The sequence below is a fragment of the Cricetulus griseus genome (assembly GCF_003668045.3).
Source record: "Cricetulus griseus strain 17A/GY chromosome 1 unlocalized genomic scaffold, alternate assembly CriGri-PICRH-1.0 chr1_0, whole genome shotgun sequence".
NCBI lineage: Eukaryota > Metazoa > Chordata > Mammalia > Rodentia > Cricetidae > Cricetulus > Cricetulus griseus.
In genome coordinates, this window is record NW_023276806.1 from 28,076,686 (window position 1) to 28,148,774 (window position 72,089).

At 43.4% G+C, this 72,089-nt stretch overlaps 1 protein-coding gene across 2 annotated transcripts; it reads right to left on the reverse strand.

Annotated features, from left to right (window-relative positions):
- Positions 1 to 27,775: 27,775 nt before the first annotated feature.
- Positions 27,776 to 46,714, reverse strand: LOC103161649. Of its 2 annotated transcripts, XM_027395716.2 has the most exons (7): positions 46,594 to 46,714; positions 46,409 to 46,490; positions 42,029 to 42,141; positions 33,957 to 34,021; positions 33,118 to 33,244; positions 32,933 to 33,048; positions 27,776 to 28,809 (listed from the first exon to the last, which is right to left on the reverse strand). In XM_027395716.2, exons 3-7 carry the CDS (start codon positions 42,055 to 42,057, stop codon positions 28,781 to 28,783), a joined length of 366 nt encoding a protein of 121 aa, XP_027251517.1. In that variant the 5' UTR covers positions 42,058 to 42,141; positions 46,409 to 46,490; positions 46,594 to 46,714; the 3' UTR covers positions 27,776 to 28,780. The 2 variants fall into 2 exon arrangements, with proteins under 2 accessions (XP_027251517.1, XP_027251516.1); XM_027395715.2 differs by lacking the exon at positions 27,776 to 28,809 and having other exon boundaries at positions 32,595 to 33,048.
- Between the last annotated feature and the right edge of the window lie 25,375 nt (positions 46,715 to 72,089).

The window sequence follows — 72,089 nt, forward strand, 5'->3', positions numbered from 1 at the left end:
AGTGAAATCTAGTTGGCTAAGGCAACATTTGTTAAATGACATCTAAGTATGCCTAACACAAAAGACAATAATTTGAATTTCTGTCTACCATTTTAATGGTTTGATAACAGCTATCATCAAATTCGAGAGTCCACTTTGTATCAAATACTTTATACAATTTTATCAGCTTTCCAGCAGATTTGACAAGACAACCTTCTTTTCTCATTTATAACCTGCACTGACAAAGTTTACATAAATGATCTGTGGCAGAACCTAGGTTCAAGACCCAGACACTGAGACCATAAAGTCCTGACCCAGCACACACGTGGTCTCTCTTTAAAAGCTTTGGCTGCTCCATAAGCCTTGTGATGGTGACATAGAAGCAGCATGTCCCTCTTTATAAAGGAAGACTTGTGAAAAGGAACACAACTGTCTCGGGGAAACAGTGTCATTCTGGTACCCATAGCAGATAGGTCGTCCAGTTCCTGAGCCCGTATTTGAAAAAGGAAATGGTTTTTAATCAAAACCTGTAATCATACTGGAAACTTCAGTAGGAAGTGTGCTTATGGGTCAGAGCCCAGACACCTGGGCTCCTGCTAGTTTGTCTGGCAACCAGTGAGGGGAGGAGACTGCCTTCTGGTTCCATGAGTGGTCATTTACTCAATTGCCTTGGACAAGTGGCTTCACCCCCTAGCTCTGTACAATAATGAGATCTGTAGGCCTATGATATATATAGTATGACCTATGATATATATAGTATGACCATTACACAGAAGGCCTGGAAGTACATTTATCTGCCTAAATCATATCTTTATGTAGACAGAATGCAGGAATTAAGTTTATTAAATTTATAATAATATTAGTGGTTGGAACTATTGGGTCTCTACCTGAAATTATCTGGTGAACTTGAGCCATGTAAATAAATACCTTTGGATAATTGGGATCAAACTGAAGTTTAGTTACAGAAATAAAATTAAAATGAAATGTGCTGCTTTAAGAGTTAAAGGAGTGTATGTCTTTTTATAGCATAAGAGATGGCTTAATGGGTAAAGTGTTTTCTATGCAAGCATGAGGGCCTGAGTTTGGGTCCTCAGGCCCCCAAAACAAGATAGACTGGGTTTGATAGCACACACCAGTAACTCCAGAGCTAGGGAGGTGAACCGGTAGACCCTAGGGACTCACTGGCCAGCCATTCTAGCCAAAACAGTGAGTTCCAAGTTCAAGGTGAGACCCTGTCTCAAGCAAGAAGATACAAGAATGATAAAGGAAGACATTTGACATCGAGCCCTGGCCTCCACATGTGCACATACGGATACAGTGCACCTGCACACATACACACACACACACACACACACACACACACACACACACACACACACACACACGTGCAGGTGTGCTCGAACACAAGAATTACAAGATTAATTTTACTTTGCATGAACATAGGACTTGCTGGTCGTCCTGCTTTGTCCTAGTTGTAGCTCACAACATTACTCTGAAAACCCTTATTCTCCTGATTGTGTTGGAATTTGGACGCTGCCACCATGGCACAAACGCAGCAGATGGGAGGTGCCAGATGAAAGTTATGCATTACTGTCTTGGTTCAGGTACAATTGTAGTGACTGCTTTTGCTGAGCGTTTCTATGCTCAGTTGGTTGACTTGTTTCTAATCCCAACAATTCTGAGTGAGATTGATACCATTGTCATTTTTGTATGAATGGGATCCAGTCACGTAGGCTTGAGGACCGGGTATCTTCATGATCACACAGGCCAACACGCTGCAAACCCAGAATTTGATCCCAGAGAGGGGCCATTGTAGCACGGGCCAGATGGAACCCACACTATGCACCAGGGCCTGGGAAAGACGACCATGTGACAAGGTAGTATATGATTCCTGGAGTCAAGAAGCTCTCTGAATGTCATGGGAGGGGGAGGGGAGGCAACCTCAGGTCACTACAAACAGGATGACTGCAATAAAAGGAAAGAGTGGCTGCCTGGGTTTCAACTGGGGGGCTGAAGAAAACAGTGAGGGGGAGCACACAGAGAGCTGTGAGGGAAAAGTTAAGAAAACACAAAGTGTGAGGGTTGGGGGAAATGTGGCAGAGAAACACTGGGGGCAGGTGGGTCCCCTAGAGCTCACCATGGCGTCACTGTGTGATCACCAGAGTCCCTAGTGATGATCTAGAGTGTGCAAGGAAAAGCTAACCCCTATTTAAAGGAAAACGTGAAGTCAGTGCTGGCAGAACTCAAGGACACAATGACAGTTGACACTAAGCTACCACAAGATACCTGGTGCTGGTGTAAGCTCTGGGTACACGGGAGCAGTTCTGTGATGAGGATATGCTTGTAACCCTTGGTGACATGAGCAACTGAAGCACAGGCAAGTGGCTGAAGAAGTTTCCATGTTGGTGAAAGGTAGGGTCAGGATTTGAACCAGGCGATGTAGACCACGCACTGCCACTTTCTATAGACTTGTCACTCAGGGAGAAATAAACAATAAGCCAAAAATGCTTGACAATCTTGCTGGATAAGTGCATAACCAATTTTCTTAATACCTTGAATTTATGATTTTGAAATCCCACTTTTAAAAAACTGTCAGGTCCCTTAATGAATGAAATAATCTCGGAGGTTATCAAACACCTGTAGGTTCTCAGATGCCAATAAAGTCACTTCAGCATCTAATGCCCCAGTGGAAACAGATCAGTATTAGAGACATGCTGGCGGAGGGGCTGTAAAGTCACCAGATTGCTGAAAAGAAGTGACATGTTGATTCTGTGTGAAACACATATCCTTTAATATATTCCTGCTTTGTAAACTGGCGGTTGACAAGCAGTGAAATACAATACCGAGTACCACATTAAAACAAAACCATAATGACCATGTTTGGTTGCTAGAAGAAAGTGGGGCTGTTATCGGTCAGAAATGATAAATGATACAAAGCGAAGGCCCTTAGACTCTAAGCCTTCAGCCATAGGCACGAATCTGAAGCAAGGAAGTGGGCCCCCGATGGCCTGCTGGAGCCATGGGATAATGAGACTGGCTTGTGGCCACAATTGTGGGTTACCCCAGTCCCCGAACCCACAAGCACCACCGCGCCTTCTCTCCCTGCCTTGAGGCAACCTTCAATTTCATAAGGGCACCGAATCAAACAGACAGCAATTAGTGCGGCAGAGCCTTGAAAAGAAACCGATCGCTGGCACAGAGAGTCTGTCTGCAGAAAGCCAGCATTTCCTTATTTGTGGAGAGAAACAGCAAGAACAATTAAAAGTTTCAAATCAAGTGTAATTCCTTTCAAGTTGGGTTTGGTGAAATATACATAAATTTCATATCAGAGCCTTAGCTCAACTCCGGCGCTGTTTGTTTGTTTTACAGAACACCGGCTTTCATCTTCGTGGAAGATGTCATAAAAGCACATTTCAAAAATTACCATTGGCACCCAGTTTCCTATTTGATTATGTTCTGGCACACAGCCCTGCCAGTAATACAGAGCTCTATTTGGGTCTCTCCAATTGGAAGATAATCGCATGTACCACCTACCTTTCGGCACTCCCAGCCCCCATGCGGCAGCAATCTTAAATCTTGGAAGCCACAGGAATAGCTCACATTATTTAAGAAAGTCGGTACTTTCCATTTTAGTTTACCTCAGGCAAACTCATCGGGAGCCCCTTGAAATAGCGACACCAGAGCACCAGGAGTCAAGAGCACCAGATACCAATTACGAGCTGGGAACTAAATACCATAATTAATGAGAGATAGACCTTAATCTAAAATGAGTCAAAAATGTTGCTGGATGAAGAAAAAAGTAAAGTGAAACTCCATAATTATAATAAATTGTGTTGGTTTCCCCACCTATTGAACAACAAAGGTAGCTGTGTCTTTGGGATTCCGTAGTCAAACATTTTACAATTAACACTTGACTTGGAATAAAGGTCTGAATGTAACAATAAACAAGCGGATTGTGCTCTTGAACCTGGTACAAACCAGGGGCCTCCAGAGCCCTCACAGCAATTTCAAATAGGTTCTTAAGACCAAGATTACAGATCCTTCCCCTGGTTACCATTCTGATAAAATGTGTCTGTCATGCTTATTTTTCCTCACATACAGCTTCCTTGTTTCCTTTGTCCTTTGCAGATGTCTCAATGTCTAAAAATAATTGCATTTTTTTCTCTGACACTGTCTTTTAGGCTTCTCCTGAAGTCTGTTAATTTCAACAAATTTCATTGCAGAGGCAAGGGCCAAGCGGAAATCAATCCTAGGTGCACCATTCATGAGGGGCAAAGTGGAAGTCCCTTTGACAGCACACATGAGAAAAATATCATGAGGTTAACAGGCCTGACTGTTTTTCTTTCTCTTGGTAGAGATTCGTGTGTACATTTGGGGGAAGATGAGGCAGGGAGAGGACACACAGAAGCATCCTTTAGTCATTTTTAAAAGCTTCTGCCAAAATAGGGGCATTAGAAACGGGGAGACAGGCTAATATCCAAAGGGCATTGTGATCCTAAAGTTATGTGTCAAGGTTAAAGAATTCCTGTAATCCCGGCTGCTGGGACATTTATCCCAACAGCTTCATCCAAGAACTTGCTCTTGACAAATGGAAACAGGAGCACAGTCTGGAGACCAATTGCACTTCACCCTTCAGATGCTTTTAATTCTTTTGTTTCCATTTTTAATCAAAATAAGGGTTTTTCTTTTTTAAGACAGCAAAGAGACATATAAACAGTTCAAATCTTTGGCTAAAAAGAAAGCTTGAGAGTTCTTTCTCTCCCTCAGCCTTTTAAGCTACCCAAGGCCTTTCCCCATGTTCTTCATGGTTCTGGAAAGTGCTCATAGGAAGCAAAGGCTACACAGCAGACATGAACATAGAATTGATGGGGAAATGCCCTTCTGTATGCTGTGAATGTATGTTTCTCTTATTGGTTGATGAATAAAGCTTTTCAGCCAATGGACAGGCAGGATGTAGCCAGGCAGGAATTATTGGCCGGGCTACCAGACTAGGAGAATTCTGGCAAGAGGAATACAGAGAGTGAGTCTCAAGAAGACGCCATGTAGCTGCCAAGAAAACAAGAGACCCGGGCATTCTCCGGTAAGCCAAAACCACGTGGAGATACATAGATTAATAAAAAAAATGGGTTAATAATTAAGAGAGAGCTAGCCAGTAAGAAGCCTGAGCCATCAGCCAAACAGTTTGTAATTAATGTGAGCCTCTGTGCGTTTATTGGGACTAAACGGCTGCAGGACCAGGTGGGACAGAAACTTCCATCTACATAGAATGGTTTGCACATGACTCATCCAAAACCTAAAAGCAAGCTCTCACTCTAATCCCAACTCAACAGAAAAAGAAATTGGATGAAATGGTCTGCTACTTGTTGCTGTCTCAGGGAAGATTGGTGGTGGTGGTGGTGGTGGTGGTGGTGGTGGTGGTGGTGGTGGTGGTGGTGGCGGTGACTGACATCTGTTTGTTCTCATCTGTAGTTCTATACCAAACTACACTTAGCCCGGCTGCAGCCTTTGTAGGAAGCACTGTACACTGTTTCAGCAGAGAACAAATTTTCAGATAACTTGCCCAAAGTCACGAGGCCAGAACATGCTGAAGCCAGGAACCTGAAACCTCAGGCAATGTATTGTGAGACTTTAAATTAGAGGTGCCATCTTAACAGCTTTGAAACGCATGGCTTCTCAGAGGCATAACCCTGAGATGGTCTGGTCTCATCGGCTAGATCCCTTTCTTCACCTACCCCTCCACACAGCAGGAAACGTTTCCTTCCTGTCCACTTCTTCTGGAACCTGGGCCCACTGCACCCTACCCTTCTCTCAAACTAATGGGTTCCACTCTACCTGAGTATAAAATTGTTAGAAGGAACCAGTCTCATCATCCATGGTATATATCATGTCACTGGTACTCCAAATCTTGCCTCCCACCAACCCTTCTAGATCTTTCTACCCCCACCCATATGGCTGATGTGGCATGTAGTACCTTTCTCTCCTAGGCACTTCGTATAGAAGTGACTAAAAAAGCTGTTTTTGATTTAATCTTCCTAGTGGTAGGTGTCATACGTCACCTCATCTTGTTCTACTTAGGGAAGAAGATTCTCCTTTGACAAAATGAAAAGGGCTAGGACAGAGCAGACAGGCAGCTAGAGTCCCTGAGAAGCCCTCTGCAACCAGTCTCTCTGAAGTTAGCCAGAGGGGAAAAAAGTGCTGTCAGCAAGCTGGGCCTCTTTCCAGGCAAGCTGCCTCTATTCACCCTATCCTGCTGCAGAGTTGTGCCTTCTAGGGCCAAAGCCAGCACCGAAGAGGCAGAGAGGCCCATAGGAGCACCAGCACTGTATGGCAAAAGCTGGGTCTGTTGGAATTGCAGCCTGTGGCTCTGAACCAGCCGCATCCTGAAGCCAGATGCTAGTTTCCAGCAAACAAGGTCATTTCCTTGGGCAGATCTGGCATCAAGCTGGGAGGTCCGCAGCCGGTTACACCCCCACCCCACCCCTTGCTTTTATGAGGAGGAAGAAGCCTCCAGAATGTAGCAAGATAGTCCTTACTGTCATCTACATGGGTGACAATCCAGCAGCTGAGTTGGATGCCAGCTTGGGCTGTGCCACAGTGAGTTAGTCACCACATGGAGAGTCACTAAGAGAGAAATGTACGATCTGGGGTCAAGTGTCAGCTAGGCATTCTCCAGCTAGCTGAATCTGACAAATTCTCAGTGTGTTGCAGCCACAGTGTCTGTACCTCAAACAGCAGCTTACAGTCCCATGAAGACTGAGTCAAATAATAAGTGCCAGGGACCTGTTGGAGAGTGGGAACGTGATAAACAGGCAAAGAGGTCCCCCCTGGCTCTTTAGTTTCCTTCTAAGTTCTACTTAAGACTTTGTCCCTGGTTAAACAGAGAGGAGACAACAGATCAACACTGAGAGTGGTCAAGTCCAAGATTTGTATGAATTTGAATTCTGAAATGAAACTTTTAAGCTAGAAGAGGTCTTTGATATTTTTTTAAATCATACCTTTCCAGGGTTGTTTTATTTATGCTTAAGGTTCTGCCTGTGTACTTGGGAGAGAGACTCTGAGTTTCCAATAAAAGAGTAAGATAGTACATTGGGTCCCACAGCAGGGTCGGGTACTGCTTGCAATACTGAATAGATCCTGGAGCCAGGGCTACATCCTGCCGTCATTAGCCACGAAATGTCTCTGTTTGGTTGGTTTGGTTTTTGAGATGGGCTCTTTCTTTGGAACCCTGGGTATCTTGAGACATATGAGCCTCCTGCTCTGGCCTCCCAGTGCTGAAATCACAGACAGGAACCTGGCTAGACTTCTCTGTAGGGTGTGGAAGGAATGGTGCTTACATGTGCAAAGATTCTTGGTTCAGGTAGGATAATGACATTTATCTACAAAATCTTGACAGTACTTCAAGGCGGGGGGGCACACTAGCAGGGTGACCCATTTTTGCACAGCTAAATTATTATTTATTTGCATTATCTACAGGATTGACCCACACAATCTGGTTGCCGCAACAAACTCCAACGGGCTCAAGTAGAGAAGGGATCAGAGAAATGTAGTAAGATGCAAAGTGTGGAAGAAAAAAAAATGTATCTTATCAAGATAGTCTTAAAAACTTTTGATGAAATACTGTATATTTTAAAGGACATGACCTAAGAATTAAATAAACAGACACAAATCAAGTGGAATTAGTCAGGTTAGGCTAAATTCTGCTGTATAACAAATGGATCCTCCAATTTTAGGAGTTTGAAGTAGTGCAAGTTAATGTTTTTTCTCACCCAAAGCCTGATGCTAGATGAGAAAGACAGAGAATACAGTAGTGGTTAATGTCGTGTGTCAACATATGGTCTAAGGGATGCCTGGATATCAGGTAAACATTATTTATGGAGCTGTGTGTGAAGATGTTTCAAAGTAGAATAGCTTTGGGGTTGGTGAACTGAGCAGAGCAGATGTTCCCAACCCCTGGACTGAATGAGGTTAGACATCACCCAGTCTGTCAAATGTCCAAACACAACAGAAGATGGGAAAATTTGCTCTCTGAGGTGTGGCATCCACTGTCTCTGTTTCTAGAACTTCCTGGTTTTCAATTCTTTGCATGAAGACATACATTAATCCAGTCTTGACCCCCAGGCTGCTGGACTCAGAGTGAATTTATACCTTTATAGCTCTATCTTTTTATCAGCTGTGTCCATATCACATCATCTGTCTGTCTGTCTCCTGTTGTTCTTTTCCTCTGGTGAACCCTCACTAAAACAAAGGTACTCTGGTTTTTAAGTTTTCAACTTGACCATGATGGTTATTATTTATCTGCATGGTCATACTGGCAGCCCAGCTCTACGAGAGTCTGGGGAATCGAGAGAATCATATGAATATCCAGTGAACACTAATGGAATTAGCTACAGTGACAGAAAATGAGTGAAGAAAGGGAAATGTAAATACACAAACAAGAAAAATGAAAATCCAACAGTGTAATAGGGCAGGAAAGCAACCCTCAGACCTACCCCCACCCCATGCCATTGCAGGGTGATCCAGGGTTGACTTTAATCTTACTTCATAAACAGTACTTTTCCTGATTATAAAGTCATGCATGCAAACATTTAGGGGAAACTTTTAAAATCCTATGTATAATTCCACATATCCCCAATATAATTATAGAGTGTTTATTTTCTTTCTCTTGTACCTTAAGTTTCATGTTTTAGAATTAGACATTTTTTTTCTTGTCCATCACCTATGAACTCTGAGGCAAAGCTCTTTTTAACTCTTCCTTCCTCATAATTCTCAGGGGACCCAGTCTGGAAGGAGGCAGGGATGAGAAGAGGTCAGTGTCTATGAGACACAGTGTTGTCGGGCCATTCTGGGAAGGACAGGGCTTTAGAATACAGTTAGTGATGCATTCTGGGGAGGGCCATCTGCTAATGGAAGAGAACACACACACACACACACACTGAGGGGACCACGGGACGAGAAAACCAGAGTGAGCTGCAGCGAGCTGAAGTGACCAAGGCTGTGACAAAGCTCAGCAGAGGCAAATAAGCTGTCCACAGCCTCCTGGATGAGATGCCCCAGAAGGAAGGATCAGGGTTTAGGAGGTCTCCCACAAGAAGGATGTGCTCTCAAGATCAGTGGGCTGCTGTGTCAGCCGGATGGCATATGCTTTCATTATTCCAGGAAACAAAAATAGACTTTTGGTGAAAGACCAAAAATCTTTGGAAGAATAAAGACAGGATAGTGAATACAAAGGACTAGGGTTTGGAGTTGGGGGAGGGAAACAGGGAGAGCAAGGAAGGGACTGTTTAATGTTTGTTGAGCAAAATTAAACGCTTTAAACCTGTGCCAAGCTAATTTAGTAATAGGAGGCTTTGTGCTTGTAACTCACGTAATCTCTATGTGGCCTGTACTTTGAGATTCCTCCCATTGTCGCATGAACAGTTTGTGCACCTGAACTGGCCATATGCTCTTGTTCGGTGACTGCGGTGTGCAAGGGTTGTGACTGGGGGAGAGAATGGGGGCAAGGTCAGAAGTCCATGGAGCAGCCTGCTTGAGAAACACATTCAGAGAGGCAATGAACAGTGGCTGATGCTTCCTGCTAGGAGATTGCTCTGAAGGTCTTCATCTCACCATGGCCCTCCTCTTGAAGTTACCCTGTTCTGAGGGCAGGCTTTATCTTGCTTAATTGGCCTCTCAAAGCACGCTGGAGTATCATCCGTGTGACTACATTTTTCTAAAACAGTGGAGGACAAGTGTGGTCCTGCCACCACTGTGAAACTTCAGATGGTCTCCAGACAGTCTACTCACTACACCTATCGGGGGAAACAACATCATTCCAAAAGAATTACAGTCACCATTGCAAATCGGGACAAGAAGAAAGATAACACAAACAGCTTGTCCACTTAAACTTAAGTAGGCTGGACATGGAACAAAAGTACAAAATTGAAGTAAGGGAACTTAGGTCCAGGGGACCCAGCAAGTGACAGAAGGAGAGAAGTTGAGGCATAGTCATTAGACATTAAATACTTTAAATTTTAATGTGGTAAGCTGGCCTTAGTGGCACAAATGGTTAATCCCAGCACTCAGCAGAGGCAGGAAGAGCTCTGTGAGAGTTCTTTGAGGCTAGCCTGGTCTACATAGTGAGTGCCAAGAAGGTCAGAGTTATATAGTGAGATCCTGCCTCAAAAAGATAGATAGATGGATAGATAGATAGAGAGATAGAGAGAGATAGATAGATGGATAGATGGATGGATGGATGGATGGATGGATGGATGGATGGATGGATAGATAGAGAGATGGATAGATGGATGGATGGATAGATAGATAGATAGATAGATAGATAGATAGATAGATAGATAGATTTTAATGCGTTAGGGCAGTCAGAGATGTAAACATGCAGTCCACTGATTCTCTACCAGCTCCCACCCTATCTTACACCCAAGTACCACTGAGATTCTCTTAAACAAATTAAAATACATGAATATTCCTATTGATAATGAAGTAGATGCTGATGTTATATAGTTTTCTTGCTTGTATTCTCTTTGTCCACACACACACACACACACACACACACACACACACACACACACACACACGTATACATATAATCTGCACATACATTAAGTTACCTTTAAAAGTAACTTTGTTTGTTAGGGAAGAAATGGACATTGATCTTGCCAAACTCTTCAATGCCACAACATAACTCCACTCTTGCCGCACAATACCTGTCATGTTGGAACACACCTCCTGTATTCATCCCCTGAGTTTATTTTAAATAATACCTACCTGTTTTTAGCAGCTGTCATAAGTCATAACATACAATTAAGTGCTTATCACTGTTTAATTAGGGAGTCATCTTTTCCATTTCACCATATCCTGCCCAGTTTCTGGCTAGAATCTGGGACTTTGAGCTCAAAGCAAATGCGATTCATGACTACCAATGCATGACCAGCTTATTCAGGAGCTAACCCTTGAAGATGTTTCCCATGACTCAGGACTCACTCCAGCTCCCCTTGGGTTCTGGACTTCTGTCACGTTGCTTGCTCATTTTTGTTCACTTTGGGCCATTAGCTTTCCTCTGACCCTTTTAATGTGCCTTCATTTCTGCAGAAACAAGAAAACCACTTATTTGGGAAAAGCATAAATTTCTCCTGAACAAAATGTGATAATTAAGAAAGCCTATGAGGCTGTGAAATGTATCCTTGATGGGGTTTGAAAACTCATGAATCTCTCATAGGGTTATTGTGAAACTAAGTTAAACTGATGGAACAGACCATATATTCAAATTTAGGCCAGTGCTCAGCTGGTTTAGATTTTATTTTTGTGTATCTGTGCATACCTGTGTGTGTCACACATGTTCACATGTGTGCAGGTACCCACAAAGGCCAAAAGCAGATGTTAGATCCCCTGGAGTGGAGTTTCAGGCTGTTCTGAGCCATCTGACATGAGTACTGGGAACCAAATTAAGGTCTTTTGCAAGAGCAGCAAGTGTTCCTAATGGCTAAGCCAGCTCTCCAGTTCTTAACTGTTTTATATGATTCTGGACAAAATATATCCTATGAGCAAAACTCTTGGCACTGGGGTGGTAGCTCAGTGGATAAAGCAGTTGGCACACAAACGTGAAGACAAGACCAGCATTTAGATCCTCAGAACCCATGCAGGTGCTAGGGAGTGTGGTGGGCCACCTGTAATCCCAGCTCTTGGAAGACAGAGACAGGGAACCTCAGAGAGAGAAAGCTGAGTAGGTAGATAGACCTATGGACAAGCTCTGGGGTCAATTAAGAAACTCTGCCTCAAAGCGTAAGGTGGAAACAACAAACTGAAACTCCTGATGTCAACCTTAAGCTCTTACACACATAGATATGCACATATTAACATACATGTCAATACACAGAAATCCATGCATACCCATACACACACTAAGAAAATACCTATTGAAAGTTTGCTAATAAGCTCAGCTATTTTTGAAACACAACTGCACTTTAAAAATAGTCAAGTACAATGCAACTGCTGGCATTCTGGCCTAATGTGTTTGTTTGATTGATTAGTCCTACAACTTTTTCTTTTTAAATAAAGCCTCAAGTCAATGCCTTTCAGAAAGTATGAATGAGAGATACACTAATAAGATGCACTCTCTGTGATTTGTAAACAAAAAGAAATTGATGCTTCCTATCTAATTTTTGGCAAGGTTGGGCTTCAAACACGAGGGTCTAGGGCTGTCTCTGGGGCCACAGGAAACTATTTGTCATCAGAAAGAGACCCTATATTGCTCTAAATTGCATTGAGTGCACATCTCTGTTGCTGATTGCTCAAGAAGGTTGCTTATTCACTCATTTATCAAATAATTACCAAGTTCTCACTATATGGCAGGTTCTGCTATAGCAACAAATAACAGGTCAGTACTCTCAACTCAATGGAGTTTCCACCCAAGTGTATATAAGGCAAAATAAAGAGATAAAAATATGTGATTCGATAAAAAGTGATAGCCACTATGCATAAAAAGTGCCTGAAGGTAGAGGTGGGTGTCATACCCCAGGTAACAGCCACTGATAGGAGTGGTGGAATGTTTAGCTCCATTATATGAAACACTTGAGTTAAGAAGCCACCAAGACTTTGCTCTGGAAGAACTCCAGGAGACACATTCAATCAAGAGTCACCAAACCTCTTCAGAATACATCATGTAAATTGGCCACTTTCTCTAGTTTTGACAACATTCTATTTAGTTTAATTACTGCTGAAGCACAGGTAAAACAAGGGCAGTCTTTATTGAAGTTTCCATCTAGTGTACTTTGTTCCAACCATCTTACGATGACTTATTGAGTTGCTACTATGTGGTAGGCATGTTTACAGTACATTGGTAAGAGTGCATTTAGTTGTGTAAAAATAAAGATAGCTCAGAACAGCTTAAAAATAAAGCAAATGCTTTGGCTCAAATAACTGCTAAGTAGTGTTGATGGGGCCAGCTTCTTCTGAGCTTCAACCAGGAGTTCTATGCCACATGGAAGCAGTCTCCCACGTCCTTCCCTCTGGTCTCTATGGTTCCTGCATCGTCCCATACTGTCCCCATGGTGCTACAAGTAGCATCCAGACAGATATCTTTATCCCCATATTTTTCCCTGACATTTTGAGATTCACATCGACTAACACCACTTGGTATGACATGCATACTTTTGAGCGCCAATAGTGTGACCAAAAGAAGTACTACCTTAACGGAGCTAGTCCAGGCCAGGTGTGTCCACCTCAAAGCCAGGGTGTCATCCTCTCTAGAACTTGGGATCTGAAGGTGGTAATGAACCCTACTGAGAAGCAAGAAATTGTGACTAGATGTCAAGGGTTCAGTGCCACCAACCTACACCTCATTCAGGATTTAAAGACATGTTTAATGTCTTTAAATGAGGGTGTCATCATCCAAAAGTAGTTTTTTCCATTTTTCCAAAAATTTCTAACTAAAAAGGAAGCAAATTTTTGGATAGTGAATATTTAGTAAACATACATACAAACATGTGTAAGTGGTGTGTCTTTCTTTCTAGAATTTAGAGTACATAATGCAATTAGCTCCAATGAATGGGAACAAGTTGAGTTTAGGTTTAGTTTTGAACATTAAAATTATATGTAAATTGCCTGAAGCTTGTTCTGTGTGAAGTAAAAAAGGAATGGATCATTTTTAAGGATTGATTGATTGATTGATTGATTGATTGATTGATTATGTATTCAGTGTTCTGCATGCATGTATGCCTGCACTCCAGAAGAGGACACCAGCTCTCACTATAGATGGTTGTGAGCTATCATGCTGTTGCTGAGAATTGAACTCAGGACCTCTAAAGGAACAGCCAGTGCTCTTAACCTTTGAGTCATTTCTCCAACCCAGGAATGGATCTTTAAGATGCCACCTGTACCCACTCTAAACTAAGGCAGGAAGGCCTGTTTTATCTAGGGAGACTCTTGGCATCATAAAATGAGCCTTACTGAATTATTTTTGTGCGAACATGTGTGTGTGTGTGTGTGTGTGTGTGTGTGTGTGTGTGTGTGTGTGCACATGCATGCATGGCACATACGTGTGTGGAGGCCAGAGGACAACCTCAAGGGTCACTTGCAGGAATGACATACATCTTCTTTGAGACAGGGTCTTTCATTGGCTTGAAGCTCATTAAGCTAAACTGGCTGGCCAGTGAGCCCCAGAGATTCTCCTGTCTCTGCCTTCCCAGTCTTAGGATTGCAAGGGCATGCCACCAAGTCTGACATTTTTATGTAAGTGCTAGAGACTGAACTTGGGTCCTTGTGCTTGTAGGACAGGTATTTTATAGATTGAACTGTCACCTCATCCCCCCTACTTGGTTCTTGTTAATATTATCTTAGGAAGACAGGCATTGCGGCTGCCCTGCATTGCACACTGGGCCAGGAAAAAAATAGACTCCTATTCTCACAGTGGTCAATCAGTACTATTAGTACTTTTATCAGTACTCACAGATAAAAGTCTGGTTCCTAGGGTTTTAACCTAACTAAGGATACCCAGAAGGATGTTTGAACTCAGGAGGAGCTGTTCAGAAACAAGTCACCAACCAAGCATAATCACATGTGACAGTAGAGACAGAGAAACTGTAGGAAATGGCTACAGTGAATGATGAAACTGGGGACACCAGACAAGGATATGGAAAGTCCCAGAACGTTGCAGGGAGCTATGTTTCAACATACCCCTCAGTGTTAAGTGTGGTGGCATTGCCTTCAGTGGCCACACAACAAATGTTGTAGACGGAGTGGCTCTGATTAACACAACTATTGATTGTTATTTAGAAAGTGAAGCTCAAAACCCACAGTTGGTTGCTCAAGAAAAAAAAAAAAACTAAAATAAAAAGTATCCCCCGCTACTCCATAAATAATCATCACCCATGTGAAACTAAACAGAAAGTGAAAAGGCCTGGTTCATCCCTGGAGGGATGCCAAGGACGTGCACTGTCAGAGCTACCGCTACAACACGAATCATTGACTCATGGCCAGGTACCCCAGTTGGTTTCCATGCCCTGGGGTGAAAAATAAGGTACACTGCCTGACTGCGCTGCTGCTAGTACTCCACAAGCTGAATGGAATCTGTGTAGGAAGTGAACTATTGTCTCTGAGCAGCAGCTTCCAACCACCCTATCTGATGGCTGCTTTTGTCAGCTTCTGAAGCAAAACATTGTGCTAATAGGAACCTGTTCCCGCTCAATGATGAGCCAGTTTTTCCTCCTACGGGTACATTCCTCGACTTTGATATATTGGTGAGTCTACTTGTGGGAAACACCATAGAGATTTGATAAGCTTGTCTTCCTTCCTAGCTCCTTTCCAAATAATAATAAAGCAGTTGCTGGGTATTGTGTAGTTATGTATGTGCCAGATCCTGCCCTAAGCCTTTGACATGAATTATCTTGTTTTATCTTCCACTCACCCTAGCAGCTAAGTGCTCTGATCCTTACCTCCAAATGAGAGAATTGCATTTCAGAGTTCCAGTGACAGTCACAGTACCATGTCACTAAGAAATATTTGCCTTGAGGCCTTTGTAACTTAAAATCTGCAGGACCGCAAGTACATTGTACTTCCTAGGGGGCTGTCCTCACAGATTTACTATTTTTTTTAATTTAGTCCTAATTTATCAAGGTAAGTGGGAAGCTGTGTGGCTGGCCAGTTACTTATCATCCCAGTTGGTGCCACGAACAGTCTCAGTGGTTCCATCTGAACTCCGGGTTCAGCTATCCAGTGCCTGAGGGCTTAGCCTCTCACACTGGAGAGCAGGCTTGCGTTGTTTGTTCAGGGACTCCTTGGTCATCGTTCATTGGACATTCCATTTGGCTAAAGGCTTGAGAACCCTGAGTGTCTTTGTTAATTCAGCTCTTAGCAAAGCATTCTAATTGCCTACCCAGGGAACTCTTGGCTCCTAGAGAGGTTTTATGATGGCCAGAAACTGCAGGCTTCACTGTAGATGGTATCCTCTGTTGTGTTAAACATCTCGTTGGAGGATCGTTTCAATTTGTGAACTTGGCACTAGGTTTTATGCACTCTTCACACTTCTTCATGTATAGGCATTAGCCCTCAGTGTGTGTGTGCTACCTGCTCATTTTAAATTTTACTATCCAACTATGTTTAACATAGCATTTATGATTTCTGAGACTACATGTTTCCATGAAATTTTCCATACCCAGATAAAACCAATGAGTTGGAATGTTGTAAAGTCATGAAAACAGTCGCTACATGCAGTTCAATTTTTCAAAAAGTAATGAAAAATAGATAAACTTCTAAGTGTGTTTCTGTACCCATGTGAATAGGAGAAATAGTGGAAGAGTTTTGACTTTCAAGTGCCGTCTCTACATGGTTTGTCTAAAGTATTGTGTGTAATGATAAATCTTTATGCCAAGTCTCCTGAGCCCCATCGACACGTGGTTGCCCAAAATAACCCACAGAGATTAATATTAGGTATAATGCTGCTGGCCAATGACTAGGATTTCTCAATTGCTAGCTCTGTCTTAAGTATAAACCATAATCATTAATCTATATATTGTATAAACTTATCTCATTGAGGATGCTGGCCGCGTGTGTCCATTCTTCTCAGGATCACAAGGCGGCGACTGTCTTTACTACATTTCCCAGAATCCTCCTCGAATCCTAGTCCCGCCTAACTTGTTCCCCTATTGGCCAACAGTGTTTTATTTATCAACCAATAAGAGAAACATATACACAGAAGGACGTCCCCCATCAATTGTGCTCCAGTGTCAATTAACAATCCTATTAGTCATTTCAAAACAAAAACAGACCTCTAAATGTGTAACCGACAATTCATTAGCTTCTGGATATTATCTTAAAATTTTGTGATTTTTGACATTGAATTCTGGTGGGTGTTTCCTTTTGTATCAACAGTTCCATCCTTGATGTTTTTTTTTTTTCATTGTTGTTGTGTTTTTTTGGTTTTTTTGAGACAGGTTTTTTTTTTCTGTGTAACAGCCCTAGCTATCCTGGAACTGGTTTTCTAGACCAGGCTGGCCTCAAACTCACAGAGATCCACCTACTTCTGCCTCCCAAGTGCTGGGATTAAAGGTGTGCACCACTATTCTTGGTTCCTTGATGTCATTTTAAGAAACAAGAAACTCAATTCTGAAAAGCAAGAGCCAATGTCACTAAGGGCTCCTTTCACTGTGCCACAGTGAACACTGTTCGAAATGGACATATAAGTAATAAGAGCTCCGTATTTGGAATCTGGTAATATCGCTAATTCATGGTCCAAAATGCCTCCCCCTCACCCCCCAGTTAGGGAGCTACTAATGTCCAGGAATGTTAGGCCCGGAGAAACTAGGAGCTCCTGGGTGGAGCTGCGAGGGGGCAGGGACACAGAGCAGGGCTCAAGACAAGTACTGGCTTAGCTTTAAACTTTAAAATTGCACATATGTGCTTGTCTGGGTAGCAACTGGTAACCTGCCTACTCAGGAGCAAGAGTGTAGGGGAAGGCTTACTTGGGCAACCTTGTCTCAAAATTCTAAAACTCTACCCAAAGGGCTGAGGATGTAGCTCAGCATGTGCAGGCTCTGAATTCAATCCTGAGTCACAAGAGGGTAGTTTGTGTATAGCGTGTAGGGTGTGTGTAGTTGGATCACATTCTCAGAGGATAAAGTGATTTGGATTTTTCAGGTTGCTTATAATAGCTTGTTTTTTCTTGGAGCAGTTTAGAAAATTATAGTAATCTTGTGGAATAATCTTTTGTACACTGTGAAGGTGTGTCATTGTGATTAGTTTAATAAAAAGCTGAACTTACAATAGCTAGGCAGAATTTTCAGGCTCACAGGACACTGGGAAGAAGAAGAAGGAACAAACTTGCTGGAGGACGTGTAAAGCCATGAGCCATGTGGCAATGTAGATTAATATAAATGGATTAATTTATGTTGTAAGAGCTAGTTAGTACCAAGCCTAAGCTGTAGGCCAAGCTTTTATAATTAATAAACTCTCCATGTCATTACTGGGGAACCACACATCCCTCCAAAAAGGTCCAACTACAAATGGTGACCAATGTCCAGCCATGTATATCCACAAAAGACCTAAGAAAGCTTAAAAAGAGGTTCTAAACACACAAAAACTGAGCCAAATGAGGCTTCTTAATCTGGTGTCTCTCATGCCAGCAGGATACAGAGACATATCTCCCGGCAGCTGCCTGTGTGCTTGAGCCACCAGTGTGCCATGAGCTAAGCCATGTGGCAGATTTGACGCTTTGTTCATGCAGACAGAAAGGCTATAGATACACAGTAAAATAGTTTCAGATGGGGGCGGGGGAACCTCTAAAGAGGACATAGTGTGTTTAACGATTTTCATAGGCTTAAGGGGAAAATGGGTACAGACAGACATAGAAAAAAACAAATAGTTTAAAAATAATAAAGTCTTTAAAGAGGGAGTAAAGCAATAAAAAACAGTCACATAAGGATGGAAAATACACAGGAAGTCTGCATCCTATATGTTGCCTTGCTAACTTTGAATTTTTCAACATTAATATACAAAAAACAATAGCTGCTGAGAGGCATTGGATTGTGGAAACTGCTACATTAGACCAGCCTATATATTTTTTAAAATATCACCTTCAAAATGGAAGTTGGACAATGTGTTGTGTTGGGAGGAAGGTTATGCTTTTGTTTCCACATGAAATGAAAGGCTGTGGACTCCACCCAAATTAATAGAGATCAGATTTGATGAGGGGAGACCTCCTGAGCGTCTTAGCTACAGACATGGGAGAGGAAGCCAAAAAGACTACAGCACAGGTGACATGTAAGCTGTTCCCTTGACATGGTAACAGCTCTGAGATGAGACATGATAAATCCTGTTGGCTACAGAGTCTTCATGACTTATAATTAAATGCCATCCTTTCATATGGCATGGATAGAGATTTATATTACAGTTTGATTATACAGTCCAAATGGACTTATAAAGTTGATAGATGACTTTTACCTGCTCAAACAAAGGAACAAAACATCTGACTTGTATACACCATATATTCCATACTTGTGTTAATGCAAATATGTATATTACTTTTGAAAGTTTATGTATTTTTCAGAGCAAGGGGACCAGACTCTAATGAAAACAGGTGGTCCAGGTGCTCCAGTCTCAGAATACCTCTATTGTAGTCTCCTCAGAGTTCTGCATTCAGAAGAGCATCAAGGCTGCTGGCTGACATGGTCCAGCCTCACAAACTACTCCAGCCAGGACTTCAGATAAGCCTTATACGAGACTGGACAGAAAATAATATAGTTAACTCTCCCAGGACTTAAGCGTTATTCCGATTTTCCCCAGGTCCCCTAAAGATTCCAGCGCCCCCAGACAACAGTAAGCAATCTGGAGAACACAGCACCCACAATCCCAAGAGGTGGGGTGGGTGGATTTGGTCATTTGGTAGATTATGGAAGTTTGTCATCATTGGCAGGGGATTGGTTACAAGTTATTACTGGTCAGGGAAAAAAGCTAAATGAAGGAAATTAGACTCAGGAATCTCTTTCTGAAGGGAAAATGGGGGATATAGTATAGAAATGATGTGATAAAAGGTAGATTGTTGAGTCTAATTTTGAACAATCATTAGTCTCAAATATTTGACACTGGTATGGACTTTTGTATATTGATACAAATTTAACGCTATTTTTGTTATACTGTATATATGTTTCTGTTCTTATTTAAGGTATTGTACCTATGCAGCTCATTTTAAAATGTTATGTAAAGTTTTAATCTTTGAAAGCTGTTTAGGATAGTAAATACAGGTTAATAGTCATCTACAACTATCAAACTTATAGTCATATTAGATATGTTTTCAAGGGCATATAAAATATGTTTTAGATAGGGAGATGGTCTTCAAACTTCAAAACCTACAGAATGTGTCATTTAAAATGTTTTAATAACATAAGACTTCTCTTGGCAGTGCGACATGTCTGCTCCTGGCAGCACCAATTTACTTCAAAAAAGGATAATGGGCATCAAAGACTCTACATATGGAGTTTGCTTTCTTTATGGCAAAAGCTAGCCATTTGGGCAAGAAACTTCCCTTGCCTTGACTACTGACAGTATGTTGTCCAAACTGGACAAGCAAGACACAAAAGAAGGCAACTGCTGAACTTTGCCAAGACAAGGTAGGCCAGTCCTTCAAAAAATTTCTGCTTCTCAGATATTATAGACCTGTAGGCCAAAGATGGATGCCCTAACATTTCAGAGAAACTTTGGGTGACTGTGCAGGCAGCCAGATGCTTCTGTCGTTTTGGAAGTGGCTTGCACCATACTTGATGTTCACTCAGGTAATTTCATATCCTTTGGGGGTCTTTGATGGAGTTGAAGACTAGACAGTTATAGTTTTCCTTATGATGGAAGGTAAAGTAGGTACAGAACTTTGGACTCACCAAGACAGGATAAACAATGGAGTATTTTATCTGAAATTGCAAAATAAAAATGGACTGGTCATTGTGAATGTAATTCCTACCTGATAATTGTTATCATACATAGCTTTACTGTGTTAAAGTTAAACCCTTTCCTTTTTATTTAGACGAAAAAGGGGGGAAATGTGGGATAATCTTTCTTGTATACTGTGAAGATGTTTCATTCTGATTAAGTTAATAAAAAGCTGAACTGCCAATAGCTAGGCAGGATTTTCAGGCAACTGGACCCTGGGAAGAAGAAGAAGCGGGTAGTGGCCAGGAGACACAGAGGTAGAAAGATGTCCTGGAGGACAGGTAAAGCCACAAGCCACGAGGTAATACATAGATTAATAGATATGGGTTGATTTAAGCTGTAAGAGCTAGTTAGTGACAAGACTAAGTTATGGCCAAGACTTTATAATTAATAATAAGTCTCCATGTCATTACTGGGGAGCTGGTATTCCCAATGGAAAGGTCCAACTACAGAATCTTTCATAAATCTACTATATATGGAAAGAATATTTGCTGTATAACTGACTTTCAATTATGAGTCTCTAACATATGGTCTCTGTGCAATGCTTTAAACCAAAAGATAAGAAGTCCCTGCACTCATGGGACTTATATAGACCTGTACAGATCAGTAAGTTAGCCAGTCAATAGGCACACAGGACTGCGGAGCCCTTAAAATTGGCTAGCCTAAGTGGAAATGTGCTAGACATAAAAAGTAAATGCTGAATCCATAATATGTAGGATGAAAAGATAAATGTCTAATGAATAATTTTACATTGACTCTAGGTCAAAATAGTATTTTAGACATATTAGGTCAAGGAAAATATGTTATTTAAACTAGCTTTTTGTATTTTTATTTACTTTTTTAATGCATATACTTCTGAATTATTCATTTAACTTAGGTTGTATTTTCACTGAGTAGCTCCTTAAACTTTCCTCATTTCCAACCCCTTTTTGCCTGAGACATTTTTATGCAACCCCAGTTATATAAATGTATAAAACAGATATATACAAATTAAACACTAACTAAGAATAAAGCATAAAAATATTTTAAAACAATATTTGGGCCAGCAAGATGGCTTTGTAGGTAAAAGCACTTGCCATATGTGATGGTTTGAATAAGAATGGCTCTCATAGGGGCTGGAGAGATGGCTCAGCGGTTAAGAGCACCGACTGCTCTTCCAGAGGTCCTGAGTTCAATTCCCAGCAACTACATGGTGGCTCACAACCATCCCTTATGAGATCTGGTGCCCTCTTCTGGTGTGCAGATATACATGGAAGCAGAATGTTGTATACATAGTAAAAAAATAAAATCTTTAAAAAGAAAAAAGAATGGCCCTCATAGACTCATATATTTCAATGCTTTAGTCACCAGGAAATGTCACTATTTTAAAAGATTATAAGGATCAGGGGGTGTGGCTATGTTGGAGGAAATGTGTCACTGGAGGTAAGCTTTGAGGTTTCAAAAGCCCACGCCAGGTTCAACATCATATTCTCTCTCTCTCTCTCTCTCTCTCTCTCTCTCTCTCTCTCTCTCTCTCTCTCTCTCTCTCTCTCACACACACACACACACACACACACACACAAGAGTTTCATAAGAGTTGTCTTGATCAGACAGGCAGTGGTGACACTTGACTTTAGTCGCTGCACTTGGGAGTTTCATAAGAGTTGTCTTGATCAGACAGGCAGTGGTGACACTTGACTTTAGTCGCTGCACTTGGGAGGCAGAGGCGGGCAGATCTCTGTGAATTCAGAGTGAGTTCCAGGACAGCCAGGACTGTTAAACGGAGAAACCCTGACTCGAGAGAAAGAAAAAAAAAAAAAGTTTGCCTTTATCACAACGTGTCTTCATAACAACAGAACAGTGACTGAGACTCTAATCAAGCTTGGTGGCCTGAGTTCCATCCTAGACCCCATGTCACACACATTTGCACACATGTAAAATAAAATGATAAAAATTAACAAAGTAATTCTTTGGTTACTTAAAATTTTACCATAAAGGCAAAAGCAAAATTGCACACCAGTGAGATGCATGTGCTTCTTTAGTTTTATAAAAAAATAAAAAAATAAATTTTGCTAAAGTATTTGACAGAGCATCTTTAATCCTTTCAAAGTTGGTTTATATTTTGTTTTTATAGTATTTATTGCTGAGAATGCTATCTGGAATAAATGTCAGAAGTCTGTCTGGGGCCATTTCAGAAATTGTTGGAAATTCTATCCTAATCCTAAGCCAAAATCTGTTGAATGGCTTGTTTGTGAAGCCCCAGGCAACAAAACACAGTGATAAAACAAAAAACAAAAAACAAAAAAAACATTCCAACATTCCAATACAGTACAATTCAAAGATATCCCAAATTGATACCCAAGTGCTGAGAGGAATGATGGCAGGAAAATATCAAAAGATTTGGTTTCCATAATTAAGCCATTATGTTTCCTTAAGGGCAGAAAACTGTATGTTCAGTGAAAACACTACAATTCCCAGTACACAATAACTCTGGGAGCTGAGTGGAGGCGTTTGTCAGGGCTGCAGGGTTGTATGGCATGCTCAGCGCAAAGTACACATTGTGTGTCTGGCAACATGACACACGTGAGAGCCACAGGAGCCCCTCAATTCCCTACGTGCTTGATTTCTAACAAAACTTGGGTGTTTCATACTCAGAAACACCCTGTTGTTGCCATTTTTAACCACCCCCATAGAGAGTTAAGAGCCTCGTGTGGAGTTTCGACCCACAATTTGAGAAGTGGGGATCTGGACTGAGGTTTCTCAAACCTCCCTGTACTCATCATTGTCTGAGAGACTTTAAAGATACAGATTTCTTACTGGACCATGGTGGTACAGGCCCTTAATTCCAGCACTGGAGAAGCAGAGGCAGACAGATCTCTGTGAGTTCAAGGCCAGCCTGGTCTACAGAGTAAGTTCCAGGACAGCCAGGACTACACAGAAAAACCCTGTCTAGAAAACCAAAAAAAAAAAAAAAAAAAAAAAAAAAAAATACAGATTTCTGCCAGCCATAGTGATACATACATGGACATCCAGCCCACGGGAAGCTGAGACAGGGGGATCATGGGTTTGTGGCCTGCCTGCACTACCTATAGAATCAAGAACCTATAGAAATAAAGAGATATCAATTCCCAGACTCCACTCTCTGAGATTTTTTTTTTTTTTTTTTTTTGAGACAGGGTTTCTCTGTGGCTTTGGAGGCTGTCCTGGAACTAGCTCTTGTAGATCAGGCTGGTTTCGAACTCACAGACATCTGCCTGCCTCTGCTTCCTGATTGCTGGGATTAAAGGCGTTAGCCACCACCGCCCTGCTCTGAGATTCTTATATGGACTTTTACTACGCAATTTCTCATCAACACACAGCGAGTGTATGGCAGGACCACTATCAGACACACACCTACTCCAACCGTCTTGGAGGTTTCCATTTAGCCATTTCCTGATATCCAAATCTCTGTGGCAGTTTTCAGGTAATTTTCTCATTTGCTTACTGGACACACTGTATCACTACATTGCCCAGGCTGGTTCCAAATTTCTAAGTGAAATGGTTCTCCAGTTTCAGCATCCTGAAGGGCTGGGACTGCGGTAATGCCTCACAAAACCCACTGAAGATGGCGTTAAAGGCTTTCTCAAATTGCTTGAGGTTCTTCCTTCACGAAGTTAATTTCTTGTCTCTTCTCTGGTGGTGTCACTTCTGATGCTAGGTGATAAAAGGCCTGGCTTCTGCTTCAGGCTCTCTCGGATCTCTTCCTGAGAGAAGCCAGACATATTGAGAGCATTTGAGCAGCCCTATTGATATACCCACTGTTGGGGACTGAGCGGCTGCTAGCAGCCAGCAGGAATTTGTCAAGCATCTAAGGGAACTTGGAAGGGGACCATCCTAGGAGATATGTTACCATCAGGTTCCTGGCCTAGCGAGTAACTGATAAATGTTCTTGTAGACTGCTTAGGTTTAGATGAACTTTCATTGCAGTCACATGTGCTTAATGTTGCTGTAACCCTCAGCGTCTCTGTCCAAACCATTCCTTCACTGAGCCTACCCTGCAAGGTGAGCTAGCACCCCAGCAGCCCAGAGCCATGCATGAGAACACAGTCTAGCGTCCTGTTTCACAGTGAGAGCCCGGTACCCAAGCATGACCTGTGGCCAAAATGATGCTTTCCCGAGCCAGGCATCCAGAGAGCTGCGGGGATGCCTCTACCCAGCGATTACTGGACTCCAGTTCTGATGCGTCGTGGGTGCTCACACAGCATGGCCCTGTATGAAAATTCTCCAGAACAATTCTCTGGCACCTTTGACTTTTGCTTCAGGCATTAAATTTGGTGTGTCCCTCCTCTCCCCTTGTTCCAGTCTGTTTCCACTCTACTGGCCCTCTATGCAAAGACAAAACTCACCTTCAGCTAGAGTTGCTCAGGAATACGAAAACACATCCATGTGTGCCGGTTTCTCCTGCTCCTGACCCAACCTCCCTCTCCTGCAAACCCCTCTGACTATTTTTGCTTATTTCTTCAGACCAATTTATCCTGATTTCTGGCATTTTACACTCCAATAATGCCTGGCTTGGGAAAGCATCATTTTGGCCACAGGTCATGCTTGGGTACCGGGCTCTCACTGTGAAACAGGACGCTAGACTGTGCTCTCATGAATGGCTCTGGGCTGCTGGGGTGCTAACTCACCTTGCAGGGTAGGCTCAGTTAAGGAATGGTTTGGACAGAGAAGGCCAGGGTTACAGCAATGTTAACTCCCCTTTGCCTCCCCATAGACAACCCCTCCCCCTTTCAGATCCCCTCACCACCCGACACATGCAGTCCTCTGCAGGAACTGCTGCAGTGTGGCTTGTCCCCTGAAGGAAATCTTAGGAAGTATCGCACCCCATAATTATAAGCAGAATGACCATAGATGCATAATCTCGGTCAAAAAATTCTGCTCTGGTTGGTTTGCCAATAGTACCTACAGTAATAATGTCCGACTCTTCTTTTCTTTTTGACAACATTGTTTTTAGTTAAATTTCTTCAGTTTGAAGTTAAGATCGATGAAGGCCTTAGTTTACTTAGTCAATACCCCAGGTTGAGTCTAAAGGAACACCGATGTATCTACCTGAGTCAAGTGCTTCGTGCTCCTTTCCCCCCCCCCCCCGGTGCAGAAGTGGATACCAAGTTGACTCAATTCCTAAGGGTTTTCTCCCCGCATGTTTTCGCCTGGCCTGAAATGAGACTCCTGTTCCAAAACAGAGCGATTAAGTGCAGACGCCTGTTTTGACAGGATGTCTCTAGCTAGTGCGGGCAAGAGCACTCTCCCCCTGTTAAGAGTTGAAAGGTCTTAATCAGAAAGAAAAGGCAAGGACTTGTCTTGTGGCACAGGTGCCACGTGTTGTTAGGAGGCGCAATCCATGAGCTTGTGAAGTATCGTAACTTTGCCCAAACTCCATTTCCTGACTCTACAAATGCACAAGTTCAAATACAAAAGCCTCTAACGCTAGGCCTGGGCGAGCACCGTGCCTGCCAAAGGTAGTTCTCATCTGTCCCCTTAAAACCGCTTTACCCCTTCCCCAACCTTCACACACTGTCTTCACCTCCAACAGACAACCCATGTTTTTCATAGGGCTCCTTATTATTGATCTGATGACTGTAAACGCACCGGTTTACATTTTAGGCTACTAGGCCTCCCTCCTTTTACTAAGAGACAAAGGAGAAGGCCACTAACGATGTTTACCCACCTAGGCTCATGTTTGTCTAATGTTTAAACGGGGTTTTGTTATCATTAGACATTCCTGAACAACCGTTCTCAGAACATCAAGCACACAGAGCAAGGAACCAAGAGATGCCGGTCCGCGGTGGGGGAGGGGAGCAGAAGGGCTGCCGCCCGTGCCTCCCTGCTGCTTAGCACCACCTAGTGACAGATTCTAGTGCGACTTTTGGAACGGAAGCTTCCAGTGGCCCTAAGAAAAAGCCAAAGGCTGTTTCCTGGCAGATGACCTACAGCCTCACACCTTTCGCCTTGAGTGTACTATACACGTGCACATTTTGAATTATACACAACAAACCTCTCACCTTGTTTAATAATTCCTCCTTTTGTCTATGTACCGAGATATTTTACCCCTTAACCCTTGCACCTGGTTTGGGCAGGGAGGGCAGAGGATTTTTAAGATCATCAAAGCAAGCAGTACTAGGAAATGCTCGCAGAGAACATGCCTAGTTATATGTAAAACAGCAACAACAACAAAATGTTATTTGCGGTGTGAGATAGCTCAGTGGGTAAAGATGCTTGGCACCAAGCCAGACAACTGGAATTGAGTTTCTAGGATCCACATGATGGAATAAGAGAACTGAGCTGTCCACAAGTTGTTCTCTGACCGCCCCCCCCCACACACACACAGAGGCAATAAAGTGTTTTTAAAGAATTCTTGCTAATCTATTATGGCTCTTTAAAGTCTTTCAAATACATTAGCATATTCATATCTTTTTGATAATAGAAAATTAAAACCCCAGGAACTGGAGAAATAGCTCAGCAGTTAAGACAGTTGCTGCTCTTGCAGAGGACGGGAGTTCAGTTCCCAGCACCCACACCAGGCAGCTTAGAGCCCCTTGTATCTACAGCTCCAGAGGATTCACCACCTTCTTCTGGCCACTGTGGGCACCTGCAGTCACACACTTGAACACACACACACACACACACACACACACACACACACACATACACACACACTAAGTAAATAAACATTTTAAAGAAAAATTTAAGCCCTGTAACATTTCAAAAAATATACTGAAGAAACTCTAACCCACGACTGGAGTTAAGTATGGACTCCATCTCTCCATCTCCTATACAAAGCCCTCGGGATCAGTTCTGTCTCATGGATCTATTGGCAGCCACCAAACAACGATCCTGCCCTCCTTACACTCTTGTTTCTTTTCTCATAGCTTTTCTTCCTTCCATTCATTCGGAGGACTTCTTCCTTCTTACAGCAGCGTGCTACACCGCATTTCCTCGCGTTACTCTTCTTTCAAATGTGTAGTTGATGAGCATGGGACTCAACTCAGGAAAAGAATGGGACAATCTGTGACTCGTTTATGCACATATTCATTTTAATATTTCTCTGTGTGTTTGTGTGTGTGTGTGTGTGTGTGAGAGAGAGAGAGAGAGAGAGAGAGAGAGAGAGAGAGAGAGTGTGTTAACAGATGGGATTCACTACATCACTTTGCCATGTTTCACTTTATCCTGAGCTTTCAGAAAACTGAAAACGAATCTTAGTTAACACAAATCACCTTTGGTTTGGTTACGGGGTGTGAATAAAGATAGAGGTTTAGAGAAGGCACAATGAAGACTCCCTTCTACAAGTACAAGAACCCAGACGGGTACCATGGGACAAACTCTTCCAACATTGCTGACACTTTCACTTCATGACTATGATATACAAGCAGCTACCCTTTTGAAACCAAAAACAGATAAATACAAACTGGACAGTCTTTTTATTTAGCCAGATACTGGCAGGTGGTCAGAGCTGAGAAGAGAGCTAACTCTTTATTATCCAGAACATTCTAATCCAGTTCTAGGATGGCAAGAAGCTCCTGGGAGTCAACACTAGTTCTATGTGGCTGCTTACAGCCTAGATCCTGGTCAAGCACACAGTTAACACAGAACGGTCATGACAGTGACCCTACTTCCCAGGGTCAGATTCCATCCTATGGAGTCTGGTGTGCACATCACTCAAGAGCCCTGGAGATCAAGATGCAAAGCCAGCCACAGCCATAGAAGCAGGCAGCAGTTATACACACTTTTAATCCCAGCAGCCACACTAGCTAGCTATGGAGGCCAGGCGGTCGTGGTACACACTTTTAATCCCAGGACTCAGGAGACAGATGCAGATGGATCTCTGTTCCAGGCCACACTGACCTTCACGAAATAGATCAGTCTGAAAGAGAAACTGCTCACACAATGGTAATCTCAGCACTTGGGGAGTGCCTTTAATTCCAGCGCTAGGGAGGTGGAGATAGGAGGATATGGCTGGAGAGAAAGGAATACAAGGTGGGAGGAGACAGGAGCCCAGGGATTGCAGTCTGAGACTTGGGAGCAGTGCAGTCTGCATTGCACCCAGGATTCCTGGGGCCAGGATCACCATTTCAGTCTGAAGTAGAGGTAAGAGCTGGCAGCTTGGCTGCTTTGCTTTTCTGATCTTCAGCTTGAACGCCAATATTTGTCACTGGGTTTTTATTATTCATGTTACAGAAGGTGGTTTTGTTGTACTCAGCAAAAAGTGGAAGTTCAGAATTTGGGACATGTAACTGGGTGACCTTGATGACAACCTCCTGGCACCACAGTTAAGTAATGACCAAGACACGGAGTTGCTCCAGGGCCACAGAGAAGCTAAACATGACAGCACATTTACCATAATGTTCATTGGTTTGTGTTGGTTTGCCTCTCTTATGAATTACTTTTCTTCAAGTATTGGTGGCAGCACTAAAACAAACACAAAACAAATGAAATGTTAGAAATCCCTGTGATGCAGAGGCCTGAAGCCATGAGACTGCACACACATGACCAACACCTGATGGAAGTCATGAGCCTGCACACATATGACTACCAAACATCTCATGTGCTTCATTAAAAGAGACGTCTTCATTTTAAACCAGTCTCACTGCCTCAAAACCCAAGGTTTAGATAATTATGTGATTATGCCGCCAATCTCTGGAAAACATGAAAGAAAAAAAGTATTTGAGGTGAATAATATTAAAATCCCATCTAATGTATGTGGAGATGGTCAAATTCCAAGGGTTCCAAAGCAAAAGGTTTTTGTTTTGTTTTGTTTTGTTTTTGTTTTTTCAAGACAGGGTTTCTCTGTGGCTTTGGAGGCTGTCCTGGAACTAGCTCTTGTAGACCAGGCTCACCTGCCTCTGCCTCCCGAGTGCTGGGACTAAAGGAGTGTGCCACCAACGCCTGACACGAAAGGTTTTTTAGGAATGTTTTAAATTTTTTAATAACTTTAAATTATTCTGTCTTTGTTCTCATGTTTATATATTATTGTTTTGCCTGTATGCAGGTACGTGCATGCTTGGTATGTAAGGTGGCCAGATGAGGATGTTGGATACCCTGGAGCTGGAGTCACAGTTGTAAGCCACCATGTAGGTGCTGGGAAGCAAAAGCAGCCAGTGCTCTTAATCGCAGAGCCGCCTCCCCAGCATCCTACTCCAAGTCTCTTCTAGAGGCTCAGACTGTGCTGCAGCAGCCACTGTTAGGCTCTGCCTCTGAGACAGGCTTGTTTAGAGAGATCCTCATTTTTATCTGAGTTTTGTCACTTGGTTAATATGTGGCTTTGGGGAAACTATTAGTCACCCCAAGGTTCTCTGTATCCACACCGTAAGAATATTATGTCTGCTACATAGGTTTCTCTCAGGCTTAGAGGAGGATGAGCATAATTCTGACATTTGAAGATTTCGGTAAAAGTGAACTAGTATCGTGGTTTGAAAGAAAAATGGCTCACATAGTCTCATAGGGAGTGGCACTATAAGGAGCTGTGGCCTTGTTGGAGAGGTGTGGCATTTTTGAAGGAACTGTGTCACTGGGAGGTGGACTTTGAGGACTCAGATGCTCAAACCAGATCCAGTGTGGCAGTCTCTTCCCGCTGCCTGCTGATTGGATGTAGAACTCTCAGCAACTTCACCAGCACCAGGTCTGCCTGAATGCTGCCATGCTTCCTGTCATGATGATAATGGACTAAACCTCTGAAATTATAAGCCAGCCCCAATTAAATGCTTCATTACAGTTGCCATGCTCATGGCGTCCTTTCACAGCTATAGAAACCCTAACTAAGACAACTATTATCACAACTTTTTATGTTCTCAATTGGGGAGAGTGAGTTTGGGGCTTTTGTTTTCCATTTTATGATAGATGCTTTTGCGAGGATTCAGGCATTATGCTGTCCTGTCCCTGTCACCTGGCAGAATGCACTCAGGCATTACCCTTGTCATCCCAGGGTTCTATGGTTGCATAGTCCGCACACTGTTGCAAAAGACCCCTTTAAAAGAAAGATATCTGCCCACTTACGCTCTTTTCTCCACTCCTCTCTTTCCCTGCTCTCTTTCCTGCCATCTCCTGGGGCAGATAAGACTTTTCCCATCTCCCTCTTCTCTTCTGCCCTCTCTCTGTGTTTCTGTGTCTCTTTGCCTCTTTTCTCTTTCTTCTCCCCCACCCTTTCCCTTTCTAATAAACCTTCTCACTTAAGGTCTGTCTGCTTGGCATGTTTGTCCTGCCACCTCAGTCACCCTTGCCTGCCATGGAATCTGCCAAGGTCCCCTTGAACTTTATCATAACAGTTTTGCTCTTCCCTTTGCCAGCTATTCAAGGCATGTTTTATGGGGCCTTCCTGTGGACAACTCTGCAACATGGAGCTACCAACAGAGACTTACATACAGGGAGCCCTTAGTACAAAGGAGTGAGCACACTCAGAGATGTAGGTGTTTATTCTAGACTTGTTCTGTTCAAGATACCCTGAGAAGTATTGAAATTGTGTGACCAGAAAATCACTAAAATGACTTTGAGACTTAAAAATTAACCCTTGGAACATGTCTCTGAATAAATGCTTTGGAGGTAGTCACACACTTTGGAGGTAGATTCTCTAGTATCTCCCACAATACAATTTATTAATTGCACAAATCACTTAACTTTTGTGTGGCTTGCTTTCCTCATATTCAAAAGAGAGATATGAATTCTTAATAAGTTTTAATTTGTGTTGGCCGTTCACTAAATGTATTAAGGGCACTGGGGAACATTTGCAGCATGATTCTAACCCTCCAGTGAGATAACACAATCGAGTAGTATAGTAGACTTGACAACATGATAGAGAGGCCTTATCTGTAGAAGAGACATTGGGGTTCATGCAAGCTAAGGTTTATTATAGGAAAAAGGCATGGGAGCAAAGTAATGATTGGAAATATAAGCTCATTCATTCATTCATTCATTCACACATACATTTATTACACAGCAAAAATGGACAAGATACTTAGCTCAGAATAGGAACTCAGTTAATGTGAAGGCTTCCCCATGGATCTCACACATCTGTATGAGTTCCTGACTCTCTCTAGGTCTTAGCTGGGCTCTTCCAGCAGCAATTTCTGCTCAATTCCATCTGTTGTGTGGCTATCAAATTTATCATTCCAACCATGCATCTTTTAATGTCCTACAGGCAATGTCTGCTTTGGGAGCATTTATTGAAGGAAATCTCATCAAACTATCCCACAGAACTCTAAAAAACGAGGTCTGTTTCTTTGTAGGTTTATAACTGTTGGCCACACTGTGGCCTGTATTTGGAACACCCACTGCGAGAGGAGAACATTATTGAACTTGAGGGGGTGGTTGTCCCACAGTGGATCAACTGAAGTCTGGTGTGTCACTGAAAAGCACACTTCTGATATTGGGCTAGCTGGGTAAATACCTGATAATTGTTTACTGGGTCAATGGGTTTCCATGCGGGCACCAAATCATGGCTATGACCAGTGGTGACTGGGGCTGAGTGACTGAGAGGACACAGAGGTAGTGAGCTGGCAGCAGGTGGAGCCAGCTAAGGCAATGAAAGTGCCAGACCAGTAACTCCTCAATCCTCTAGACCAGGGTCAATTCATGTCAGAACATCTTTATAAAATGGAAACTTAATGTATGGTTATGTTTCCTTTGCTCAGAGTTACATGTGGTTTTGATGCATAAATGTGGATTTCTTTTGAGCAATTGCTTCAGAGGTAGGTGTTGCTTCAAAGAACTAATCACATGTATATGATATTGTTCTCATGGAGCTTTGTAGAAAATCACTGTTTTATCGCGAACAAGACAGTCCATGAATGGAACCTCCGTGTGTGTGTGTGTGTGTGTGTGTGTGTGTGTGTGTGTGTGTGTGTGTGTATGAGTGCATGTGTGTGTATGTGTATGAGTGAGTGTATGTGTGTCAGTGTGTGAGTGTGTGTGAGTGTATGAGTGTATGTGTGTGTATGAGTGTGTGCGAGTGTAAGTGTGTGAGTGACTGTGTGTGCGCGCTTGCGTGCACATTTAAAGGAGTCCCGGCATAGGCTTCAAAAGGCACCTCCCCTTGTCTAATTTTAAATGCTTAGCCCTTTTCTTTCTGCATGGGTTTCGGTCAATGAAGACTTCAATTACTTTTAGACAAGAAAGAGTGAAGTCTGAAAAATACAGGGTTCTTCCAAACAGATTGTTTTTCTTGGAACCTGGCCCATAAGCCATCATCAGTGGATGTAACCTTTAGAAACAGAGCAGGTTTCTTCTCCTCCGTTTTTATGAGGATTCTATTGGTTGTAAGTGACAAAGGATACAAATGAAACTGGTTTAGACAAGTATGTATCTGCTCCTGTAATGGAAGTATCCAAACCCAGCCACCGCTCAAATTTCTTTCTGTTTGTTTTTGTTTGTTTGTTTCCCTCTCCTGTTTTAAAGTCCAAGTAATGAGAAGGCTGTAGCCGCTTCTGGGGCTTCCTCTCTACAGCTTCTACTTGAGTAGAAGAGTACCTTCCCATCCCCTCCCCCACGTTCTTAGCATAAATTCTGAGATGTATTCTGACTAGACCACTCTTCAGCCTACCCTGATGATCTGGGGCATACAGGTTGCTTCGGGAGTCTTGTGCTTCACTCCTCAGCAGGACGCAAGCAAGACCGAAAGAGAGCCTCTGAGAGTGGATTGGTACATCAAAGTCAGGTCTGGAAGGAGGGAAAAGAGACTTAAGAGACAGACTCCTCTCCATGCTCGAGTCACCCCACCCTTTTTACCTCTGAACTCTCCTCCATAGGCAGTGAGTGGGGATCCTTTTCCTGAATCTCCTCTTAGGATTATTTGTCCAGTGTGTTTCTCCTGATAGAAGGCGTGCCTTCCAAACTGTGATGGTGTTGTAGATGACTGAAATGTAGAATGAAGGTGAGATGTCTTCCCTGGCCATCTACTTGTCTTGGAGATTTAGGGAAAAAAAACAAAAACAAACAAACAAACAGAAAAACCCGCATTCTCTATTATATGGAATGCAGGTCTATTATGGTACAGGATTCCTGCAAAGTCACAAGAATCCAGAAAACTACAAACCCCAGCATAGTGGCTCAGCTGCCATCCCAGCACCAGGAGGCAGGAGGAGTGCAGCAAGTGGGAAACCAGCCTGGTTTACAGAGTCGCCTGGCCAGCTGGAGCTTTGTAGCGAGACTGTCTCAAAAATGAAAAAAACAGATGAAAGCAAATCCAAACAAAAACGCTTGAAATAAGCGTTGTGTCTCCCACCGCTTGTCTTGTACCATGCCCTGTGTCACTCTGAAGTACAAGTTGACTCACCTGCAGTATAAATCTCCAGGCTTTCATCTTGGGCCCACCAGGCACTTTGTAACCACAAAGCAGTCGCTGCAGCTGTACCGCCAACTGTCTCCTCACGCACATCTCCTGAGCCCCCAACTTTCCACTAGACTCCCAAAGTTCCCGCTTTATCATTTTACACATTTATTCTCATTGTGCTCCTTGTTAAAGTAGCCATTTCCCAACCCACCTTCATACCAGGAGACAAAGAGGAACAAGAATGGAACCCGAGATAGGTTATTAACTGGTAATTTATTGGGAAATATATACTCACATGAGGAATCAGTAACCAGATTTGGCACTCCGAGAAGGCTGGTCTCAGATGCTTCCCAAAGCTGGCTGAAGAGAGAGAGCGAGAGAGAGACTGGCTCCGCCTCGCCCTTTATCCTATCGTTTGTGTACCTGTGACCACGCCCACCCAGGCACGGTCATCCGTACAGGTGTCCGGATCTCTTCCTACAAGGAAACCTTCTTATTGACTTTCAGTACACAATGAAAATATTATTTCTATTGATTGATACAAGGCTGTTTCCATTTCTTAGCAATTGTGAACAACGCAGCCATAAACACAGATGTAACAAGTATGTCTATGGTAGGATTTTGGATGTATACCCAGGAGTCATGTGGCAGTTCTGTTGTTAGGTTTCTTGAGAAACCTCCATACTTATTTCCATAGTGACAGACTAGGTAAAGAAAAGATGGCATATATACACATTGGAATTTTATTCTTTTATAAGAAAAATGAAACCATGCCATTTGCAGGAAAATGAGCGAAACTTGACATCATTATGCTGAGTGAAATAAGCCAGACCCAGAAAGGCAAATGGTGTGTGTTTTCTCTCATGTGCAAGACCTCCATTTAAGTGTGCATGCGTTATTGTGTTCAAGTGTGTGTGTGTGTGTGTGTGTGTGTGTGTGTGTGTGTGTGTGTGTCAGAGAGAGAGAGAGAGAGACAGAGAGAGAGAGAGAGAAGGGGGGAGGGACCCAGAAAAAGGATCATGAAAGAGGAAGAATGGAGAAGGAAAGGGGAGAAAAAGAGCACAATAGAATACATAGGATATGAGAGCAGAAAGGGGCTACTGGGGGGGGGGAGGGGGACCATCCATAGGCTTTCAGGAAGACAAAGAGAGCAGTGGTAGAAGAGAACAAAGTATGTATAAGCATTCCATAAAGAAACCTGTAAGCCGCCTGTGGCGCACGCCTTTAATCCCAGCACTCAGGAGGCAGGGGCAGGCGGATCTCTGTGAGTTCGAGGCCAGGCTGGTCTCCAGAGCCAGTGCCAGGATACGCTCCAAAGCTACACAGAGAAACCCTGTCTCAAAAAACTAAAAAAAAAAAAAAAAAGAAAAGAAAAGAAAAAAAGAAACCTGTTACTTCGTATGCTAACTTAAAGGGTAATAAAAAATGGATTTCTATATGAGAAGAATAGCTTTTATATTTCTGGTGTTAGGAAGCAGTCTTCCAAACTGACAGTTAAAAAATTAATTTATTTCTGCACTGGATACGGTGATCACACCTTGAATCCCAGCACTTGGGAGACAGGGGCAAGAAGATCTCGGAGTTTGAGGCCAGCCTGGTCTACAGGGAGAGTTCCAGGACAACATAGAGAAACCCTGTCTCAAAAACAAGCAAACAAACAAAAATTCATTTCTGAACAGCTCAAAAGCTGCAGGCATCCCCTGCCCTGTGGCAGCTTGTTCCCTTCTCCAGCATGTCTTTTTCTTGTTACCATTTGTTTCCAAAGCTATCACATAGATCTCAAGCCTTGCTTCTTCTAGTCTCCTTACATCAGACTTCCCGCAATCCCAGCCGTAGCTGCTGTTGCTGTTCCTTAAGGTCATGGCAATCTTGAGTGACTTTCGCTTGTTGTATAAAGTTCATTTGATGAAAAGTCAATGGCTGCTCTGGCTGAAATAACATAATTCAGCAACTTGGTGGATTAAAGTAAACATAATTATGTTTTACTCCCACAATTCAGGAAGCTAGCTAGGCACTGGCAGAAATGGCGACAGGTCAGAGCATTCTGTTGGTTTGTAGATCGGTGTTGTCTTGCTAGATCCTCATTGAGCAGAGAGATGTCATCACTCACAGCTCTTACTGGTGGGTCACTAATCCTGTCTTTTGTAACTGCCTCCTAGAGGGTCCCCCCCACTCCACCGGAACCCCATGGCATTGGGGGGGGGGGGTACAGCTTCAAACTGAAAATGGTGAGGAGCTCTAATAGTCCATCTGGGCCGGTGACTGTTTCATGTTGTCTGGGATGGCATTTTGTGATCTCATCTCCTAAACCTGAGCCATGCTTTTTGTTTTCTCCAATCTTCTTCCTCTCAGGCCCATGTGTCCTCCTCCAAGTCAGGGCCCATGGCAAGATTCAGTGCTGGATTCCTGCCCCATCGCTGCCATGGGGCCATGCTCTCCCCTAATTCCCATACTATCCAGAACTGGGCTACAACTCCAAGGGAGCTGAGCTCTTCAAATGTGTCCAGATCCAGCACTTTGTCTATAGAGAGGACTCTTCCCCGGGAGAATAGGTTAACTTACTTCAGGGATATGTGTGACTTCACTGAAGCACATGTGGCTGTTTAAACATCTCTATGAATCAGATAGAGGGACCAGCAGTAGATGGTAGTTAGATTCATTTTCCGTTCCGTTTTTGGTAGCAGGTACTTAGCTCCTCCCCACTCAGGAAGGAAGTCTGTGGGTGTGCCATGATTTCATGGGCTGTTCAGCAGTCTGTGATGGCCAGAGTTTGGAAGCGCTGTCTTCTGTGGATCTGGGTGTGCTGTCACTTGGCCTCCAGAACATGTCACTCTGGGCCACTGCTGGTCACTTCAAGAGTCTCCCAACTCGATGTTCCTGCTCTCTAACAGTCACAGCACCTTAGCCAAGGAGACTTGTTTCCCCCAGGTCTACAAAGCAGCAGCAGCCTTTTCCCTGGCTTTAAGTACCATCTGTAAGAGCTGGCGCTAAACTTCTGCCTCTAACCTGGACCAGTTTCCAAGCTCCAGACATCCTTCTTGCCTTGACGCCTAGCATACATCTCAAACTTAACATGCCTGAAATTCAATGTCCATCTCTCTCTAAATGAGCTTTCCATACATTTCCCCCATCTCAATAAATCATAACTGGGCTGCTCTGATTGCTCAAGGAAAGGCTTTGAAATTCCTAAGTTACCCCTAGCATTGAATGCTGAATCTATCAGCAAACCTTTTCTGTCTAAAATTTAACGTCTATTTAGAATCTGACCACTTCTTACCATCTCCCAGGTAAGCACACCTCTCTTTCCTGGTTCTGGTGATTGTCTTCCTTGCTTCCTGTGGAATATTCTCCACAAAGGGACTATCTCTTCAACATGGGACATGTAGGCCTGGTGAGATGGCTCACTTAGTAAAGGCTCTTGCTGTCAAGCCAGAAGACCTGAGTTCAATCCCTAGGTCCCACAGAGTGGATGGAGAGAACCAAGTCTGGCGAGTTGCCTTCTGCCCTCCAGAAATGTGCTACGGCTGGCTGTATGTACACACACACACACACATACACACACACACACACACACACACACACACACACACACACAAATAAATAAAAATTGTTAAAAATTATAATGTGATATCATGTCACTTTTGTTTTCTCAACATGGAAAACATCTCATTTAACTTACTAAAATAAAGCCCACTATTCTGCACATCCCAGTGCCACCACCTGGAAACCCTCATCCTTCTACTGCTACAGTTCTGACTTATTCCATTACATACCTCCTTCGTTAACCCTCTCCAGTCAGGATTGACCTTGCCAACAAGCAGTTGACACAGTACTAAGTCTGGGCCATGCTTTCAGGGTCCACGAAAACAAATTTTATCTTAGAAACAGAAGAAAACAATCCAAGTTTAAAAAATATTTTTTAACCTTTGGTATTAGTATGCTTGACCTTACAAAAGTACATTCAACAAATACAATTTTGGTATTTTCAATAAAGGGACCCACATTGGTAAATTGCCCAATGTGGGCTTGAAGGAAGCATTCTGGACTGAACCTGCCCTGAGCTGGGCAAGTCACACCAGCAGGCAAGTGACACCATTGCTTGCTTCTTTGGGAATGTGCCTCCCATGAGATCTCATTCATAACTCTCCAGCAAGGATTATCCTTTGTCAGGCTCAGCACTGTAAACTTGTACCACACAAACAATGATGTGCTGCGTCTGTGGCCGAGGTCCCAACTTTCTATGGAGCAGGGTCACTCATGCCTGCCATAAAGGCCACTTCTCTCCCAAGTGCAGTGAGACAAGGCAAAAGAAAATTCCCTAAAAGGAACCAAAGAGACAAGGTGGCTCAGCTTAGATGACTGCATACGTAGTTTCAAATCTTCTGAGGGGGTTGGGGGCTTTACTACTCTGAGCCACCTCACTTTTTTATTTAAAAAAAAAAACAAAACAAAACTTGGCTTAGATCTGCAATCCCTGCACTGGGGGTACATGCAAAGGATGAAGACTCAGGTAGGGGTCTGTAATCCCAGCCTCCTGGGAGGTTGAGCAAGAAGGTCACAAGTTCAAGTATAGCCTAGGCAACTTAGTGAGATCTTGTCCAAAATTAAACATTTTTAAAAGGGGGTGGGTATGTAGCTAATTGGTACAGTATCTATTTAGCAGGTGTCAGCCCCCCTCCACACACACACACAAGGATATAGAGCCAGTATCAGAGAAATGTTTATTCAGCATTATTGAAACAGCCAAGATATGAAATTAGCCTAAATATCCATTAATAAATGGAAGGTAAGCCTGGCTCAACTATATGATGAACTCAGTCAGTCATGAAAAGGAGCATCCTGTCCTTTACAAATCAGATGAACCTAAAGGACAGCATTAAATCAGAGAAGCCGGACACAGAAAGGTAAATACCTCACGATCTTGCTCAGATTTTGTGGCGATTTGAATGAAAATGCCCCCGTTGCCTCATAGATTTGAATGTTTAGCCACAAGGGAGTGGAATTCTTTGAGAGGATTAGAAGGATTAGGAGATTTGGCCTTGTTTTGTACACTTCAAATACGTATCTTTTTTGTGTTAATTACAAGAAATAAACACATTTGAAAAACCAGGCTGAAGAGATGGCTCAGTGGCTCAAAGGACTGACTGCTCTTCAGAGATCCTGGTTCAATCCCCAGCACCCATTATACCTCTAGTTCCAGGGGATTCCATGCTCTTTTTTTGACTTCTGAGAGCACTAGGCATGCATGTAGCACACAGACACACATGCCAGAAAAATACCCGCTCACATACACTTAAAGAAAAAGATTCTGGACCATCTTCTAAAAGATAAGAAAAGAGCTTATATTCTTCGCCTTGATGCTCATAAAAATTTTTTCTTTCCTTAAAAGATGTTCCTTTCCCCTGCTAACTAAATGGAAGTTTTTGGCTACCGGAGGAACACAGTAGATACTGTACTTTGCATGTTGAATGTTGAGCATTTCCTGGCTGGTGAAACGTAGCAGGATGTTGTCTTGAGATATTGGGAAGTGGCAGTGAGGAAGACTAAGGCCACTGGGGTAAGCATCTGCCACTCCCTGCCATGCTCGCTGGGTTAGGAGTATTGAAGCCTTTTTAACTTATGACATTTTCAACTTTGTGGAAGGTAGCCCCACTGTAAGCCGGGGAGTGCTGCGCTTGCTCAAATTGCTATCAGATGTGATCCATGAAACAGATTCCATAAAGATACTTCACACAGGAAAGGGGAACACTCCTCCACTGCTGGTGGGAGTGCCAACTTGTACAGCCACTTTGGAAATCAGAATGGCGACTCCTCGAGAAAATGGGAATCAGTCTACCACAAGATCCAGCAATTCCACTCTTAGGCATATACCCAAAAGATGCACATTCATACAACAAAGACATTTGTTCAACGATGTTCATAGCAGCATTATTTGTAATAGCCAGAACCTGGAAGCAACCTAGATGCCCCTCCACTGAAGAATGGATAGAGAAAATGTGGTACATTTACACAATGGAGTACTACTCAGCAGAAAAAAAACAATGGAATCTTGAAATTTGCAGGAAAGTGGATGGAACTCAAAGAAACCACTCTGAGCGAGGTAACCCAATCACAAAAAGACAAACATGATATGTACTCACTCATAAGTGGATTTTAGACATAGAGTAAGGGATTACCATCCTACAATCCACACTGCCAGAGAAACTAGTAAACAAGGAAGACCCTAAAAGAGACAAACTTTGTCCCCGGAAGAAGGGGAAAGGGTCACCAACCCCTGAGCAAATTGAGAGCATGGGAAGAGGGGAGAGGAAGCTATGAGAGTGAGAAGGGAAGAAAAGGAAGGATGCAGAGGTCATGAGGAAGCAGAAAGGTTGAGTCAGGTGTAGATTAGAAGAAAGGACATATGACAGGTAGGATTTTAGTTGGGGGGGTGGTAGAGGAAGAAGGGAGGGAGAAGGGAACTGGGAATGTCCTGTAATTCAATCTTGTTTGTAATTCAAATATATAAAAATAAAAAACTAAAACAAAACAAAACAAAAAAGATACTTCACACAGAAAGTCAGATCCTGGAATGTGCTCCTCCTAGCCCGATGCACATGACAGGAATACAACTGTGATCTCTCAGAGTTAATGGGATAGCAATTCAGAAAACAACACACCAATTTGAACTTGTGAGTCTTCAGACAAGGGGTTTCCCAGCCCTGGTGTCACAAAATGCTCCACCCGGGACTTTAGAAAGGTTGATGGTGTAGCCACAACCTGACTTGGGTTTGATGATTTGAGTTTTCCAGGCATAACAGGACTGCTGCACTCAGAATAGTTGTGACTGCACAATTTCCAACCAGCCAGTCAACATTCTAGCATGGAGCATGGAGGGGCTCACAGTCCCTGCCCTTAGCTGAGGAGCTATGCATAGTAGGTGGCTGCAAGGAGAGGGAGAACCAGATTTCATTAAGTGTGGCCCTTGGTAGGTCAACTATCAACAGGCAGGTGGTCCTATGCCTTATATAGGCAGTACAAACTGAACTCTTTGGGGTTTTGTATTTTTTAAGAAAATAAAAAGACAGCCGCACATGCCTTTAATCTCTAATCTCAGCACTCGGGAGGCAGAGGCAGGTGGATCTCTGTGAGTTCTAGGATAGCCTGGTCTACAGAGAGAGCCTCTCTCCAAAGATGAAAAATGAGGAAGAGACCAGAAATAGGGAAAGGAGAGTACGAAGTAGATCTGGGAGAAGTTAGGGAGAGGAGGAGAGTTGAGTCCGAGCGAAACACACCGTATGTATGAATACTCTCAGACTTTATAAAAATACATTTCAAAATAAACAAAAGCACACCATCTTTTTTTCAGGTGAATTTACATTTTCAAAACCATACCCCATCACTTTTCTCCCTATCTTTTCTTCCCCCAGTTGTTATAAAGGAAGCAACTGCATCTTCTTCCCCTGTAGTCTCTCTGTGTGTAGCCCTAGGTTGTAAGGAGGACCCTCTGACGCTGAAGCCTCAGAGGGTCACTTGTGAGACACCAGCCAGGAAGCTCACACACACGAATTTGTAAGGAAAGAAGCAGAACCAGACATCTAATGAGAACAGAGATATTTGATGTGGATACTTCATAATTCCACTGTTCCTATATCATACTTTCAAGAGCGATTTAGCCTCACCTCAAACCTCTTATGTCCTTTGACGCACAGTGTTGATAGCACCTGGTGTATCCCAGGCTGGTCTCAAACTCCCTATGACACTGAACAACCTTGAACTTCCGGTCCTACCGCCTTCACCTACAGAGCACTGTGATTCCAGTAGTGCACCGCCAGGCCTTCATGAGTGCTGGACAAACTGGCTATGGCATTCCCAGCCCCACTGGCTTCTAATGCTGGTGAAGCTGCCCCCATCCCTGTTGCCATTTACTTCATTTCCGTGCTCTAAAAGGCTCACCGGAGGCATAGCCTTGGGAGAAAGAGTCTTCTTGGATCACCTCAGTGCTAACTCATTTTCTGAAATCCTTACTCAGGAAAATAATCGTTTGAATTGAAGTTACATTCAGAAACAGACCAAAGATTTTAAGCCAAGTGCCCAACTTAGAGCAAAGGAAGAATGCTAGCCAACTAGTAAAATGAAGCCACTGTATTTTGTAATATCCCAGATCTCCTCAGCTCCAGCATTGTGCTCCTAAGAAATATTTATCAATGAAGAAGCATTGTCAAATGCCATTATAGAACCCTCCTTTCCACCCAATGCTGTTCTCTCCTCCCTGTTGCCCTGCCCTGCCCAGCACACACTCTGCCTGGGCCTCCCTAACCTAACTCAGAACTTATAGCTGGCCCCATTTAATGGCCTCTTTCCAGGGCTACAGCATGTCATCGTTACCATGTGCTGTTGTGGTGTGATCTGGCCATTCAGAGGTCAAGAGGATTGTCATCTTCTATAGTTCCATTCGGATCCCCCAGCTGTGGCCTGTCACGGCAGAAAAAAAGTGTGCTCTGGAAGAAAGAGGTAAGACGAACTCATCTTTGGCCATTTGTGTTTTCTGAGTCCTTCAAAGAGCAATGCTCCTTCACAAAGAGCAGCGCTCTTTCACACAAGAGCAGTAACCCTTCATTAAAATCAGGCTACTCAGAGACAGAGGAAGATTGTCAAGGCTCAGTAACTGCCCTGGGTTTTGCTCCAAGGCAGGAAATAGCTTGGACGACCCAAAAAACAAAGTAGACTTCTCTCCAACAGCAAGCTCAGTCTGTGGTGGGAACAGTGTTGCATAGACCATGTGGATACATTAATGACCACCCCCAAATTAAAATGAAACATTTCTTCTATTCTTTAACCCTCCAGAATACCAAAGATTCTATATGTAATGCTATCTCCTATCTTTTCCCATCAGATCTGTGACTACCCCTCACCCTACACTGTCAGGGAAAGGGGGGGCTCCCCAGCCAACACCTTTCTGATGCCTGAAGAGCCCACTTTTTCCGGAGGAGATACTAAGTGGGTCACTTCCCTCTTCTGGCTCCGCTATAAATTCCCTGTGCGGACTTGTCCCCTATTCTATTTTCAAAATCAAATGGCCAGCTTAGTCCCCCCAGAGGCCTTGACTACATCCAGTTAAGGTCACGGTCAGGACTTGAAAGCGGTTCTCTCCCTCCTACCATACCCCATAGGCTCATTTTTTTTATCCATCCCTCCACCCTTCCTCCCCTTTCCTCCTTCCTCTCCTTTTTTCAATAGCTCTGTTTTGTAAAGGGCCTGGCCACACACAGAGAATATTACAGGAATAAAACCTGGAAAAGAGCACATAGTTATGAAACATTAAACCTCAACTTCTCTTTATTTCGCTCCCTGAATTTTCCTCCCCCTCCGAGAAAACATGAGCCTCTGCAGATTTGTGGTTCATGTTATCTTCAGCTGTAAAACCCAGCTGAACCAACAGAGCGCCCTTCTTGGCTTCCTGCTGTCCAGAGGTTTGCAAAGGAGCTACTGTAAGGCAATAGTCACCTCTGGCTTTCTGGACAACCTTTTGAAAGGAAACATTAAACTGCCACAAGCAGACAAAGAGCTCTATACATTGTCAAGCTCTGTCCTAATGAGATCTGTTAACGTCGGTCCTGTGCCTGTTTAAGAAGGTGGACAGGAACGTGAGAGGGCCGGTGCCTCCATGCTGCCTGAAGACTGCCTTTCAAAACAGAGTTAAAATAAAGTTCAAGGGTCCTTCTATCACTTCAATCACTCCAACCTAAGAAGCTCAGTGGGAATTTGGCCTGAGGATAGAATGCCACATCAGACATTGATTCAGTTAGCCAACCCTTTTCAAGGTGTCACCCATTAATTTATTGACTGCAAATAGGAATTTTGCCCAAGGCCAAGACTCACAATTGGTCCCAGTTGAGCTGAAATGGATTTCCACAAGTGGCTAGGGAAACAGAGGCTACCCTTCCAAGTGTTTCTTCTTCGGTCCACTCTTGCTTTCTTTATCCCCTCTCTGGCTTTGACCCATTAATAACTGAGCTCTCAAAGAGCTTCATTAGTTGGTGGCATGCAAAACGGCTGCTCAAATGTTTGCAAGCAGCTTGATCCTCAAGCTGCCAGTGTAGACACTGCATATCAGAGGTGGCTGTGGGAGCTGATTGGCTGCTTAATTTGGACATTACTCTCTCTCTCTCTCTCTTTTTTTTCTCCTCTCTCATCTTATGAATTAAGCACCCAGTCAGTAAGAAGTGAGACAATATTCTTATGGAGTATTCTGTGTGTTAGTCTAGAAGTCTTGGTTTACATAAGCTTTCACATACACAAGTAATGCAAAAATTCTAATACAAAATGATTCCATTTTATACCTGAAGTGTCTATCTAGCATACAAACTACAAAACAGAGAAGGATTATTTAAATACAGTAATGATTTTCTGGATGTCATGTATAACAGAGAAGTCATGGTCAGTCTATGGAGCTGGGAAAAGGACTGATGTTTTGCAAAGATTACAGAGTAATTCTCCCTGGCTCTTCAACTCTGAGACAACTTATGAGATTCTCTTAGGCTTAGAGCTAAATTCAAATGGCTTTTGTATAACCTGGAGACCCAAAGGCTAGAAGGAATTATCTCTTAGAGAAAGGAATAGTTCCATAGGTGCAGGTGGAGGCCTATATGAGGATGGAGTTCGTGTTTACAATATCATGAAACAAGCAACCTAATGATAAATCATAGGACAATGACTATGGACACTGTGACCTATTTGCCTCAGGATGTTACATGTGGCTCAGAGGAATAGGAATGTATTCACACATAGCCTTAAAGTCGCAGCAATTTTAAAAAGACTGTCAGTGCTGGTGTTAACAGCACAGGAAAGCAATATTATACCGTTCTACCTGAGGGACTGTAAAGAAAGCAGTGGGCTTGGCTGGGGGTTTAGCTCAGCTGTAAAGAGTTTGAGTATCCTGCACAAGGCCTTGGATTCCATCCCTAAAAAGTAAGAAAGCTTGCTATGGTCAGCTGATAGATACAAAGTATCACCAGAGAGGCTGGAACAATTGCAGTAAGAAAAGGGCAAAGCAGGAGTTTAATCTTATCTGTAATAAAGACTCCTTTCTTGTTCATCTTTTTGTTTGTTTGAGACAGAGTTTCACAGTCCTCAGACTAGCCTAGAACTCACGGCAATCCTCCTGCCTTGACCTTCCACTTGTTGGGATTATCTGAGCCACCTGCCATCCAACCAGGTTTTCTTTTCTTCTTTCCTTCCTTCCTTCCTCCCTTCCTGCCTTTCTTTTTTCCTTCCTTCCTTCCTTCCCCCCTCCCTCCCTCCCTCCCTTCCTTCCTTCCTTCCTTCCTTCCTGCCTTCCTTCCTGCCTTTCTTCTTTCCTTCTTATGAAAAAAAATTCGTGTTGTTACTTACATAGTTCATGTATCAGTCCTTTCAAACAGTTAAATGGTGGCTGTAAAAGCCTTGATTTGGATCTAGAGAGATGGTTTTGTAATTAAGAATTTTTTACTGCTATTTATGAAGGTCCATAACTGGTTCCCAGAACCTACATGGCAGTTTATACCCAGGAGATCTGCCACCCTCAACACCCTCTTCTGGCCTCTGCAGGTACCAGGCACTCGTGTGATCCTACATAATGTAGGATGAACACTCATACATGTAACATAAAATAAATAAGTTTTTAAAACAAGATAAAAGTCTGATTTATCATATTGCTTTCTTTAGAAAAGGACTAATGTTGCCCTGAACACACTTTCTACAGGTTGCCACACTTTCTACAGGTTGTTTACTAGCAAAGAGCTGTCTAAGAGAACAATGGGAACAGAGGGCAAAAGCCTGGATTTGAACTAAATTTCATCCTGTAATAAAATATCCCCTCCCCTCCTCCTCACTCTTTCTTGGTTCCCTAACTGACCCTAAGAGACAGCCTTCTAGAACAGCAAAGCACCTGAGGAACCTTTACCTTGTAACAAAGCCCCAGACCTTAGCACAACTGACTCCATGATGCAAGTGCCACTCAAGCATTAAAACTCGGTATGCAGACAGCACCATCTGCCAAAACTGAAAACAAAAATCTAAGCTATCAAAGCTCATAGTTCTGGGAAAAGCTGTGAATGTTCTAACCTTGATATGTGGCTTCTATAGTTCTGCTTCTGGCTAACTGTTCTTGTAACTGAAGTATGTCAGCCCAGAACATGGTTTTTGTGCTTAAAATCTCACCCTGAAAAGGGCTCGGTGCTACACTGGGATCCTGAGCACCCAGTGTAGTCCCTGGCTGGCTAATAAAGACTTTCTATTGGCAGTCTTGTCTGGTGGATACCCCTCAACAACCTCATGCCTTCACTTTAAGGTTAGAGTTCTGGTTTAGACCCCATTGTTCCTGGGAGCTAGTTCAGTTCTCTGTGACCTTTTAAGGTCTTCTCTGAATCCCAGAACTTGGGAGGCAGAGGCAGGTGGATCTCTGTGTGTTCAAGGCCAGCCTGATCTACAGAGTGAGTTCCAAGACAGCGTCCAAAAAACAATACCGAGAAACCCCTGTGAGGTGGGGTGGGGGTGGCGGGGAGAGGGAGGGGAGTCTTCCCTGGCCAATGGGGCCAAACTCCTCCCGCTACTGACTTCAACAGAGGGAAGCAACTGCTTTTCCAGAACAGGTTATATCTGTTTTCTGGGGAAGTGGTCTCTTTAACTGCATTTCCCAGGATTTTCTCCTAGGGGAGTCAATTCCTCCAGAACTCTCTGTCTGCCTCCTCCTCTCTCCTCCCTCTCTCCTCCCCTCCCCCTTCTTACCTCCAAATCCTTCTCGTTTTTTCCATCACTCTGCACTTCCATTTCTTTCCAACTCCATTCTCTCCCTAGTCGGATTTTGTATCTGGAAAGATACAAAGTAAAATTTTGTGATGAAAAATTTCAGTAATACCTATAAATAATAATTTTTAAAACTCCAAGAGGTTAAAGCCAAAAGGTAGATTCACTTTTAATGAGTCTTTTCTTTTTAAACCTTGCTTTTATGTCGTTCCTTTTTATCTCTTCATCAAGGAAGCTGTATTCCATCAAGCCTCAGGGCATGATAAATAACTTACTAGGATGCTCGGCTGCACATTACTCTCCCACAGGATGAGTCAACACAGATTGGTATTATCTACATTCTTTAAATGGTTTCCTGCAGGGCTATCCCACCCCACTCCTTCCACACATCCCGAAAAGCACCAAAGATAAAATATTAAAAAAAAAAAATCTGATTGCTTTGTGAGAAATGACACCAGGAAAAGGTGTCAACACTCCAGGTGACACAGAACCTGACAGAAGAGCAGCCCTTCTCTCTCCATCGGCCAAAAAGAAAGGCCAGTACCCCAATGGACAACGAGAGAACTGCACAGAGCTGTCTGCCTGGCCAGCCTGTGTGAAGAAACATTTCTAACCAAGTGCTTTCCCGAAGAAGTGGAATTCCATAAAGGGACATGTCTCAGGTGCTGAATCCTTCCTTTGAACTTGAGCCTTTTGGCATTTTCATTTGCATCTGTTTAAACAGACACATGACCAGCATTTATCAGTCCAGCCCCCTGAGTGGGGCCTTTTCACTTCTGCACCATGAAAGGAAGCTCCGGTAGAAATATGATTTTTTTTTAATACCTGACAGGCTGTGACCTGTAGAAATCTCTGGCAGAAACACAAAATCAATCAAGTTTCATTTGAACTATTCTTTGTCTCTCAGGAACCTTTGATAAATCTCAGATGAAAATTCTCCAGTACCTCCCAAGCTCAGGAGGGTAACTGAACGCTTTGATTTTTGACTTTGTCATGTAATTGGGGTGGTGATGTTATTGATCTGTTGCTCTCTGGTCCAGTGGATTTATTAATTTGCTTTTCTAGTCAACTAACTTGACAGGAATTTATTTACAAATGATTATAGTTACTGCGACTGGGCAGAGGCCACAGGGTAGCAAAGTCAATGGTTTTAACAATTTTTGCATGATCATAATAAATATGCAGTTAAGTTGGAGAAATTAGGAAAAGCATTAACCCCTTGTTGTTCTCCTCCTCCTCCTCCTCCTCCTCCTCCTCCTCCTCCTCCTCCTCCTTCTAATTGAATTGCTGCAATTGGTTTCATTACTTGCAGGGCAAGGAAAAGGAGGTAGGATGAATCCACTCAGCACCTTCAGCAAGAGTGATCTTTCTAAATACAAATATCACCTGGCCTAACCCTGCCTAATGCCCTCACTGTGTGTGATATAAGACCAAGCACTCACTCCAATACCCAAGATCTCCCAAGCCCCTCACTAGTTAACTCTGCCATGTCAACTACTTGCAAGTAAGAGTTACCAGCTTCCCACTTGCTCTGTGGACTTTGAATATGGTAGCCTAACTTGGACTACTCGATCAGCAAGTCCCCATTGGCATTTTAGAACAGTAACTCTCTTCCTCTAGAATTATGAGGAGGTTGTGGTATTTCACCCACCATTTTCAATTTTTTTCCCTATCTTTGTCTTGAGAACAGGATTGTGCCTTGGGCACCAGAGGTGAACTGTTTTTATAATATATTCATAATGCATTCCGCATTTTTTCTCCATAGTATTTAGCCCTCTTTGGAATCAAGTTTGGGAGCACAACTATCCATTTATAGCAGTCAATATTTCCTTAATGAAATATATTGCAAAAACAAACATAGTAACCAGAAGTCACTCAGGACTAGCACTACATGCATGACGAAATGCACAGCTATTTTGTATGCCATTGAAAAATGGAGGGGCTAGAGAGATGGTTCAGGGGTTTAAGCACTTTCTGTTCTTGTAAAGGACTGAGCTCTATTCCCAGAGTCCACGTGGCTGCTCACATGCAGCTGTAACTTTAGTTCCAAGGGATCCAGTTGCCTTCTTATGGTCTCCTCAGGCACCAGGCACACACACATGCAAACAAACAATCATACACATAAATGTTTTCAAAACAAAATAAATCTTAAAAAGAGAAAGACAGAGAAAGGGAAAAATAGCCTCTGTTGTGTGGCCTTGTTGGAGGAAGTGTGTCACTGTGGCGGCAGAGAGGCCTGATATATGCTCAAGCTATACCTACTGTCTCAGTATGAGTCAAGATGGAAGAACTCCCAGCACCTCCTCTAGCACCACGTCTGCCTGCATGCTGCCTTGCTTCCCACCATGACAATAATGGACTAAACCTCTGAACTGTAAGTGAGCCACTACAATGAAATGCTTCCCTTTATAAGTGTTACTGTGGGTCTTGGTGTCTCTTGAGAGCAATAGAAAACAAACTAAGACAGCCTCCAAAGATGGCATGATGCTTAATAAAATCAAGGCACTATGTTTTGTTCTTAGATGTTTCTCTACTTGCTTTAAGCAAGAAATTTACCTACAGCCATTTAACATATTTCTCTTGTACATCCACACAAAGGAAAACATCCAAAGAAATTGGTTCAACTTCTTTTTCATCCAGACTCTAACACCGAGTTAGAATCACATTCGAGCAGCCAGCTACATCATCACCACCTGTGCCGCCAAAGTGTTGAGGGGACGGTATCTCTGCAAAGAGCTTCACTTTTAACACTGGGATTTTCTCCCAGACCACGGACATCGGCCATTTTGCAAACTGAGTGGTAGGATATTACCTACCGAACAGAATACTTAGACATCAGACAATGAATGACCCTGTTTGCAAGCCTATCTCAGATGGTCCTTAAGAGGTCAGCTGACAGGAATGTGAAGGCACTCATCATGCCAAGCAGGAAAAACAGCAACATCAGAGCAGCTTTTTGCTGACCGGAACTGTGAGCTGCCTCAATGTGGAAACATCATAATTTTAAAGTTCATAGGATATGAATAAATGTCTGGTATCAGATTGCAGAATCCTATACATACTTAATAAATCCCTGTGAATGAGGAAGATACATAGGTGAAAAGTACATAGGAAGATAGTTCTGGAAAGTATCCTCAAAGTACAGTTTTGTACTCAGCCAGGTGGTTAGTGCAGAGCTGTAATCTCAGCACTCGGAAGGGGAAAGCAGGGGGTAGAGGGTTCAAGGTCATCCTCTGCTACTACTGAGTCAGAGTCAGCCTGGGGGAGGAGCTGGAAGGGAGGGAGGGAGGGAGAGAGGAAAGGAGGGAGGAAGGAAGGATCATGCTTACAAGGTAGAGAGGACACTGGATTTTACACAAGCAAAGGCCAACCTTCACTCATATCCATTGATGATAGAGTGATTCTCATTAAACCAGGTATGTGTGCTACTAAAAGTAACCAATTAAATCTGTGAGCCAGAGCTGTTCTCAGTTCTCTGCTAATGTCTGACTCCTTCTAGTCAGAGCCGTGGCCTGACAAGCTGCCTCCCACGCGCTCTCATATCATCTCAGTACAATCAGCCCAGCTACCTCATTCTCCCCAGGCACTTGAAATGTGGGCGGTTGGCACTGAGGAAGAACTGGGGGAAAGTGCCATGGCTAGTCTGACAGAAAGAAGGCTATTTCCTAAAGGGCAAAGGAGTAAAACATTCACCCACATAGGTCCCTGTGCCTTTCAAAGGAGGGTCTATGAGTTTTCTGCCAGTTTTAGAAGGGCAATTAGTTGTGGGGGACCTGGGAACGAGGTCTACCAGTAGCCAGTGTGTCAATGCACCCACCAATGAAATGGTCCCTGGACAATGGAGATGGTGGTATCCCATATGGAGAGGAGGATGCTTTGAGGTTTTGTCTGCTTTTGAAATATTAAAACATGCAGTTTTCCAGCTGATAGCATACACAAGCAAAAGCCCCAACTTAAGAATTAGCTTTCAGTTAATGGATGCATGCTTACTAATTGCATGAGCTTGGGACTCAGAACTGGACACTGGAAGGCATACTTGACTGTCGAAGGCCCAAGTGGAGATTAATCCCCTCTAACTCCAAAAAGGAACCATAAAATCCAGAGGGGAACAGAGTGTGGCATCTCAGTAGAATCACACCCTTGCCCATTTCTTTCCTCTCCCCAGGACTGGCATCTCACCAAGCACAGGGTAAAGGGCTCAGGGATCCCACAAAATATAGCACCTCTGAAAACTGTTCTTATTTCTTCAGAAAACAAAAGGGAAAATGGACCTTTTGGGTGGAGAATGTGTGTTAATATGCAACATTAAATGGCCATCATTCCAATGTGGACATGCAATTTTAGTTTTTTAGGGAAGAGGTGCTTAACACTTGGAAAGTCATCATAGCCCGGCCTGCAATATCGGATAAAATGAGATGACACTGCCAATAATCTACCACTTCAGGCCTACAGAATAGTATTAACCTCATGCCTATCTTAGGCCAATGATTCTCAACCTTCCTAATGCTATGGCCGTTTAATACAGTTCCTCATGATATGGTGACCCCAACCATAATATTATTTCATTGCTACTTCATAACTGTAATTTTGTTACTGTTTTTACTGGTAGTGCAAATGTCTGAAATACAACACTTGTGTGGGTCTCGACCCATAGGTTGAGAACCAGTGTGTGTGAGGGGCCGCTTTGCTAACTCACAGATCATCTCAAGCCACACCAAGGAGAAGTGTTTCCTCTTCTTCCTCTCCCATCTCCTTTCCCCTTCCCCTCTCTAATAGACTTGCTGACCAGTGATCCTCCCCAACTCCCCCTCTTCCCTGTCTCTCCTCTTCCCACTGTCCCCTTCCCCTACATTTTCCATAATTCCCAGGACCTTTCTTAAGGAAGCAGAGGGAAGTGAGCCATCGTCCATCCTCCAGGTCTCCGAAGGATCAGACCGGCCCAGCATGCACTAAGTGCCTTTCACCCTCAGTGCTACCTCTCTTTCTCTGCGATACAGATGGGTCCCAGAAGGAGAATTTGGAGCAGAGAATTCAACCCTGTCAGGGCAGGAGGCGGGGCCCAGGACTTCTTGAGTTCCCCGCATCTTTCCCTGATGAGGGAGGGCCTTCTGTATGCTGTGAATATGTTTCTCTTATTGGTTGATGAATAAAGCTGTTTTGGCCTATGGACAGGCAGGACTTAGCCAGGCAGGAAATATAGGCGGGGCTACCAGACTAGGAGAATTCTGGGAAGAAAGAAAAATGCAGAGAGTCGTAAGAGAGATGCTAGGTAGCCACCGAAGAAGTAACAGCCTCGTGGCAATACATAGTTTAATAGAAATGAGTTAGTAATTAAGAGAGAGCTAGCCAATAAGAAGCCTGAGCCAGGGCTGGAGAGATGGCTCAGAGGTTAAGAGCACTGGCTCCTCTTCCAGAGGTCCTGAGTTCAATTCCCAGCAACCACATAGTGGCTCACATCCATCAGTAATGAGATCTGGTGCCCCCTTCTGGCATGGAGACAGAATGTTGTATACATAATAAATTAATTAGTTTATTAATTAATTAAATTCTTAAAAACAAAAACAAAAACAAAGAAGCCTGAGGCATTGACCAAACAGTTTATAATTAATATAAACCTCTGTGTGTTTATTTGGCCTGAGGGCAGAACTTTCATCAACATTTCCCCCTGCCTGAGTTCCTGGGATCTTTGCATTGTAGTTTGGGTAGGGAAGAAAACAGAAATATTTCTTCCTATATGCTTATGGTTTAATTTTTTCCTGTCTTGTATTCAATACAAAAATTTGTGTTAGCAAAAGCTAAAATTTTGTCTTTGGTATTCTTTGACACCCTAGAGATATTAATTTTTTGCTCAATTTGCCTGAACAGGAAAGTCATCAGCACACAGGTAGATGAGGCTCATCCATAGGGAGCGGTCATCCTACCCGCAGCTGCTGCCCTTCCCTTCCGTGATGTTAGCCCATTAGGACCACAGCACAGTCAGCTGTCATGGGGAGAAGGCTGGTGGACAGCCTCCCCTCAAAGTGCCGTCTAAGAGGAGGACCACGCACATGGATGAAAGGGAGGATCATGTACATGGATGAAAGGAAGGATTATGTACACGGATGAAAGGGAGGACCATGTACACAGATGAAAGGGAGGGCCATGTACACGGATGAAAGGGAGGGCCATGTACACAGATGAAAGGGAGGGCCATGTACATGGATGAAAGGGAGGACCATGTACACAGATGAAAGGGAGGGCCATGTACACAGATGAAAGGGAGGGCCATGTACACAGATGAAAGGGAGGGCCATGTACACAGATGAAAGGGAGGACCATACACACAGATGAAAGGGAGGACCATACACACAGATGAAAGGGAATACACACAAATGAAAGGGAGGACCATACACACAAATGAAAGGGAGGACCATACACACAAATGAAAGGGAGGACCAAACACACAAATGAAAGGGAGGACCATGTACACAGATGAAAGGGAGGGCCATGTACACAGATGAAAGGGAGGACCATACACACAAATGAAAGTGAGGACCATACACACAGATGAAAGGGAGGACCATACACACAAATGAAAGGGAGGACCATACACACAGATGAAAGGAATACACACAAATGAAAGGGAGGACCATGTACACAGATGAAAGGAGGATCATGTACACAGATGAAAGGGAGGGCCATGTACACAGATGAAAGGGAGGACCATACACACAAATGAAAGGAGGATCATGTACACAGATGAAAGGGGGGACCATGTACACAGATGAAAGGGAGGGCCATGTACACTGATGAAAGGGAGGGCCATGTACACAGATGAAAGGGAGGATCATGTACACAGATGAAAGGAGAAAATAGTAACAAGGAGGAAGTGTTCAGTGGACGACTTGTACAGAAATATCCAGTGTCCATGAAAGAAGGGCCAGTGACGGTGGATTATCTAGTCAGGTCTGTGGCCAGAAGAGAAGGCTGGATGAGCTCCATTAATACCCACCTGGAGGTATAAACATTCCTACTTAGAGGAAAGAAGTGCAGAGAGGAAAGGAACGATGGAACTTCCAGCCACAGGACAGGGGAGGAAGCAGTCTGGTGCATGGATTTCCTTCAGGCCTCTCATCTCTTTGAAGATGTCAAAGAACTGCTATTGTGTTGCTGACTTTGAGAAGACGAGTAAGACAGCCAGTAGCTGTCTTCTACAGAGAGAGTAGCAAGAGCAAAATGGTAAGCTTCAAAAAATGTATCACAAGTCACTGGTTGGATGAGAGCTGCAGGGGACACAGAGACCTTTTGTGGCAACTGTTTAGACTTAGCTGGTGAGGCTGGAGCATGAGGTGGAGATGGGGAGTGGTAGAGCATGAAATAACAACCATGACTAACTGCTGAGTTCAGCCTGAGTGAAATCACTCTGCAAATATAGCTGTCATCCAGACGTAGCTATTGCAAGCCTCCCGAATGTGCTGCGTGTCACAACACAGGGCTGCACGTTCCCACTTTGTCTGCAAGGCCATAATCAACTGTGTCAGGGTGCAGCCTTTGGTATGCTTGGGTGACATGGAATGGTGGCCTCAGGCAGGTTTAGTTTTTGATGAAAGAAGAAGAAGAGGGTATACATTTTATTTGTTGTGTTGTTGAAGGTGAATTTGTATAGTTAAAAGGGCTTAAACATAGTTGTTGATTTCAGCTCAAAGAACACGCCACAACAGAATCCAGGTACCTATTAGGATAGACCCAGATTCCTGTTCTAGTTCCATTATTACTTAAGAAAAGACCTTTTCTAGGCCTGCAGTGCTGCAATGATGACAGTACTATTGGTGATCAGAAGGAGCTTGGTGTGCTCTTTCCTCTGAAGAGGCCGGAAAGCTCCTGGGAGAAACACATAAGAAACTATTTATGGCACATACTATGAACAGTAGGAAAAGAAAATGATAAATTAAGTAGGGATTACATTAATTTACTGTCTGCTTTTTTTTTTCTTTAACCACTAATCTGAGCCTTCTGAAAACATAAAAGAATTGTCTGGGATGGAGCTCAGTTTGTCTACCATGCATGGAACCCTGAATTCAAGCATTCCCAGAAATCCTACATTTGGTACTCATCTATAACCCCAGCAGTTGGGAGGTGTGGGCAGCAGGATCAGAAATTCAAGGTCATCCTCTCCTACACTGTGGGTGCTGGGATACAAGAGACCCTTTCTCAAAAATATCTATTAAAATAAAGGCAATGATATAAAAACATTAAATAGTATGTAACTATAATAAAGGACATTCGAACCTAATGCTTCTCAGATGAGCCCAAGTGTCCAAGTGGCATATTATGAAAATTTGAACAAACATCGTATTTGGAAGATGGGTCATGTGTTTAAAAAAGCCCAAGTGTGGCTGGGCGTTGGTGGCACATGCCTTTAATCCCAGCACTCAGGAGGCAGAGGCAGGTGGATCTCTGTGAGTTCGAGGCCAGCCTGGTCTTCAAAGAGAATTCTAGGACAGTCTCCAAACCTTCAGAGAAACCCTGTCTCAAAAAACCAAAAAAAGAAAAAGAAAAAAAAAGAAGAAAGGAAAGGTAAAGAAAGCCCAAATGTGTACATTAGCCATGTACTAGAGTAATGTTAGGTGTAGACCAGGGTTTCTCAAGCTCAGCACCATTGTCACATTAGCCTGGAGGACACTTGCTTAGGTGGTTCTGCAGGACATTTAGCATCACTGTTGGACAATTCTTGTTAGAGTAAATAGCAAACTGCCCTGCCCTCCCAGGTTTTTATCATCAAACACCATCAAATGTCCTCATGGAGACAAAGACAAAAACTACATCCAGACTTAGTAGTTGCTTACATGTAGATATAGACTCACATGGACTATCTCCCATGGAACTGACAGTATGGACAGAGTACATGGGAGGTAAATGGTCTTTGAGTCTTAATATCAAGGGTCTCAATGACTTGACTGGAGCAGCTGGGCTGTGGCTGAGCATCTCTCTGTATGTGCGCATCCCCTTGCCACGTGTCTAGCTTAGGCTTCCTCACAGCCTGGTCAGTCACACTGCTGTGGTTCTACCACAGGATACAAGCTGCCAGCCCTCCGGCAGGCTAGGGCTAGCATCAGCCTGGTGTCATTTCTGTTACTCCATTAGATGCTGTGGTCACAGGCTAGTCCTGATCACAGGAGGAGGAAATATGCCCTCCTCTCAATGGATATAGGTCATTTGTCATTTGTCATTTCACAGCCCGTTTGGCGGAAGCTCCCAAAAAATTCACTTCACTAATAATGGCCAATACAGAAGAAGATCTGAAGCCTAAAATACAGGAGCCTCGCATAGATAGAAGCAAAGTGAACCCACAAAACGCAATCTGAAGTGAGGTGCAGAAAGAAAACCGAACAGCTCTGAAGAGCAGACAGCAGTGTACAGACAGCACACTGAGAGATGTCTACAATGAAAACATGATATGAACTTGCTTGAATAACTAATTTCTTTGAACATATTGAGAAGAGATTAACCCTGTGAGGGGAGGGTTTGATAGTAAATTATTGATAAGGTTGCAGGATATTTCATCATGCAGTGAAACTCCAAGACTGTGTTGATAAATTTAACCTTGGATCAGGGGCAGAGTCAGTGACTAGTTGACAGGAATTAGCCATAGAGAGGATGGAGGGGCCAGGAATAGGGATAGAGAGATGCACAGGAAGGAGTGGGGAGAGACTTAGAGATTCAAGGTCTTTTGGGGATGGGTGGAGTGATGCTGTCTTGCTGGGTCTCTGACCAAAAAGGAAGGTCAGCTGGTGGCATCTTGGCCTCTCTGATCTAGCAGGTTTTCACCCCCACATCTGACTCCTGAGTCTTTATTGGTAAATAGAACAACTCAGATTAAAAACAACAGATAAGTAATTTAAAATGGAAAACAGTAATGTCTTTGAATCAGGGTCATAAAGAGAAATTTCATGCCTGGTGCTTGCTTAAAAATGGCAGGGAGGATTGTGGTCATCCACACCTTCAATCACAGCACTAGGGCGGCAGAGGCAGATGGATTTCTTTGAATTCAAAGTCAGCTTAGTCTACACAGATGGTTCCAGGGCAGCCAGAATGGAGAAACAAACCATCACACAGGCTTTGAGGGTTTAAAGAGTCTCACCATCTCCAGTTCACTCTCGATTAGTGTTTGTGGTTCAAGACGTGAGCTCTCAGCCTGCTGCTCCGGCTGCCATGCCTGCCACCTGCTGCTAAATTATCCCCTCCATACTGGACCCGTCCCTCTGGAACCCTAAGCCCAAATAAACTTTCTTCTTTAAGTTGCCTTGGTCATGGCATTTTGTCACAGTAACAAAAAAACAAGCAACTAATATGCCAGGTGCATAGTTTAAGTGGTTCTTTAGTTTGATTGACAAGCTTGGATAACATAGGTCTTTGCTCATTGTGCATGCCTGTTCCTGTAATGCTTCTAACTCTAATCATATGCATGCCTAATTCTACATAGGCATAAGATGGTAAACAGGAGATTCTCCTAGAAGTTCACTTAGAGGACATAGCTTGCCTGCCTTATTTCACATGTACCCAAAACCAATTCAGGCTGTATTAGCCCTCCTCCTTCCTACGCAGAAGTATTAGGAGTGTGTTTGAATGGAAACTGTTCACATCTGGCAATTGTTTAGAGGAAGAAGAATTTACTCCTTTGTTCAGAAAGGGGTGTGCTTGCAGTTTATGCTGGTTGGAATCCTAAGGGTCTAACAGGTTGTTAGATGCATTTGGGCGGGGGGAAATAGGTGTGCTGTGCACAGCACCTACAGGTAAAGGGTCTCAGGCTGCCAAGTACATTAGAAAAAAGGTATGTGTGTAGACCAACCCAAGTAGAGTCCCAGGTTGCTAAACCATTCCCTATTCTTGCCAGCTTCCATTAAGTATCAAAGGTTTGTGGGAAAGGAATTTGACCCTATATCAAGGTGAGAGGGAGAAGTTCAGTGTGATTTGGAGAATGGAGAGGGCTTGATAAGCTGACTTACCAGTGTTCTCCACGGAAACTGGATTAGACACCAAGGATGAGCTAGCGAGAGAGTTAAAAGAAACTGACTAAAGTTTGGTCAAGGAAGAAGTCATTGTCAAATGAAATATTAATGTGCATGTCATTTTGTTTTTTAAGGTGCTAAATATTACATTATTGCCTATGGATTTTTACAAATGATTTTACATATACAAACAAAGATAATGAATTTTTGAGAAAACAAAAGAAACAAAAAACAAAACAACAACAAAAGAAAGGACTATAAATTTAGCAGAGTAAATGCACAAGAGGCTCTGATCAAAGACCTGTGGTGCTCCAACAACCCAACCACGGGATTGGTGCACCTAAGAGTGACTCTGTTTCCATTAGTTTTTCCTTGTCTCAGCCATTAGGTGCAGGAAGGCTGACTCATGCAATTATCTCCTCCACTCATGGCCAGTCCTCTGTCGGCCCCTTTAACTCAACCATGACAAGTTATGTAAAAACACTAAGAGGTAATTGATTGCCAGTCAGGTTGGGGTTGGCTTGAATCATAAAAAGGTCTACAGGGAAAGCTAATAATGGTTGCTCTAAAGAATAAAGGGCTGAAGAGATGACTCAGTGGTTAAGAGCACTGGCTGCTCTTTCAGAGGTCCTGAGTTCAATTCCCAGCAACCACATGGTAGCTCACAACCATCTATAATGAGATCTGGTGTCCTCTTCTGACAAGTGTATACATAATAAATAAATTAAAAAAAGAAAACTCAACTGAAAGCTGCATTCCTGACAATACATTCCTTTGATTCCATACCATTGAAGGGCTTTGTGTCCCTCTTCTCTTCTGGATGTTGTTTCGTGCTCAGTTACTAGATTTTTGAGCATTTACAGGCTTGTGCTAAGGTCCTCTGTCCTTGCCCTCATTCTGAGCAAACAGTCCCTTTGCAAGCTGGAACGACGATTCCCAGTTATTTCATGAGTTCCATAAAACTCCGTGTTTACATATCCAACCTGTTTCTAACATACAATTCCATTAACAAACAAACAAACAAAATTCACACCAGAAATCTTGACTTTTCTTCGACACCTGTCTTCTCTTTTCCACTTCAGTGAAAGGTGTCAGCATTTGCCTGGATATTCAAGCTAGAACCCACAGTCACCCCTGGATCCTCGCTGTCTTACCCGTTAAGTCCATCTGGAATGTAGCTGCTTCCTTAGGTTTGACATGACCATATAATGGGAAGGAGTGTTGTGACCGGGTAACTTCACAGAGCTATAGAGCAGACATGGTAATGGGTTACCAGGCTGTCAGCATTCTCACTGGAAGGGACAAGAGAATGTCATAAAGCTTTTACAAGATCCCCAAATAACATCTCTGTCTCTCCCTCTGAGACTCTAAGAATGGTTCTTTCCTTCTGCATGTAATCTTAAGATATTAAATATTAAGTAGAAATTGATGAGGAGTGGGACTTTGCAGTGGCGCAGCTGCCCACGAGTCACCTGTTCTCTAAATAGCTCCAAATAATTATCTATTTCTGGTGAAGTGATGTTTCCTTCTACCTCCCCAGGAAAAGCAGGGGACACTATCTGTCAGCATGTCCAGTAGGCTCACCCTGCAAAATCCATCTCAAACCTGTTTCTTATACTTGTACCTTTATTCTTTAATTCTGATCTCTACCTGAAGTGACTGGCTAGCTGGTTTCCCTGTTCCCACACTTACCTCTCCCAACCCAACCTCTGCATAACAAACAATATGTGATCTTTAAAAAGTACTGTCACTTCAGTTGCACAAACTCCAGACACAATTCCTATGCTTACTTTGCACCCATTGCATAAGACTGAATTGATTGGCACACAGGTATAGATGGTCTAGGTATGGATATAGATATATAATAGGATATAAGGATAGAGCTCTTTATTCAATTTATTTGTATTTTAAAGGGAAAGTTCAAAAGACTGGAAGTCTGGGAGATTACAAGGGTTTCATGGTTACATAGGATGAAACAATAACAGTATATTTCAGACATGATACAATTAACCAGGATGTTGTAGAGGAAATAAGTTTGTTAATTATCTCCTGGGCCAGGGACCAGCATCAACAAATGTAACATATCTTTACATAGTTAACTAAATATTCTGCAACATAAGCAAATGTAACAACTTTTTGATATCTTTACAGTTAAATTTATTAAAAAATTACAAGTAACCAAAAAAAAAGTAAATAAAGTAATGTGCTTGCAAGAGCCAGAGAGAACTAGCTGTGTGTGGTGGATCATCAGCAATTGCATGGCAGCCATACTGCTGACACCACCAGCCTGTGGGCCGTCAACCCCAGCCCATGAGTCTGCATTGAGCTTGCCTAGCTCCCTGGGAGAGAGTTTTAACTCAGGGTCCCTACCACGGGCCTGGGAATCTGCTTCACTGACCTTAGCTAGAAGAAAGTCAGCTTGTTCTCAGAAGGTGTATGGCTGAATCAGCCTTTGGGAAAACAAAGACCACATCCCAGCTTCTGGTCTTCAGAGAGAGCCAAGAGTGCTCTGTTGCAGTGAGCTCTCCTAGAGCCAGCTATCCTCAGACCACTCAAAGAGCTAGAAATTCCTCATGGACAGAGAAGCAGACAGTGTGGAAGGACTTGTGTTGGCCTTTGAGACATCATGACCTCTGACAAGTTAGTTGGCTGTGAATGTTGAAAGACAGGTATTCATACTTCCTCTGTTTACTTTCTCTCTTTCCTTACAACAAAATGTTTCCTTTGTCTCTGATCTATTTTCAGTTCTAATTATGAGTGATGTTTCGTTTTTCAGCAATTCATAAAGAATATATATTTGACTGCCAGGTAGTGGTGGCACATGCCTGTAATCCTAGCACTCCAGAGGCTGAGGCAGGTAGATCTTTTGAGTTCAAGGTCACCCAGGCCCCTGCTTTGGCAGCCATGACAGGCTGCAGAAAAGACCCAACAAGATGTAGGCCTCTGACTCAGCAACATGTGCTGTGTTTCCTGACCTTGTCTGGCCTTCTAGTGACTAGGATACCCTCCATGTGGCAAGGAACCAATCAGAAGTTAGCTAGAGGGCTACAGATGTGTTTTATGAGCTCTGGGATATGCTTTATGGTAACAGTGGCATACAGAGCAGAGCAACTGCCCTGAGAGGGCCTATAGGCCATAACAACCAGTTGACCAATCAGCACAGGACAGGTCTCCCAAGCCTGGAAGTGCACCAATCCTGACCCCTAGACACTCCTCTAGCTCTACCCCAATAAATTCCCTGCACCATGGTCCCTAGGGGTCCTTCTTGCTCCACCCACTGTGTCAGATGGACAGAGGAGCCAAGTTAATACAGTTAACTCGTTAATTAAAGACTCTTTGCTTTTGCACCGGTCTCTTGGTGATTTGGGTGCAACAAGCCTGGTCTACATTGTGAGTTCCAGGACAGCCAGGGCTTTTATGCAGAGCAACCCTGCCTTGAAACCACCAACTCCCAAAAGAATATATTTGACTATGATTACTGGCACCTAGAGAAGTATAATAATGTTAATTTTTTTGGTATTCAGTTAAATTAGTGAAATGCTTTATACCACACAGATCAAGAGTTAAAGGAGGAGTTAAGAGCCAGGGCTGGTTAATACCACATTGCATGTCATCTATTGGGCTTCTTTGGGATAATACTTTTAAAAAGCAGTTTTGTTGAGGTATATAGCCTATTGACCATAAAAGTCACCCATTTTAAGTGTACAGCTCAATTATTATTTTGAGAAAACTTAGTGGTTACACATAACTATTACTATAATCCTGTATTAAAATAGTTCCATCCATATTATCCTCTCTCTCATACATATAAACACATATGTGTGTATGTATGCATAGATAGAGATATAATATAGTGTCCTGCCATCAAGATACACTAGTGTGCCGGGCGTTGGTGGCGCACGCCTTTAATCCCAGCACTCGGGAGGCAGAGGCAGGCGGATCTCTGTGAGTTCGAGGCCAGCCTGGTCTCCAGAGCGAGTGCCAGGATAGGCTCCAAACCTACACAGAGAAACCCCATCTCGAAAAACAAAAACAAACAAACAAACAAAAAGATACACTAGTGCAATTGTGGCATAAAGCTTGTGGGAATAACCAGCCAATATCTGATTTGACTTAAAGCCCAACTCCATGAGATGGAACCCAACCAAACCTGACACTGCTTCATTGGCCAAGAGCACAAGACCTAGGAGAAACCCAAACACTACTGTTCTACAAAAGGAACATAGCAAAAAATGACTCCAAACGACATTCTTCTACACTCATAGACCTGTGCCTTGCTCAAGCATCATCAGAGGCTTCTTCCTGCAACAGAGGGGAACAAATACAGAGTCCCACAGCCAGACATTATGCAGAGAGTGAGACCTTGGAAAACTCAGCCCTAAACAGAACGGCTTCATCAAGTCCCTTTCCTCAGGGGTCAGGGAACCCTTAGGAAGAGGAGTCAGAAAGAGTGTAAAAGCCAGAGGGGCTGGAGGACACCAAGGAACCAAGGCTTTCTAAACACAGAAGGACCTACACATATATGAATGTGAGAGACTGAGCAGCTCTCACAGGGCTTGCCCGGGTCTACACCAGATGGAGTCCTGAAGCTGAAAGGAGAAATGGACACATAGCCTTATCCTTAACCTAGCAACCGTCTCCAACTGATAACCACTTGTAAATGAAAAGTTAGTTTTCTTCAAGGGAGTCTCACTGGGGAAGCAAACTCCTCTTAGGGGGAACTGCATGCCCAGCCGTAGATGCCAACAGAGTCTCGTGTTATATCGGGGCCGCTAAAACAAAACAAAATGAAAGCAAAAAAAAATTATCATTATCATCATCATCATCATCATCATCATCATCATCATCATCATTATTATTATATCCTATAGATTTTTGCATATATATTAGGGTTTCTGGTTTTGTGTTTTCATGGGATTCCTGAATATGTGAATGTATGGGTCTCTTCTTCCATATCTGGGTTTTTGTGCTTGTTCTTGGGTTTTGTTCCCTATGTTTGGGTTTTTTTTTCTTCTTATTCTGATCTGTTTGTTTTGGTTTATTTATTATAATTTTACTTTATTGTTATTCCTTAGACGCCTGTTTGTTTTCTAAGGAGAGACAGAAAAGGGTGTGGAGCTGGATTCGAGGGGGAGTTCGGGGGAGTGGAAGGAGGGGAACTGTGAACAGAATATTGTGGGGGAAAAGTCTATTTTCAATACAAGTCCAATGTCACATAAAATTACCTTTCAGGGAGCTTGTTTCTTTTTCATCTAAATGAGCATTTCTCCAGGGGATTGTCAGCATTTTGGAAAAGCTATGCTCGGGGGCATAACACTGTAATCCTGGCAATGGATGACAACAGTGCCACCTCTCTGTCTCTTGCTCCTCTCCCCTTTCCCTCCTTCTCCCCCTCCCCCTAGAGGAGGTAAGAATAAGAAAACCAAACTTAGTATGAAAATCTATTATGGTAGACACATTGTATTGAGAAAGAAAAACAGTAGCAGTCGGAGTTAAAGTCTTGAACAACAGAGGCAGAGATGGGCTCCAGCTGGGCGGAGAGCAACCCTGGAGAAAGCAGATCCCACTCTGAGTTCAACTCCCACACAGTTGAAGCCTGGCACCGAGACACCAGCTAGCCTTTGTGAGGAAGAAGAAACCATTGTGGCACAATGCAGCCAGCCAGGCCTCTAGAACCAACCCATAGAGAAGCTGTCCCAAGTTCCTTTAAAAGTAAAGCAAATAAAAAATTGAGACTGCCTCTTGGGGACTTCAAATGTCTGTGGCCACTGAAGCAAAAATGTCAGGTCAGACCACCCAAGGTTTCCAGAGTGGTATTCACTCTGGTTAAGGGGCCAGATCCTCCAACAGAGCAGACCACACTGAACATAGTGATGCTGAAAGCAATGGCCTAGGTTGGTCCAGAAGGAAGGAAGCTGATCACGAGCATCCTTGGAAGCAGAGTCTCTTGGGGCAAGGCCTTAGGCTTTGACAGGTATCTGACAGAAGGAAAAGGGCACAGCTGCAGAGGACCTGCAGAAAGCAAGACAGCTTTGCAGTGTGGTGTTCATTAATAAACACTAATGGGCAGGAAACACCAAGGCAATTGTTATCAAACCTGTGAAGTACAGTTGAGACGCTTCAAACATGTCAAGTGCTCTCCTGCTTCTGTGTCCTGAGGCTACTTCAGCTGTCTAGAATGTTCTTTTAAATGAGTATGCGTGTTTTTGTCTGCATGCATGTTTGTGTACCGTGCTTATACAGAGCCCATGGAGACCACAAGGTGGTGTCAGATCCTCTGGGACTGTATTTACAGATGGTTGTGAGCAGCTGTGTGGGTGCTGGGGGTCAAACGCAGGCCCTCTGGAAAAGCAGTCTGTGCTCTTAACTCCTGAACCGTCTCTCTAGCCCTGGCACGTTCCTTTTTGATCATACTAGGACCAACTTTATTCCTCCATGATGAGTTAAAATCTATCCCATCAGAGGCCATCCCTAGTTAAAGTTGCTCCTTGGGGAGTCTAGCATGCATACTGTGTTCCACTTTGGAGGTGCTACATTCCTTCAAGTCTAAGACAGGTATCAACATCTCTAAAAGCAATCTCACAATCAATAACTCATCACAGCCTAGTTGGCCACAGCCTTGCTACGTAATGTGAAAACAGAACTGGTGTGTCTATGGTCAGCAGCATTTCTAGTCAGAAGGAACATCCATCACTCTGAGTTGAGTGTTGCTTATCACTTGTCTACCCTAAAGGCTTCTCTAGAGCCAGGACCTTATGTGACTTACATTCCTACATGGAGTAGAATGTCTGATGTGCCATTTGTGCTCAACAGTGAACAATAAAATGACTGAACTCATTAACTTTATAACAGGTCTGTCAGCTCATGGAACTACTGGGCTGGCAGCGTCACATGCGCTATATCTTGTTCTAAAGAACTAGTTTTAAGCAGGTGCTTGCACTAAGGTAAACACAGGACACTATTGTCTATATGAGCATAAATGGCTAAATCGGCTGTATTATGTTTCTCAGAAAATCACATTGAACAGGGAAGTATTAATAGAAAGTATTTTCAAAGCATCTCCATGTGGTGTCTGGGATTCTGATAAATCTATCAAGCAAACAAAACCCTCAGTCACACACTGTGACTATGTCTCCTGCCTAATACCATGGTTAACACTGACCCCATGTTTATACTCTCTTAATCTGTTTTCATAGAGGAAGTAGATTTGGCCTTATGTATTCATTTGGACCTGACTCAAATGGGTAGAAAAAAATTTAGGGATTCAATCTTGACTAAAATAATTCAGTAATTAGTAACTAGCTCAGGATGCACAGTTAGAAACACAACTGGATTGCGGTGCATAGTTTTGAAGTTTTCTCTGAATCATGTGTCTTCACAGCTCACATAAATCTCTGAATAAGACAGGGTTTCTCTGTGTAGCTTTGGAGCCTATCCTGGCACTCGCTCTGGAGACCAGGCTGGCCTCAAACTCACAGAGATCCACCTGCCTCTGCCTCCCGAGTGCTGGGATTAAAGGCGCCACCAACGCCCAGCAATAAATCTCATTATTATAAAAGTCCTCAATACTGAGCCAAGACACACAGGGGGTGGGCGTAGGCACTATCCCAAAGGACATGATAGACTCTGATGACACCCTGTGGAAGGCCTCACCCTCCAGGGAGAGAGAGCAGAAACGATATATAATAGGTAAGGTTTTAGTTGGGGGAGGGGCTTGTAGAGGAGGAGGGGAGGGAGAGGGAACTGGGATTGACATGCAAAACAATCTTGTTTCTAATTCAAAGAAAAATAAATAAATAAATAAAAGTTCTCAATAGTGAGAATGTAAGTACAAAATTATGCAAACTTGAGAAAAATGGGCCAACTTTCCTGTACTTTCTTCCTAGGATTTTTTTTTAATAAAATGGAGACCAAAATCAACTCAAGTTCAGGAGACACCTGTCTCCTGGGTAACCTCAGAAAATGGGTCCATGGAGTTGTGACTCAGTGGTAAGGAACTTAATTAGCATGTATGAAGCCTTGTGTTCAATCCTGGGTACCACAAAATGGATGGATTCTAAAGTGGTTTAGAACAAAGCACAATGGAATGGCTTCCGGTCTCGGGCGAGATGTGTCACACTGCCCTGGACCTCGGTTCTGCTAATGTAGGTCTGATTTGTCATTGTCCCCACTGAAGTGTGTGTCTTCTGGTTAAAGCCCTCCCCACCTCTCCTTCCTTTTCTGTACAGGTGTAACACTTCACCGTGATTTCTGTTGGGGCAGACACACAACGTGCTTACATTTCTTTGTCACACCAGAGCTGTGATCTTGGGGAGCCAGAACTGTTTTCACTCATTGTCTAGCACACAGAAGGCATCGCTGACATTTGCCATCTCAGGTCGAGGTTCTTTCTGAGAGCTGCCTTGGCTTATTCTTCTGTGTATTTCCCCTAAAGCATGCTTTGGTTTGCTTGCTTCTATTTGTTTGCTTCGATAGGCATGGTTGCTGAAGTGCAAACCCAGCACCTTGCACATGTCAGGCAGTGTTCTGGCAGTGTGTCTTTATGTAGTCCTGGATGTCCTGGTACTCTGTGGTGGTTTGAAAGAAAATGGCCCCCAAAGGGGGTGGCACTGTTAGGAAGTGTGGCCTTGTTGGAGGAAGTGTGCCACTGTGTAGGCGGGCTTTGAGGTCTCTTTTGCTCAAGCTTCCCTCGGTGTGACTATTAGTTGACTTCCTGTTGCCTGTAAGATGTAGCACTCTTAGCTCCAGCACCATGTCTGCCTGCACACAGCCATGCTCCTCACCATGATGATAATGAACTGAACCTCTGAAACTGTAAGGGAGCCACCCTAATTAAATGTTTCCTTAATAAGAATTGCTGTGCTTCGAACTGACAGTCTAGGCAATGGTGGAGAGGATAACCTAAATGCCCTTCCCTATAATAAGACTGATGAATACTTTTTATGCCATCCTAGAGCCCTCATCCAGTGGCTGATGGAAGCAGAGGCAAACATCCACAGATATACACCAAATTAAACTCTGGAACTTTGTTGCAGAGATGGAGGAAGGAAGATCAAAGGGGTCGGTACCAGGCTGGTGAAACCCACAGAAACAGCTGGCTTGTACAAGGGGGAGCACATGGACCCCAGACTGCTGTCTGGGAGGCCAGTACAGGCCTGGCCCTGAACATGGATGTCAATTAGGAGGCCTCTGCACTCTAGGGGGCCCCTGGTAGTGGATTAGTATTTTTCCCTGGTGTAAGAAGGGACTTTGAGCCAGGTGTTGGTGGCACATGCCTTTAATCCCAGCACTCGGGAGGCAGAGGCAGGCAGATCTCTGTGAGTTCGAGGCCAGCCTGGTCTCCAGAGCGAGTGCCAGGATAGGCTCCAAAGCTACACAGAGAAACCCTGTCTCAAAAACCAAAAAAAAAAAAAAAAAAAGAAGGGACTTTGACAGCCCATCCCATGTGAAGGGATGCACTCTCAGCCTGGACACATGGGGGAGGGCCTAGGCCTGGGCCAGGATAATGTGGTGGACTTTGGGGGCCCTACCCTGCCTGGGGAGTGGAGGGTGGATGGGGTGGGGGGTAGGTCAGGGGTAGGAGGATGGGTGGAGGGAGGGGGAGGGAAAGGGAGAAGGGATTGACATGTGAAACAAGCTTATTCCTAATTAGAGCTAATAAAAAAATTACAAAAAAAAAGAATTGCTGTTCTTTATGACTAGGGGAACCAGCATTGGACCCAAGCAAGCCCACTGAATGTGGGAGCCAGCTAGGAGGCCTAGGCAGTCTATGGGACCTCTAACAGTGGAGCCAATGTTTACCCCTAGTGCACAAATGGACTTTAAGAGCCCATTCCCAATGGAGGGATACTATTGCAGCCCAGATACACGAATGAGGGTCTAGGCCCTCCCCCAAAGGATGTGACAAACTTTGATGATCCCCTGTGGAAGGCCTCACTATCCTTGGTGGGTGGGTGGGGGAATGGGTTGCAGGGGCATGGGAGAATGGGAAGGAGAGGGAACTGGGATTGATATGTAAAATATAATTGTTTCTAAAATTTCAAAAAAAGAAATAGAATATTCTGAGAGTTCTGAAACCCACCTCATGCTGCTCAGGACAGTATTCCAAATTCTATGTCCTATAATAGCAGTGAATGCCTTGGAAATTGATATAAATAGAGTTGCAAGCACCCTCCCTTTGAGTTTGGCCCCTTGTACTTAGCATCCTATGGATGTGACTTATTCACGCAATCGTGTATTGTGATTCATTCTCACTGCTTTAGCTCATCCCATGTGGTATGATCTTTGACTTATTTATTCTATCAGTTCCATGCTGAGCCATTTTGGAACCTGAGACAGGAAGAAAAATCAGTAATGCCTATTTTGTCTTTATTTAGAAACTGATATATATCACACTCATGGACTTTTAGTATTAATTTTATTTTGAAAGTATTTCATTAAAGTATTATTTATCTTGAAAGAAAAAAAAGGAATTGCTGTGGTCAACAGGGGCCGTTCATATATGGTCCCTGTGCTACCACCTGGGACCATGGTGTCATCTGGGCTCAGGCTACAGCTGAAGACCATGTCTGATCTGTGACTCGGTAGTGGTCAGGATCCAGATTGACATGTGGCTCCAGTTACCACCGAGCACCATGAAGAAGTCAAGGGTCAAACCAGCAACTTGAGTCCAGATTGGTGACCAAGGACCAGAATGCATCCATATCTGAGTGGTCTGTGCTACTATTCAATGACATGGTGATGTCTAGGCCTGAGCCGCAGTTGAGGGCCATGCCAGGGTCCGTGGTCCCACTGCATCCGGGGTCTGTGCTGATGTCCGATGCTCCTGCTACCAAAGGCCATGCAGACACCCAAGATCAAGGGTCAAGTTAGTTTGTCAGGGCCATACTGCCACTGGGAACAATGTTGACATTCAGACCCAGCTGCTGATTAGGACCATGTTGGGGTCCATGGTCCTACTGTAGCTGGGCATCTGACGTGAAGTCCAGGTCCTGTACTGCCATTAATGGTCACATAGAGGCCTTGTGGTATCTAGCAACCACAGGGCTGCCGGAAACATTCCATCCTGAGTGGCCATTCCCTCCACCCAGAGGATGTCATTCATGCCTAAGCTGTGGCCTAGGGCCATGTATAGATCCATGGTCCAGCTGCAACTGGGGTCTGTGTTGATGTTTGTTGCCAGTGGCACCTCAGGAGGTCTTAGGAATCATGAGAAATGAAACCAGAGGACTATACTGAGTCAGTCCTGACTTTCCACTGCCCTGGGAAAGCTGGTCTTGCATTTCACTGGCCACTACAGTGAGAGAGCTGACCTCTACACTCGGAAAGAGAGGGCCCCCACCCCTCACCACAGGCAAGGATGAACCTACCCTGCATGTGTGTATGTAGGGGAGCTGACTCCACCACCGCACAGAAGTGGGTGGCCCCCGTGGTTTGATCTGACCTGACTTGCTAACACCCAGGCTCACAACTGGGCCTTGGGTTAACCCACCCTAGTATCTACCTCAACTAGGTCCTGCTGGAGCCCATGAAGGGACTGGTACTGTGGAAAGATACCCGAAAGATCTCCAAGTCACCCCAGAAGAGTTCAGTGAAGATCCAGAGAGGATAATGTACCTGAAACCAGAGGCCTTGAACAATACCAATGACTCATTGCAATGGACAGTTGCCAGCCAAGCTGATGGGACAAATGGGGTATACTATATGACATACCGAAGCCTCCAATGCCATCAAGATGGATGAAGAGGTGATGGAGAGGCAGGAGAGGAGAAGCAGAGATTTTGCCATTTCGAGTATGGATTTTTGTTTTTTGGGGTTTTTTTGCTCTGTTTTGGTTTAATGGGTTTTTTCTTTCTTCTTTTGTTTGCTTATTTGGTTGCTTACTTGGTGTTGTTTCCTCATGGGGAGGTGCTACAACAGGGATGAGGAGGGAGTTTGGGGGTACCGGGAGGTGAACAGAATTGGGTGCATGATGTGAAACCCTCAAAGATTCAATAAAGAAGATATATATATATATATATATATATATATATATATATATATATATGTCATGGTGTCTCTTCACAGCAATAAAAACCCTAAGTAAGACAAACCCACTATATGGACCAAGATGGCCTCAAACTCAGAGATCTCCACCTGCCTCTGCCTCCCATATACTAGTTAAAGGTGAGCATCACCACCCACCACCACCACCACCACCATCCCACCCCTTGGGCTCTTCCAGAGTCTTTCTCATGACCTAAACAAAGGACTAGATTGAATCCAGCCTCAACTGAAAGAATGCCTGTGACAATTCAGACCAAGTTCAGATCAGAAGTGAAGGTTGGCTGCAGTGTATTTAAACCCTTGGAATAGAGTTCCTATAGGTCCTACCGGTAATTTTCTTTGGTTCTGAGAATCGAGGCCAGTACTCTCAGCAGACTACAAGGCCATTGGTCTCAGGCATAGCGGGCAGGCTAAGCTTGGATCCAATGTTTATTTTCTAAGTGATGTTGGATTATACATCCACACCCAGATGAGAGATAGAACCCATGTCTTCTGGTTATTGGGTAAGCTCTCTTCCACTAAGCTGTATTCTCTCCTATATACTTCAAGACTATTGATAATCAATTCACTGATCTCTATAATGATATTAAAGTTTTGCCCTATGCCATGGAGTGATGTGAAAACTAGGAAATAAAAAACATTCTCAAGCAAGCCAAAGCAGAGCATATAGTATAGAGAAAATGACAAGCCTTTGATGCCCAATGGAACCTGACCTTGGTCATTTTTTCCAATAGCGCCCCTAGCTGATGGAGGCTTGGCTGAAGATCCTGCCTGGCAACTGTATCTGCAGAAAGAGACACAGGGCAGAGGGTGAGGTGAGCTGAGAAAACCACAGGGGAGCTGCTGATGCACTCACAGAAAACAAGGCCATGAGTTTCACATGCTCTCGGCATCACTCTGCCTGTATCACACTCTCCGATGGCAGCTATTCATTGGTAATACGACACTCTTAAGAAAGTTTGTGTTTTAGCATATTTTCAGTCACTAGGCACCTGGCCAGAAGCAGGACTTCAGAGTTCTATGTACACAATGCCTGAATTGTTATGTTGCCCAGTTAAGGTATTTCCTTGGAAAAGCAACCCAGTTGGATTATTTGACATTGCTTAGCCACACCAGTCAGACTTTTTACTGCTTAGCCAGCTGCTTTGCTGTTGCTCAGCCAAAGACCAAATTAATTCTGGAGTCACTTTTCATAAAATCTGAAATCTGAAAGTTCAGCCCTAACCGCCTCGCAGAATGGGTAGCTTTGTTCTTGACCTCATTAACAAAAGATTCTCCTTCCAGCTCACACCAACCTGGGGGAGGAAGTGAACCAGACAGCCTGCATGACGACAGAAAGGAAAGAAATAACCCTTCCGAGGGACAATGCCTTTTCCTGTCTCTGGAAGCTCCTCCTATCCCCACACTGGTTTCGACATCCGTTTCTTGACCGTGTCCTTTTCACATCAAAGTGCCACTCCTCAGGCTTCATGAAGAAGGGCACAACCGGGCTGCTACAGGAAGGCCACTTCATCCCAAAGGAAAGGGGAAAACCATGGGTTTGGTTTCTATAAAATTACATGCCTCTTGCCTTGTTTCTCATTGTATAATCGCACTCTTAAGCAGTGTAGACTGGCCTCTAGCTTCTGTAAGCCAGACATTTAACTTCTACATGTTACAGTTTAAGCTGAAAGCAAATAAATAAATAAATAAATAACAAAAACAAAACCTCTAGCCATTCTGTCCTCATTAATGATATTGAATGCCTCAATCAGGAAAACTTTGGGTAGATTATATGAATCTTTTTTAATTCAAAAACACATCAAAGCACATAAGCTGGACAGATACTTAAGGAAGAGAGGTCAAAATTCCATGCATTCCAGCACAGACTTGGCCACTGGGACCCTTCTTGGGAGGTCTGGGTTGAAGCCAGTTTTGAACATCTAAATGTAATTGGTGATAGTATAGCATGAAAACGTTTCCAAAGCTACCCTTTGTGCCACCATCAAAAGCATGTATTCAGTACCAGCATACGGCATGCATGGCAGACATTTAAACAGGCATACCCTTGCCATTCTGTGGCCTGTGATTTAAATAGTACCAACACTTTATAGGATAAATACGGCCTTGGGTGGGAAAGATATCTGGCACTATTTTTTAATGTACTGAGGGTGGTAACCCAGACAAAATTTTAGAAGATGGGTTATGCAAAAAATACAGAAATATGCAGAACAAGCAGAATAGAACCCTTTGGAGCAGTGGTTCTCAACCTTCCTAATGACCTTTTAATACATACCCTCATGTTGTGGTGACCCCCAACCAGAAAATTATTTCATTGCCACTTCATAAATGTAATTTTCTATTATGAATCATAATATAAATATCTGATTACAGGTTATGGGATATATGATCCATGGGTTGAGAACCACTGCTTTGGAAGACTATTCCATCTTGGGGTGAGAGGTGTTGATCAAAAAAGAATAGGTGTCAAAAAGTTTTAAATATATATACTGTTTTAAAAGTACTCATTCATTAATTCACTTACTTGCTTATTCAGAGTTTACCCACTGCTTTTTGGATGCCCAGGTATGTAGCCTGCATACTGAAAAGAAGTACATTTATCCATTCCTCTTCAAATGTAGACTCTTGGG

Coding starts and splice junctions, on each gene's coding strand:
- LOC103161649 (XM_027395715.2), bottom strand. CDS start 42,057: ATGGCCAGATCACACCACAACAGCACATG. Junction 34,022..42,028: donor TCACACCACAACAGCACATG/GTAACGATGACA, acceptor CTCTCTCTTCAG/CCAGCTTTGGGAAGCATCTG. Junction 33,049..33,117: donor CTATGGAGGAGAGTTCAGAG/GTAAAAAGGGTG, acceptor CCCTCCTTCCAG/ACCTGACTTTGATGTACCAA.